The sequence below is a fragment of the Gorilla gorilla genome, chromosome 9, assembly GCF_029281585.2.
Source record: "Gorilla gorilla gorilla isolate KB3781 chromosome 9, NHGRI_mGorGor1-v2.1_pri, whole genome shotgun sequence".
Lineage (NCBI taxonomy): Eukaryota > Metazoa > Chordata > Mammalia > Primates > Hominidae > Gorilla > Gorilla gorilla.
This window is the reverse complement of record NC_073233.2, coordinates 63,573,940-63,646,028: the sequence shown is the minus strand read 5'-3', so window position 1 is coordinate 63,646,028 and position 72,089 is coordinate 63,573,940. Positions and strand designations below refer to the sequence as shown.

The 72,089-nt window shown below is 35.8% G+C and overlaps 4 protein-coding genes across 4 annotated transcripts; all 4 read left to right on the top strand.

The window, feature by feature from the left end:
• The first annotated feature begins 2,643 nt into the window (after nucleotides 1–2,643).
• Nucleotides 2,644–6,354, top strand: LOC101139117 (olfactory receptor 7E24-like). The gene is made up of 3 exons (XM_063693705.1): nucleotides 2,644–2,689; nucleotides 2,787–2,993; nucleotides 5,363–6,354. Exons 1-3 carry the CDS (start codon nucleotides 2,644–2,646, stop codon nucleotides 6,352–6,354), a joined length of 1,245 nt encoding a protein of 414 aa, XP_063549775.1.
• A 9,213-nt stretch (nucleotides 6,355–15,567) lies between these two features.
• OR10AG1 (olfactory receptor family 10 subfamily AG member 1) lies at nucleotides 15,568–19,762 on the top strand. Its single transcript, XM_004051110.5, has 2 exons — nucleotides 15,568–15,621; nucleotides 17,005–19,762. Exons 1-2 carry the CDS (start codon nucleotides 15,606–15,608, stop codon nucleotides 17,952–17,954), a joined length of 966 nt encoding a protein of 321 aa, XP_004051158.5. The 5' UTR covers nucleotides 15,568–15,605; the 3' UTR covers nucleotides 17,955–19,762.
• Nucleotides 19,763–49,163: 29,401 nt separating this feature from the next.
• Nucleotides 49,164–50,104, top strand: OR5I1 (olfactory receptor family 5 subfamily I member 1). Its single transcript, XM_019035798.4, has one exon. The coding sequence runs from the start codon at nucleotides 49,164–49,166 to the stop codon at nucleotides 50,028–50,030; it is 867 nt and encodes a 288-aa protein (XP_018891343.4). The 3' UTR covers nucleotides 50,031–50,104.
• A 20,843-nt stretch (nucleotides 50,105–70,947) lies between these two features.
• On the top strand, nucleotides 70,948–71,880 carry LOC101135475 (olfactory receptor 5W2). The gene has a single exon (XM_004051109.3). The coding sequence runs from the start codon at nucleotides 70,948–70,950 to the stop codon at nucleotides 71,878–71,880; it is 933 nt and encodes a 310-aa protein (XP_004051157.3).
• Nucleotides 71,881–72,089: the final 209 nt, after the last annotated feature.

The window sequence follows — 72,089 nt, the reverse complement described above, 5'->3', positions numbered from 1 at the left end:
TGGAAACTAGTTTTCAAAATCTGTGAAGGTCCCAAAGTTAGAAAAGTAAGCAAACAAGATGGAAAGAATGAAAGAATCAAGATTCAAGGATTACCTATATCCAAATAACCCCCATAATAAAATTATATCAATAGATGGAGACCTACATTAAGGCATAAAATGAATAGAAATCCTGTGTTATTAGTATGTAATACCAAGTTTAGATTTAGTTTATTAAATAAAAACTAATGTGCACAATGTGATTTTCACTGGTCTATTAAGATGTGAAATTAAAGATTTGTAAATTATTAAAGGTTAGTATCTAGATTAATGAAGTAATTCATTTAAATTTATATAAGTCAAATAAAATAAAAATAGTGGATTAATTCATAGGCAACATGCTTCAAGGTACACTTCAGGTGTCTACATGAAAATGCAAATACAAAGTAGGTAAATTGTGAGAATATGTAATCTGCAGAAGAGGAATATTCAAATAACTTAATAGCTTTACTGAAAATACATAGAGTGCTTGTGTCTAATGAAATTTCTCGTGTCAGAAAGCAGAAAAGTGGTCATTCATTGTTAAACTTAGATATAATTTTCTGCTTTGGCTAAGTAATTGGTATGTGTTAGATTTTTTTTTTTTCGGAGGGTTTGGGTCGGGGGACGGAGTCTCTGTCGTCCAAGCTGGAGTGCAGTGGCCCTACCTCGGCTCACTGCAAGCTCCGCCTCCCAGGTTCACGCCATTCTCCTGCCTCAGCCTCCAAAGTAGCTGGGACGACAGGCGCCCGCCACCATGCCTGGCTAATTTTTTTTAATATAGTTTTAGTAGAGACGGGGTTTCACCGTGTTAGCCAGGGTGGTCTGGATCTCCCGACCTCGTGATCCGCCCGCCTCGACCTCCCAAAGTGCTGGGATTACAGGCGTGAGCCACTGCGCCCGGCCGGTATGTGTTATCTTTATAAATTTCTTTTTTTATTTTTATTTTACTATTACTGTAAAACAGTGCACATATGCTTGTAATATCCCTGAGCTTCAGAAGACTTCTTGGGATGTATCATCCATTTAACAAAATTATTTTCCCCATATTTGTTAGTAAAGAATGAGGTGATAAATATTAATTAAGGAACTCCAAGGCATTCTGAGGTGCAAGCAGGAGAGAAACCTGATAAAATCTTTATCAAAAACACTGAGTTTCTGAATTGGGCTCAAAACTCTCAGCCTCCTAAATTTGTATGATTATTTTAACTATGTATTGTAAAACAAATAAATAAAATGGAATGTATTAGCTAAATTTCTTTTCAGGGCATGTCAGATTCATTAACACACTGCTAAGAGAAACAGAGAAATGAAAAAAAAAAGAGGCACAGATTGGTGAGGACTAGAATAGAAGGTTTATTAAGTTGGGAAACAACGCTTGTAAACAGCAGACAAATATGAAATAAATATTGAGATTTTAATTTACAGATTATAAAATCATCATGTCCAAGTCATGTGTTATGGATGAGGAATGTTGTCAGAATTATCTGAAATGCCAGATCTCGTGAATGTTAGTGAAAAGACACAAACAAACAAAAAACACTAAAGAGCGAATGAAAATGACCTCTCTGTGGCTGACTGTAATGATACGGCTTTCTCCCCCAGTATTCAGGCCCTTGAGAGTCTCTCTGAACCTGTTCTGGTTTTGGAAACTGCCAGATGAAAAACAGAAACAGTAGGGCCCAAGAGAACCAAGTAATATGAACTCAGAGAAAGGTGCCAATAGAGATAAGAAGAAAAGTTACAAACATCAAACCCGATTTTATTTATTTTTAAATCTTTAAGCATTTTTAAATTGATATGAATAATTATTTAGGAAGTACATGTGATATTTTGATACATGCATAAAATGTATAATGATCAAATCAGTATATTTAAGATACTCATCCCCTCAAATATTTATCATTTCTTTGTGTTGAGAACATTTCAAACATTCTCTTCTAGCTATTTAGAAACATACAGGAAATTATTATTATTATTATTATTTTATTTATTTATGTATTTATTTTGAGATGGAGTCTCGCTCTGTCACCCAGGCTGGAGTGCAGCGGCGCAATCTTGGCTCACTGCAAGCTCCGCCTCCCAGGTTCACGCCATTCTTCTGCCTCAGCCTCCAGAGTAGCTGGGACTACAGGCGCCCACCACCACGCCCCGCTAATTTTTTGTATTTCTAGTAGAGACGGGGTTTCACCGTGTTAGCCAGGATGGTCCCGATCTCCTGACATCGTGATCCACCCACCTCGGCCTCCCAAAGTGAGTAAATTATTTTTAACTGTAGTTTCTCTATTCTACTATTTAATAATAGAATTTACTCCTCCTATCTGACTGTACGTTTGTACCCATTTACCTGCCTTTCTCTACCCCTGCTCCCCACACAAACTCTTCCCAGCCTCTGGTATCCACAATACTACTCTTTACTTCCATGAGACCCACATTTTTCATTCTTTGCCCACCTGGGTATTAGGAACAATATCAAGGGGGCGGGGGGAGGGGGATGCAAAACACCAGCTACATTGAAAGTAATGTCAGCCGCTCCCCCTTTGGATATTAGGAACAATACCACAGAAGGGACGTACTCTTCCTGCGATATAGGGAGTAGCATCATCCTCTTCTTCCCTGGATACTATGAACAATATCACAGGAGGCGTGTACACCTTCTGCGATATTGGGGGTAATATTATCCACTCCCGCCCTGAATATTAGAAAAAGTATCACAGGGGGATGTACACCCCTGCGATATTGGCAGTAATATCATCCTCTCAATCCAGGGAATTACGAACAAGATCACAGGGTGGGGGAGGTGTATGCCCCTGCGATATTGGGAGTAATATCATCCTCCCCCAACCTGGATATTAGCAACAAGATCACAGAGGGGGTGTACACACCCTGCGATATTGGAAGTAATAAGATATTATCTCCGCCGGATATTAGGAAAAATATCACAGTGCGAGTGTACATTTCCTACGCTGTTGGGAGTAATATCATTCTTTTCCTCTCTGGATATTAGTAACAATATCACAAGGGTGCTTTACATTTCCTTCAATATTGGGAGTAATATCATCCTCTCCCCGTTTGAGTATTAGGAACAATATCCCAAGGGGGTGTCCACCCTCTGCGCTACTGAGAGTAATATCATCCTTTATTTCCCTGGATATGAGAAACAATATCACAAAAAGGTGAACACCCCTGCAATATTGGGAGTAATATTTTCTTTTTCACAGGACATTAGAAACAATATCACAGGGGATGTTTACACAACCTGCGATATTGGTAGTAATATTCTCTACCTCCCAGAATATTACCAACAATATCACAGGGGTGGTGTAAACCCCCTGCGATATTGGGAGTAATATCATTCTTTCCAGCCCTGGATACTAAGAACAATATCACAGAAGGGTGTACACCCCCAGTGATATTGGGAATAATGTCATCGTCTCCTTCCCTGGAAATTAGGAACAATATCACAGAGGGGGGGCAGTGTACACCTTCTGTGCTATTGGAAGTAATATCATCTTCTCCCCCCCAGATATTAGGAACAATGTCACACATGGTGTACACCCACTGTGATATTAGGAAGAATATTACAGGGTGCACACCCACTGTGACTTTAGGAGAAATATGTCCCTAAAATGTTACAAATAATATCACAGCGTATACAGTAATATCTCTCTAGAATATTACAGATAATATCACAGGGTGTATACCCACTCTGATATTAGGAGTAATATCTCACTAGGATATTATGAATAATATCACAGGGGGTACACCCACTCTGATAATAGGAGGAATACCTCCCTGGGATATTATGAATAACATCACAGAATGTACACCCATGGTGCGCAACCACTGTGATATTAGGAGTAATATCTACCTAGGATATAATGAATAACAGCACAGCATGTACACACATGATGTACACCCACTGTGATATTAGGAGAAATATCTCCCTAGGATATTATGAGTAACATCACAGAGCGTACACAGATGGTGTGCACCCACTGTGATATTAGGAGAAATATCTCTCTAGATTATTACTAATTATATCACAGAGTGTACACCCACTGTAATATCAGGCGTAATATCTTCCTAGGGTATTAAGAATAATTTCACAAGGTGTGCATACATGGTGTATACCCACTGTGATATTAGGAGTAATATCTACCTAGTATATTAAAATAATATCACAGGATGTACACCCACTCTGATATTAGAAGTAATATTATTCTAGGTTATTAAGAATAACATCACAGGGTGTAAAAACATGTTGTACACTCACTGTGATATCAGGAGTTGTATCTCCATAAGATATTATGAATAATATCAGAGGGTATATACCCACTGTAATGTTAGGAGTAATATCTCCCTAGGATATTACAAATAATATCACAGGGTGCACGCCCACTGTGATATTAGGAGCAATATCTTTCTAGAATATTACAAACAGTATCACAGGGTGTATGCCCACTATGATATTAGAAGCAGTATCTCCCTAGGATATCAAAAATAATATCGCAGGGTGTACAACTCTGCTTCCCAGGTTCTAAGGGATTCTCCTGTTTCAGCCTTGTGAGTAGCTGGGGTTACAGGTGCCCGCCACCACGCCTGGCTAATTTTGTATTGTCACTGGAGACGGGGTTTCACCATGTTGGCCAGGCTGGTCTGGAACTCCTGACCTCCGATGATCTATCACCCTCAGCCTCCCAAAGTGCTGGGATTACAGGTGTGAGCCATCACACCCGGCCAAGAGTTATACATTTAATAAATCTGGAAACACAGCTCCCATATTTGACTGTGCATTTACTTTTATGAAGAAATGATGTCAGGAAACCTAAGGATGATAATAAATATGAAAAGTAACCGGCACGTAAAAAGATCTTCTGATTAAAAACTGTAAGGTTCGATTTAGTTTTTAGATAACGCGGTCCTAGCTCTTGTATAGTGCTTATAAATATTCTACATCAAAGGAATTTGTAGCACAGTGTCAGAATAAAATAAAGTGTGTTTCACTGCTTCTTAATTTCTTTCAATTAGATTGAGTTTTTTTTTCTTAAAGAGAGAAGAACATTTTATTTATTTTTATTTTTTCTGAAAATAATAGGCCATATTTTACTGAGATCATGGATTTGTTATATATTACATTTTGATCTTCTAACATTGGTCAGTGGCTTTTCTCTAAAGTAGGTATGTACAGAAAGAGTTGAATAGCAAAAAAGTAAATTATGTAATAATTCTGAGATTTTTGGTTTTGTCACAACGGAGAAATATTGCTGAGGGTGTATGGTCCTCAAGTGTGAAAATGTTCCTTGTGAATTGCTTGTATCCAAAATACACACACAGCATTAAGTGCTGGTTTTTATCTTTTATTTTTCCAATCCTCTTTTCTTCTCATGGTGTCCAAGTGACACAGAGCCACAGAATCTGACAGGTGTCTCAGAATTCCTCCTCCTGGGACTCTCAGAGAATCCAGAACTGCAGCCCTTCCTCGCTGGGCTCTTCCTGTCCAAGTACTTGGTCGCGGTGCTGGGGAACCTGCTCATTATCCTGGCCGTCGGCTCTGACTCCCACCTCGACACCCCCATGTACTTCTTCCTCTCCAACCTGTCCTTGCCTGACATCGGTTTCACCTTGGCCACAGTCCCCAAGATGATTGAGGAGATGCAATCGCATAGCAGAGTCATCTACCATGGGGGCTCCCTGACACAGATGTCTTTCTTTGTCCTTTTTGCATGTAAGGATGACATGATCCTGACTGTGATGGCCTATGACTGGTTTGTGGCCATCTGTCACCCCCTGAACTACCCAGGCATCATGAATCCTCACCTCTGTGTCTTATTAGTTTTCGTGCCTTTTTTCCTTAGTCTGTTGAATTCCCAGCTGCACAATTTGATTGTGTTACAATTCATCTGCTTCAAGAATGTGGAAATCTCTAATTTTTTCTGTGACCCATTTCAGCTTCTCAACCTTGCCTGTTCTGACAGTGACATCAATAACATATACATATATTTAGATAGTACTATATTTGATTTTCTTCACATTTCAGGGATCCTTTTGTGTTACTATACAATTGTCTTCCCCATTCTAAGAATTCCATCCTCAGATGGGAACTATAAAGCCTTCTCCACCTGCGGCTCTCACCTGGCAGTTGTTTGCTTATTTTATGGAACAGGCATTGGCGTGTACCTGACTTCCACTGTGTCATCATCCCCCAGGAATGATGTGGTGGCGTCAGTAATGTACGCTGTGGTGGTCACCCCCATGCTGAACCCCTTCATCTGCAGCCTGAGAAACAGGGACATTCAAAGTGCCCTGTGGAGGCTGCACAGCAGAACAGTCTAATCTCATGATCTGTTCCATCCTTTTTCTTGTGTGCGTTAGAAAGGGCAAGCACATTAAATCTCTACATCTGCAAATCCTACCCCCTTGGTCACATTATTTTTGTTGCTTGATGGCTTTTATTCCTTTCCACATTTCCTATGTGAATATTGTCCTCTTTGTTATGCCTTTAACTGGAATGATGAGTATTCTGGGATCCTTTGTTTAGTGTAAACATCATGACTGAATCCTCTCTACCTAGGTGGCCTCCTTTAGTTTCTGAGCAATAAACCTGTTTTCCAGGTGAAATCACAACCACCTTTTCATATACAGGAAGTCCTGACTTCATTTTGTATTTGCCTGAAAATTGACTTTATGGAAACAGTGTATAGTAGGTCCTCCAACACCACTGTTTTATTCAAAGTTGTTTACTTATAATGTTGATGAGGAATAAATTGGTTTCACTATACATAATTTTGCTTAAAGATTCAGTTTCCAAGACACTTATCAAAGACGTTCAGTGAGGACATACTGTACATCAAATTCACATCCTCTTCCTGAGTTCATGTGGAATCTCTTTAGAGACTACTTCTGTGGAATCTATTTAGGCAGGTTATGTGTAGAGATCCATGTCACCGGTCTTCAATCTTGGCTTTGATTGAAATCACCTGGGGAGCTTACAAATGATGAGGCCTGTGTCTCATCACCTGAGATTCTGATTTACTTGCACCTGTGTGGGTATGCAGATTTTATTTTTTTTTTTTTTAAGCACCAGAGATGGTTCCAATGATAAAGTTCCTAGAGGGATCAAGCTCCAATGAGTAAGAACAGAAGTTAAATGTAATATGATTTCTTCAAATATTATCTTCAAATGCATTGTCCTTCAACGCCATACAAATTTTTATTATGCTGTTTTTTCTTACCATTTAGCATTTTCATTTTACATTTGTTGAAGTTATAGATTTATACACACATTGATTGCTGTTTTTTCACACTTGTACATACATAAGATGTGAACTAAAAAAGAATAAAATGGTCAGGGTATCCCTAAAATTTCACATTCTGGTACATTTTAAATGTATTTGTTGTTTAAAAATTTGTTTCAATTAAGAAACTGTGGTATACACATTGCAATGAAGTATTATTCAGCCTAAAAAAGAATAAAATCCTCTCCACTGCAGCAAAAATTGATGAGATTGCAGGTCAGTATATTAAGTGAAATAAGCCAGGTGCAGAATGACAAATATTACATGCCCTCACTTATATGTAGGAACAAAAAAGAAAATCTTGGCAAGGTGTGGTGGCTCTTGCCTGTAATCCCAGCACTTTGGGAGGCCGAGTCAGATGGATCACCTGAGGCCAGGAGTTCAAAACCAGCCTGGCAAACATGGTGAAACCTCATCTCTACTAAAAATACAAAAATCAGCCGGGTGCAGTGGTGCATGCTTGTAGTTCCAGCTATTTGGGAGGCTGAGGTAGGAGAATCGCTTGAAACTAGGAGGTGGAGGTAGCAGTGAGCCAAGATCATGCCTCTATACTCCAACCTGGGCAATAGAATGAGACTCCATCACACACATGCACACAAAAGGAATCTCATGAAGGTGGAGTATAAAGGCGGTTAGCAGAGGCTAGAAAGAAAAAGGGTGGGATGGGGAATGAAGAGGAGTTGATAATTGGGTACAAAAATACAGAAAGATGGAATAAATGAGTTCTAGTGTTTGATAGTACTGTACAGAAATTTTAGTTCACAAGAATTTACTGCATATTTCCCCATGGCTTGGAAAGAAGCTTTTAACTTTCTCATTATGCTGGTTTTTAAGCTATTATCTTTCTGCTCCAATCACACCCTTCTATACTCTGCATTTTGAGGCTAAATTGGGACTCCTGAAATCATGCTTTTTTTTTTTTTGAGATAGAGTTTCCCTCTTGTTGCCAAGGCTGAAGTACAATGAGTGTGATCTCAGCTCGCCACAACCTCTGCCTCCTGGGTTCAAGCAATTCTACTGCCTCAGCCTCCTGAGTAGCTGGGATTATAGGCATGCGACACCATGCTCAGCTAATTTTGTATTTTTAGTAGAGACGAGGTTTCTCCCTGTTGGTCAGGCTGGTCTTGAACTCCCAACTTCAAGTGATCGGCCCGCCTTGGCCTCCCAAAGTGCTGGGATTACAGGCGTGAGCCACTGTGCCCAGACCATGCTGTATTTTTTCTGTTGTTGTTTGTTTTTGAGCCATAAATAACTTCTCACGTATACGTTCAACTGATTTTTAACATGAGTGCCAAGAAAGTTCATTGGTGGGAAAAGCAGCCTTTTTAATAAATGTTGCTGGAGAAACTTGATTTCCACAGAAGCAGAGGCTAGGAAGAAAAGGGGTGGGATGGGGAATGAAATCCTGTCATTTGCAGAAAAATTGATGAAACTGGACGTTGTTATGTTAAGTGAACTAAGCCAGGCACAAAGAGACAAATGTTGCATTATCTCACTCATATGTAAAGCTAAAAAATTTTAATTCCATGGAAGTAGAGAATAGAATGGTGGTTGCCAAATGCTGGGATGGGATGGGAGGAAGGGAGCATGAGGAGTGTTTGGCTTATGGGTACAAAAATACAGAGAGATAGAAGGAATAAGTTCTAGTGCTTGATAGCCCATTAGGGCAACTACAGTTAAAAATAATATGTTGTATATTTCAAAATAGCTGGAGGAGAAGTGTTAGGATAATGCCAACACAAATAAATGATAATAGTTTCAGGTGATGAATATCCCAATTACACTGGATGTGATAGTTACACAATGTATCCATGTATGAAAATACCACATACAGCTCATAAATATGTATAACTATTATATATCAATTAGAAAAATATGCATGTTACCTTGTGCAGGAGGTTCTAGCCAGTGCAACGAAGTGAGGGAAAGTAAAATTGAAAATATTAAAGGAAAAGTTGCTCCTTTAGGTAAGTGTTACGAATGTTTACCTAGAATATCTTAAGGTATCTAAATATAAAGAAAGATCAGTGGAATGAAATAAAGAGTCCAGAAAAAAATATAAATTAGATATTATATAATATATTGCATATTAATATATTTATATCATATTAATAATATATTAATAATGTATATTATCTTATATTATATATATAACATAATATATAGATAATTAGCTGATTTTTGACAAAGATGCTGGGATATTCCATGGGGAATTAAAAGCCTTTTCAACAAACAGTGCAAGAGCAGATATCTACATAGGGACTAAAGGAACATCAAACTTGACTTCACATTAAATGCAAACATCAACTCAAAATGGGTCATAGACTTGAAAGTAACATCTAAAGTATAGAAACGTGTAGAAAAAATCATAAAAGAAAATTGTAGGGATATAAAGATTATTACACACTTCTAAAAGAGTACTCAGCATAATTCATAAAAATATGTATTAAATTAAACCAAAACTAACAGCTCTTTTCTTTAAAGAATAGCGTTAATAAAATAAAAAAGGAAACTAAAGAGTGGTAAAAATATTTCTTAATATTTCTGAGTAAGAGTTTGTATACAAAATGTGTAAAGAACACTTGCCATCCAATCATAAGAAGACAATCCTGGGCCGGGCGCGGTGGCTCACGCCTGTAATCCCAGCACTTTGGGAGGCCGAAGCAGGTGGATCACGAGGTCAGGAGATCGAGACCATCCTGGCTAACACAGTGAAACCCCGTCTCTACCAAAAATACAAAAAAAAAAAAAAAAAAAAAAAAATTAGCCGGGCGTGGTGGCGGGCGCCTGTAGTCCCAGCTACTCAGGAGGCTGAGGCAGGAGAATGGTGTGAACCCGGGAGGCAGAGCTTGCAGTGAGCCGAGATGGCACCACTGCACTCCAGCCTGGGTGGCAGCGCGAGACTCTGTCTCAAAAAAAAAAAAAAAAAAAAAAAAAAAAGAATACAGTCCTGTAAGAAATAAATGAATTTATTAAACAAGTTAGCAAAAAATTACTTGTAAGTATTCAATAAGCACATAAAAATCTGCACACCGTTTTAGTCATTAAAGACATAGGAATAAAAATCCAGAACCTACCCATGACTATGGCAAAAGTTGAAAATTCTAACAGTGTCAAGTTTTGGCAAAGGTATAGAAGTATTTTTACTCTCATACGCTGTTGGAGAGAATGTAAAAGAATATAAGTACTTCAAAAAACACTTTGACAATTTCCTAAAATATAAATAAATTCCATACCATGATTCATTTATCCAAAATAAATGAAAATATGTGTCAAATGTAAACCGCGTTTATGAATACACACAGGTGCTCCATGTACAACACCAAAACATGGAAACAATCAAAGCTCACCAGCAGAGGAATGCATAAGCAAATTACGGTATGTTCATCCAGTGGAATTCTATTCTGCAATGACAATGAAAAAACTATTGATATTTACATCATAGATGTCTCTTAAATCTTTATGCTAAGGAAAAAAACTTCACACATAAAAATGTATATTCTGTTGATTATTAATTATCTTTAACTATAGGATTCTGATCTGTGTTTTCCTTGGGTTACAGGCAAAAATGAGTGATATTGAAAAATTTTAAGAAGGACTGTTTCTGGATAATGTGAATGTTCTGTACCTTGATTGTGGTTTCACAATTGAATATGTCTGTCACCACATTGAATTTTAAATATAATTAAATATATTTTAAAGTATGTAGTTTATTTTCTGAAAATTATGCTTCAGTAACATTGTTAATGTAAGAGTAAGACCATATTAAAAATAATAATTACATTGTATTAATATAAGATGCTAATATATTTTTATAAAACAACTAAAATACATGGACAAATATCAGGAATAATTATTGTGTTGTAAATTTTAACATTTAAACATAAATATAAATGTATTCAAGTTATCACATGCTATTTTGCATTTGAAACTTGCTTTTAAATACAGGTTTCACAATATAATATGTCAATTTTAGTTTCTCCATTTACTTTCAAAATTGTCAGAGTTAGATAATAAATAAATTGATGCTCTAAGTGATGCCTAAAATCTCAGAGAGCTACCAATTAGCCAGCTTTAACTTGAAACAGAGAGGCATGAGGGTACTAGGATATTTAAAATCTATATTTCAGAAAAATTTGTCACAGGGATTGTTGTGCAGTAATTAAATGAGGGTTTTTTTTTTATTTCCAAGAAAATGTTATAGCCAAAAACATCACAAGGTCAAGATTACTAAATCTTTGACTCTTCGATCTGTAAATAAATTCCAGGTCCTCAGACTTGCTTCACCATTAATTGAGATGCAAATCTGAGCAGGGTGCAAGGAGACTGGGATTGTTCAAATCTCCTTTAGATGCCACCGCAAAAGAGGTAAACAAGGTAGAGTGGAACCAAGCATTTAGAAGAAAAATTAATAAAGGAATCTATTTGTATGCAGGGTAAGTGTCCTTAAGATTCTACCCAGAGAACTAGTGACAGCTGTCTCTCCAAAAAAAAAACAAAAAAAAGAATGCATTAGCATGTTCCACTCCAATGTCACTGTATACCGAGTGTGTAGTGGAAGAAATATTTCCATTTTTTATTCATTGGTCTCTTAAACTGAAGGAGATCACCCATACCTAATATAGAGAAATAGGTAATAATCATAGATCATAAATTTTTAGGGCTGAACGTTATGGCATTGGGGAAATACCTTCTATATTTGGGAGAAAGAGTGAAATACCCTGGGGTGGAATCTGCCTTGATGTTCTCCAAAAATCGTTTTGTTTTTTTGACCTACAGTAATACAACATCCCCTAGCCCTTTCACATTTAAGTTAGATCATGTTAATAGTTTCTACAATAGCATATGTGTGGAAATGACACATCTATCATGTACTGAGACCCTTTAGAGGGAGTTTCTTTCCTTATGCTCTGTCTATACTTGGTTCTCAGCTCTCTGAATGCTCGTGGTCCAATAGAGAACTACAAAGATGACCTAGGGAGCAATAGGACTATTAGATGGAAGGAAATAGAGTTTTTTAATTACTAACCACCACATTGCAGTATGATATGAATGTAAGATACTTCTTTATTTTGATAAGGCATTGATATATCTGTGGTAATGTTTTAGGTTTTAGACTTGTTGAGGTCACTGCGGTATTTAAATAAATTATGAAATACTCAATTTATCCAATTCTCCTTTTTCATAATACACCAGTGTACTCCAGTGGAAAATGGACATTCAGCTTGTCCCAACCTGGTAATGGAAAGTTTCTGGAAAATCATGAGTGCCGTTTTCAATTGTAGATGGAAATGAAGAAAGCCCTCTTTGGACATACCAAATCAGTGATAATAAAGAGTACAGAGGAACAATGTAGGAAAGGCATGCTGTGGTATAGAGAAGCAGATTTAGCATGCATAAAGGAAGTTGGTTTTAGAAACACACTGTCAAACGGTCATACAACCCCAAACAAGAAGAAACAAATGTAACTCCACATAGAAGTAGATTTGGTGCTCCTGATTTTATGCCTGAGAAACATCACCATACACACCCGGAAGTAGCTGCAATAGGGAAAGGATGTTGAAAAGTTTCTTCTTTTCCTTCTGTTTTAAATAATCTAGTTTAAAATGTTTATTTTTGAAGTGGCTTGCATTAAAAATTTTTTTTTTATTGTAGGTTCAGGTGTCCATTTGAAGGGCTGTTCCACATGGGGTTTGTTGTACAGATTTCACCCAGGTATTATTTTTTGGTTTTTTTCTGAGGCAGAGTTTCACTCTTGTTGCCCAGTCTGGAGTGCAATGGCAGGATCTCAGCTCACCGCAACCTCCACCTCCCAGGTTCAAGAGATTCTCCTGCCTCACCCTCCCTAGCAGCTGAGATTACAGGCATGTACCACCACACCCGGCTAATTTTCTATTTTTAGTAGAGACGGGGTTTCTCCATTTTGGTCAGGCTGGTCTTGAACTCCCAACTTCAAGTGATCCGCCCTCCTCGGCCTCCCAAAGTGCTGGGATTACAGGCGTGAGCCACAGCGCCCGGCCCTCACTCAGGTATTAAGCCTAGTACCCAGTAGTTATTTTTTCTGCTCCTCTCCCTCCTTTCATTCTCCATCCTCAAGTATGCCCTCCATGTGTCCATGTGTTCCCATCACTTAGCTCTCACTTTTAAGTGAGAGCATGCAGTATTTGGTTTTCTGTTCCTGAGTTAGTTCTCTAAGGATAATAATGGCCCTCAGCTCCATCCTTGTTCCTGCAAAGGACATAGTCTTCTTTTTTAATGGCTTCATAGGATTCCATGATGTATATGTACCACATTTTCTTTATCTAGTCTACCACTGATGGACATACAGATTGATTCCATGTCTATGCTATTGAGAATAGTGCTGCAATGAATGTACGTGTGCATGTGTCTTTATAATGGAATGATTTCTATTCCTTTGGGTCTAGAGCCAGTAATGTGATCATGGGGTAGAATGGCAGTTCTGTTTTTACCTCTTTCAGGAATCGTCACACTGCTTTCCACAATGGTTGAACTAATTTACACTCCCACCAAGACACGGTACGTGTTGCCTCTTCACTGCAACCTCACCAGCATCTGTTATTTTTTGACTTTTTAATAATAGTGATTCTGACTGGTGTGGGATGGTATCTATCTCATTGTGGTTTTGATCTGCATTTCTCTAATGGTCACTGGTTAGTGATGGAAAGTTTGATTTGCATTTCTCTAATGATCACTAGTTAGTGACCATTAGACCGCTCAGGGTGGGATGGGCCCACAAACGCTCCAAGGACAACGGCTCTGTGGCAGGGGCAAAGGTGCACTCACTCTGGCAGCAGTGGCACACAGGATGTATGGGCACACTCACGCTGGCAGGGAAGGGAAGGCAATGTCCTCTGGCACACACACTCACTGGCAAAGGGATGCTGGTATTAGTGTTTTTATAATTAGCATAAATAATAGGAGAGAGACATAAACAGGGGGTGGCCATGGGTGAGTGAGTGCAGGCAAAGTGGCCCGAGAGGCTGCAGTGCAGGGAGGGTGCTGGTGGACTGGCCTGTGTCTCCACAGGCTACTCTGCTGGATCAGTCTGCTGGTCAGCTGGGGGTCCACCAGCACAGGAGCTATGATGTGGCCCCCAGGAGGTACCTGGCTTGGGGCCAATCTGGGACCCAGGAGAGGCCAGCAAACTGAGAGGTGCTGAGGTTAGAATAGCCTCATGTAGTGGGTGAGACTGCCGTGCAGAATTCAGGTCCCATAGTTCCCATAGGGCTAAAGCTTCTTACGGGAGCAGGTCAAGCCTGGGGGGATGGGCATCCCTGGCCATGCTCCACTACAGATACTTTCACACTAAACCCTCTGGATTCCACACAGGCTGGAGTTCTGCCCCTACCACTTGTCTAAGCATCTCTCCCTGCCAGTTCAAGTGTTGCTTGTGGTCCAGGGGTTTTCTCCTGCTGGGATTCGGAGGCTCATGGAAAGAGAGGGTTGCTCCTTGCCCATTCAACTCATGCTTTTGCAGGAGTCACTGGGGGCCAGGAATGCTTCCTGGTGTGTGGTACCCCCATGCAGAATTCCTTTCCTTCTGAAGATTTGCTAGGAGTGCACCAATCTTCCTGATGTCCTGGTCCCTCGTGGGAGATGTTCCTCTTGACTGCGTCTAGTGGGACGTCTTGGAGAGGTATATTACATTTTCAATCAGCTGGATACATTTCCCTGGTGCCTTATAGACAACACAGAATGAAATAAATGTATAGATAGATTTTCTCAGCAGAATTAACATGTTTTAATATCCAAAAAAAAGTTAACCTAGGAACAGAGGGTTCCACATCTGAAAAAGAATCTCACCGTTCAATATGTCGAAGGCATCAAGCATATCATGTTCATGTGATTAAACACATGATATATTTTTTTAAAGGTCTAGTTAATTTGGATCTGGATAAATTATGGGAATAGAAGTAAGGCAGACAAATCCACACTAAGTATTAGGGGCCTCAAATACATAGTTAGAAAATTTTTAACTTTTTCCTGAAAGTAATACTAGACAACTAAATGGTATTTAATTAACTCCCATTATGAAGAGATGAAGAGGAGGATAAGTTTACTCAAAGTAGTTTTGAAAAATGAATCAGAATGATTGACAAACAGAAGCAGCCTTCTAGAAATTAAACTGATACTCAAGAGAAGACACATCCCAGGGTGAGTCTAACTATTCCTATATAAGAGCTGTTGCTGTTTGCAACAAGCAAGCGTATTGCAAAATTACAGTTCCCGAGAAAAGGAAGAGCTTAAAAAGTTTGTACAGACAGCTTCATGCAAATCCCTAAAGGTAAGCCATAATTGGGTTGACAGACTATTTTATTTAAGAATAGTTACAAGTTTGTGGATAGAAATGCAACTAATAAAACAGAAAAGCATGAAATTTTGAGACCTTTATCTGAAAATTAATTATTTAACATATAAATCATGTAGCTCTTCACTACAAAGTTAAATAAAATTAGATGTCCGATAATGGTAAAATTGCATTAGTGATGAAAAGTCATTTAAGGCAATTTTGAAAACTAGTACTAATAGAAATGTATAAATATGAGATAATATTTGTCTGATCACTTTCATTTATCAATGTATTAAGTCAAATGCATTGGCTGACCGGGCTAAAATAGGTATAGGTGCAGCAGATTTGAAGACACAGAAAAAAAGAATTTGTTTAGAAAGTTGGAGAACAAACGTTAAGCAAGTGTAATGGGAATTGATAAGCAGTGATTTCCTCATATTGGATGACATTGACATGAAGTGAAGCAAGACAGTGTGTTTTTGTTTTGTTTTGTTTAATTTTTTGGTCCCATTTATATGCTCTGGCCACTTAGATGGCCAGAGTAAATGTTAGCTGGGTTTAATCAAAGAGTTTTACTTGAATAAGGCAGCAGGATGAAGGGAAAATAGAGAGAAGGAATTGTATTTGGTTGAAAGGAACTGTATTTGGTTATATGACAATGGAAAAATTCACTTTGATAAAAAAAAGAAATGTAAAAAAATTGTGATGAATTTCTACATCTTGATTAAGTTATAATTTAATTACTATTTAGCATTCACTGTATTCAGGGCAATAATAGGGAAAGTCAATAAACTGCCTACTGGTATTAGTGTTTTTATATTTAGCATAAATAATAGGAGAGAGACATGAAGTAGAGCAACAATAATGCATGTATTTAGTCTCTCAGTAACCAAGAAATTGTTTAAGAGAATTGATTCTCACTGGTGCATAAAAGGAAAAGTTTAAAATTCATTTTGAGTATGAATTAATCATAATATTCAAGGGCAACATTTTGAATTAAAAAAACTGGAATATGACTACCAATACAAAGAAAAATGATATTCTCAGATGAAATAGTAAAAGCCTACACTATAACTCTACTCTTAAGTGTGAAATAATAAGATGTTATTCCTCCATAATATTTTCTAAACAACAATGCATGCTTCTCAATGCCTTTGGTTGCATTATATCCCAGTATAATAAAATATATTGAGGTTTCATTTCTTAAATTGATTTTAATGCTAAATCAGTTTATTATCTAGAAACAGAGCAAGTACTGGTGAAAATGACTTAAGAGCTTAAGTAAGTATATTCCTGTATCTCATTTAGTTAACCCAAGAGGAAAATACTATTCAAAATATGGATGAATTAACTGTCTTGAATTTGCTATATCTGCAGATGGAGAGCAAACTAAAAGAGAAAAGTCAAATGTGACTACGATAATGGAATTTGTTCTTTTGGGGTTTTCTGATATTCCCAATCTCCACTGGATGCTTTTTGGTATATTTTTACTTATGTATTTGACGATCCTGATGTGCAATGGCATCATAATACTACTAATAAAAATTGACCCCGCTCTCCAGACTCCCATGTATTTTTTTCTTAGCAATTTTTCCCTTTTGGAAATCTGTTATGTAACAATCATTATCCCAAGAATGCTCATGGACCTTTGGACTCAGAAAAGAAATATTTCTTTGTTTGCTTGTGCTACACAAATGTGTTTTTTTCTTATGCTTGGAGGCACAGAGTGTCTCCTTCTGACAGTGATGGCCTATGACCGCTACGTGGCTATCTGTAAGCCTTTGCAGTATCCTCTAGTGATGAACTACAAAGTCTGCATTCAGCTGATAATAGCTTCCTGGATCATCACAATTCCTGTAGTAATTGGAGAAACATGCCAAATTTTCCTTTTGCCCTTTTGCGGAACTAACACAATTAATCATTTCTTTTGTGACATCCCACCAATACTCAAGCTTGCTTGTGGAAACATATTTGTGAATGAGATAACAGTCCATGTAGTAGCGGTGGTGTTTATCACGGTGCCATTTCTGTTGATTGTTGTCTCTTATGGCAAAATTATCTCCAACATTTTGAAATTGTCATCAGCCAGAGGAAAGGCTAAAGCCTTCTTCACCTGCTCATCTCACCTAATAGTTGTAATCTTATTCTTTGGAGCAGGTACTATCACTTATTTACAGCCCAAACCACATCAGTTTCAACGGATGGGGAAACTGATTTCTCTTTTCTACACCATTCTGATTCCAACTTTGAATCCCATTATATATACCCTGAGGAACAAAGATATCATGGTGGCATTGAGAAAATTACTAGCTAAGTTATTAACATGAGACAAAGACTTGAAATTACAGAAATAATTTCTTTATAGGTTTGTCATGTGGCTTCAATGGAATTTTTTTTAGCTTTGTTCCTATGGTATTCAATAATGAGTATTGAAATTTAAATACAAACATACATTATGTCAAGGGGTGTTTTATTCACAGAATATAGTTATGTGCTACTGTGTAATTGGAGCACAATTTAACTCAGGTGCCAAGATCTCATTCTGAAGATCAGTGGTTAACTATTGATTAAGAGACCACCTGAGCAATAAAATGAAAAATAACTGAGTGAGACATATTATTAGGGGTTAGGATCAGGCTCTGTAATACATCTTCTTTCACCTTCCCATTCCTTCAGATGTATTTACCGCCTTTCTCTGACCCTTGGGTTTGGATTTAACTGATTAGAAACACCAAAAATAGCTAAGATGGTGGAAACAAAGGATATGGGATTTTCTTTGCATTTTACCCTACTTGTTTCTCATATCTTTGTCCATATATTTTTAAATCTAAATATCCTGAGAATGTTTATTCCTCTAACTGCCTACATCTTACTCTTCTCTGATAACATATTTTCTCTCCTTGTAGCTTCAGGTCTTGCTTTGTTAATATTTAGTTTTCATCCTAAACTAGCCTTACCTATGTGTGTTGGGTTGAATGTTGGACCCTCAAAATAGAAATCTCCAACTAGAACCTTCAAATTTAATCTTATTTAGAAAAACAAAGACTTTCAGCTATAGTGAAGCTAAAGATTGTAAATGAAAGTGCCATGACTTAGGTTGCACATAAAGTCCAACGACAAGTGTTATTGTAAAAGACAAAGAGGCAGAAGAAGTTTGAGGGGAAAAAAGGCGCAGAGAAACAGAGAAGAACATCATGTAAAGGTGAAGGCAGAGACTGGAATGATTCAACCACAAACCAAAGATGGTCAAGATTCACCAAAACAAAAAGGGGCAAGGAATGAGTCATCCTTAAGGCCTTTGAAGGAAGTGAGTTCCTGCCAATGTTGTGATTTTGGAGGAGCCTAGAGAACTGATGAGTGACTAATCTACTATTGCCTTAAGCCACCCAATTTGCAGTAAGTTGTTAAGATAAACCAGGGGAAATAATATATCACACAAATTGTCCTCTTATTTAAGTTTTTTATTTGAATATCTGGAATGAATGCTGTATTCCACCTTGCCTCAGCTGATTCAGCTGATATGCCATTCCACCCTACCCTTCAATTGTTGCATGCATTTTGGGCAGTAAATTGGCTTCTGTTTAAAAAAAAAAAAAATATATATATATATATATATATATTCTTCTTACTTTACAAGCTAAATCAATGAAATTTGATCTTGTAGAGGTAATATATTTTCAATAGTTATTACAAACGTGTTTTTTCAAAAACTTTTATAATGAAATTTGTTTTAATGATGCAAAACAAATTTGGGAGTAAAGGGAAGTCACTCTCAGAGTATATGAAGACACTGGAGTACATCTTTACCTTACAGTAATGCACAGCCTCTCAAGATAATGTCTCAGAACTGCTCAATTGAAGAAATTCCTACTTCCCTAATATGTAAGAATGTATATGTACTTAAAAAACAAACATCATTTTTGTAAAACCAATAATAAATAGCAACTATAATTTCATATAGCATTTTACATGTGCATATTAGGAATGGGATGTTTGCATATTAGCAGTGTCTAGGAGGATATGCATTAGAAGAGAATATTGGCTTCTTCATACTGGCAAGAATTCAAAAGATTTCTGTTTTATTATATTTTAATTTACGATTTATATTTACTACATGGGGAATATAAAGTTAGATCACAAGAAATAATACGTTTTGTTATTATGAAAATATAAAACTATATTACAAAGAAAATATTTGCATTTCTCTTTTTTATTTCTACTAAATGTCTTAAAGAATATTTCCCATCAAGTAGGTAAATTTTTTACATCAACCAAATCATGTTTGAATTTTGAAAGAAAAAATAAATATCTTTTGATCTAACAGGAATAAAAACATATGGCATTTAGGGACATTCTTTCAAAGTATAACTGAAAGTCATTTAATGATAGTATCAGAGAGAGACAAATTTAAAATAATAAAAGTGGGCATAATTAAAAACAAATGACTAACGGTGAGCCTTAAATGATGGTCAATGAAACAATCTAGAAAAAAAGAAAGAGAAAAATATGAACAAATATTGAATTGATGAGTGGATTCTTACTAATATTTAGCAAATCAAATAGATAATAAGCACAATAAAAATTTATGTAACTATTGACAAATGATTTTTCAGTCTTTAATAAATGAAATGTGTAAAAATGAATTTGCATATTATCAGAAGCCATATAAGTGGTGTATTTATAAAGTGAGCCTTTGTCCTTTTTAATACAAAAAGATATGTATAAATTTTTGTTCATATACTTGCTGACAATGATAATTTAAACAAATTCCAAAATAACAAAGTAAAAAAATAGCAAAAATTTAATCATTTAAAAAAATGGAACTTAAAGCACTTAATAAGGCTAATAAAATAAAGATAACATGAATCTATTTATACTTAATGACAATACAATAGGTAAGTTAATTTTCTTTCTTTTTTTTTTTTTGAGATGAAGTCTTGCTCTTTTGCCCAGGCTGGAGTACAGTGGCCCAAATTCAGCTCACTGCAACCTCCACCTCCCGGGTTCAAACAATTCTCCCACCTCAGCCTCTCAAGTAGCTGGGATTACAGTCATGTGCCACCATGCCCAACTAATTTTTGTGTTTTTAGAGGAAACGGGCTTTCACTATGTTGGCCAGACTGATCTTGAACTCCTGACCTCAAGTGATCTGCCCTCCTCAGCCTCCCAAAATGCTGGGATTACAGGCGTGAGCCATCGCACCTGGCCGGTAAGTTAATTTTTTGATATCCCACCATATCAACCCAATTAAGAAAATATATATCTCTAAATATTGTCAAATCATTGATAAAATATTTCATATCTATGTATCATTATTAAACCTAAAGAAAATAATACATTTGTATTGTTTTCTCTAATTTGAGTATTTGAAAGGATTCACCAGATTATACAGAATGTACTCAAAGAAGGATTTTATTTAAAGTCAAAGGACAGGCATGGTGACTCACATGTATAAACCTAGCACTTTGGGAGACCAAGGCCAGGATGAGCACTTGAGACCAAGAATTTCAGAGCAGTATGGGCAATATAGTGAAACTGTGACTCCACTAAAAAATTAAAATAAGCTGGCATGTTGACATGTGCCTGTGGTCCCAGCTACTTGGGAGGTTGAGGCAGGAGGATTGCTTGAGCCTAGGGGTTTGAGGCTACAATAGACTGTGATCATACCAGTGCACTCCAGCCCGGGCGACACAGCAAGATCCCATCTCAAAACCAAACCAAACAAACAAAAAAAACAAATGAAGTTAAAAAATATTGTTTACGAGAAAAGGAAAACTGCAGGCATGCATTGAATGTCTTAGAGTATTCACCAAGAAGAAATTCCCAGGGCCCTTTCTTTCCCATACACGAAATTACATTCTTACTTATTAATATCATCAGGTGAACTGTGGAAAGAATATGGATTTCTGGAGAGGTCAGAGAGTCAAGGGAATTGAGGTGGAGTATAATTTCTGTTGTCATTTTATGAAGTCAGGTTGTCAAACGCATTACAGCAGTCACAAACCATCTAAAAAGAAAGTGACTGAGGTTCCAGAGTTGTTTTAGACCTTATACAGAATATCATATCTTATCTTATCTGATCTTATCTTCACCAAGAGTAAAAATCTAGGCATCCATACATTCCCAGATAAAGAGAGCTTTTCTAACAAAAGGTGTAGATCAACTCTATATCCACAATGGTAATGGTATATTCAATGCCTTTTAAGTGATTGCATTGCCTTTCTAATGCAGCATAACAAATGACTACAAACTTAGCAATTTAAGAAAACATACATTTATTATCTCGCAGTTTCTCTAGGTCATAAATTTGGCACAGGATAGTAGGCTCCCTGCTTAGAGTCTCAGAGGCTGAAATCAAGGTGTCAGCTGGGCCAAGTTCTTGTCTGGAGGCTCTGGGGAAGAATATCTGATTATAGCTAGGGTCAGTTACATTGTTGGTAGAGTCTAGTTTCTTAGTTTCTTGAGATTGAAAGACAGGTCAAATTTCTTTTCTTTTCTTTCTTTCTTTCTTTCTTTTTTTTTTTTTTTTGAGACAGAGTCTCCCTCTGTCACCAAGCTGGAGTGCAGTGGCACAATCTAGGCTCACTGCTACCTCCTACTCCCTGGTTCAAGCTATTCTCTTGCCTCAGCCTCCCGAGTAGCTGGGATTACAGGCATGCACCACCACACCCAGCTAATTTTTGTATTTTTAGCAGAGATGGGGTTTCACTATGTTGGCCAGGATGGTCTCAATCTCCTGGACAGGTCCAATTTCTTAGCTGGATGTCAGCTGAGGCCAAATCTTATCTCCTAGAAGCTAATTGCATTCCCATGCCCTCTCCCCTCTTCCATTTCCCTCACTTTAAATCTGATTTTTTTTTTATCTCTGACCGCTGTACCTAGATTTAAGGATTCATATGATTAGGTCAGGTCAACATGAATAATTACCCTAAAGTCAACTGATATTAGACCTTAATTATATGTGCATAATGCTTTTACAGCAAGGCCTAGATTAGTGGTTGATTGCACAACTAGGAGACAGGTATAAGTACAGGAGGGAGCAGTAATATTTGGGCCATCATAAAATTGTACCTAGTACAGTTATTCAATAAACAAATGTTAAAATCTGAAGAAAATGATAAAAATGTATAAAAGCAAAAGCTAATTAAAATACACTTTCAAATGGGATTAGTAAATTTATGTGAGAAGTTCTGTCTATCTTACTTTCAAGTAAAAATTCAGAAGGCCAGGCGTTGTGGCTCAAATCTGTAGTCCCACCACTTTGGGAGTCCAAGGCAGGAAGAATGCTAGAGCCCAGGAGTTCGAGACGATCCTGGGCAATATGGAAAAAACCCTGTCTCTACAAAAAATACTAAGAAATTAGCCAGATATGGTGGCCCACGTCTGTAGTCACAACTTCTTGGGAAGCTGAGGTGGGAGGATCATCTGAGCCCAGGAGGTCGAGGCTGCCTTGAGCCGTGATGGTGCCACTGCACTCCAGCCCAGGTGATAGAATGAGATCATGTTTCAAAAAAAAAGAAAAAAAAAATCAACTTAGAAACTGAGGCAAGCGTAAAGAGTTTGGTCTTAGCAAAATTGGGAGAGAACGAGAAAAGGGCATGGATCAAATAACATTTTGTTTCAAATTAGAATGTGACGTGGGAGTGAGTACAAAAGTCTCTGTTATACCTAACAATAATTTTCACACAGATCAAGGAAGTTGGTTAGAAATGATAGCAGGGACTGTGATAATTTTTTTTCTCTGATATATATCAGATTTAAAATAGTTCTATTTATCACAGACAGGAGATACAGCTTGTAATAGCACCCATGTTGTCCTTGACAAAAATAATTAACTCTCCAACTACGATAGTGTTGGTTTTAAAAAGAAATAGATCATAATAAATAAAGCATGTGCATGTAATATATAAGAGTCTAATGTTCCCACATTCTAAGACTCACGTGCAAGAATTAAGGAGAAACATTAAGAAATAGAGATAAGAAAGGAACTCAAAGACACAATTTAAATATTCTCCAGGGAATTATAGATGGCATTAAGAAGTGTTGCTTTCTCAAGAGTATTCTTGCCGCTGCCAAGATTTAGTGGGGTTGGCAGGGTGGGTGGCCAGGGAACTGAATTCCACTGGATGACTGTTGTGAAGGGCAGCTTTGGCCAGAGTGTCGGTCAAAAATTCTAAATGAGTGATCAGCAGAAGCACAAAGTTAAATATTAAGATGACATATGGGAAATAAATGTAATCAGTAGCAAAAGAAGAATATTTTTATTTAAAGATAACATGATGTTTTGGATTTTTTCTTTTGTTTTTTGAGACAGAGTCTCACTCTGTCACTCAGGCTGGAATGCAGTGGTGCAAACTTGACTCACTGCAACTTCCTCCTCCCAGGTTCAAGCGATTCTCCTGCCTCAGGTTCCCAAGTAGCTGGGACTACAGGCACCCGCCACCATGCCCGGTTAATTTTTGTAGTTTTTTAGTAGAGATGGGGTGTCACCATGTTGATCAGGCTGGTCTCGAACTCCTGACTTCAAGTGAGCCGCCTGCCTCAGCATCCCAAAGTGCTGGGATTACAGGTGTGAGCCACCGTGCCCAGCCTGAATGCACATATATTCTGAAAAAGACATGAGTTTCTGTCATGAGAAGAAAAATTTGTTAAAAGTATTTTATTAACACAGTATAAAGTAATGAATATGCATATTATATTACACAATATATAATTATATATATTAACATGTACTTAAACTCTTCTACTGAGAAAGCTATAACTAAATCTAGCAGAGAGCTATAACAAAATCTAGAAACATACAAATTATTTTAAATGTTATAATTTTTGTATTTATGTTATTTTAAAACATTGTAGAAATATGAGAATCAAGATTCAATAGATTCAAAATTCAGCATGTAAACAAGTTTTTAAACACAAAAATTTTATTCAATCAAAGCCTTCATAGTTGGATTTCTCCCTTCCTAATTATGGAGGAAACAAAACAAAAGTAATACTAATCACTTTGAAGCTCAGATAACCCTACGTAAATACAGCTTGTTTAGTGATGGTCATCTATTAGTGGCACAATAGAAACTTATTTGGAGTAATTTCTTCTAAGGAAAACATTGGTTTATATTTACGTACGTTTCTATGACTCATATGACAAGATGCTACCTAGGTTATGGGAGACCAAATTTCTAATATTTTTCTCAGACATATTTTTCCTAGATTTTCTTATAATAGTAGGTTTAAAATAATAATAACGTACAAATGTGGTAGCTATCATTTCCAAGTCATCTCTTGATTTGTTTTTCTCACAGTTTTTTTTTTTTAGCATCTTCAACGGTATGCTCAAAACTTTAAGCAAACACTTCAGTTTCGTTTTTTTGAGATGTAATGAAAAATTACTGAATTTCAGAGAGAAAGCCATTGTTGAAAGATTTATGAACACTGTGATTGTACTTGCAGTTCATTCTCTAAATTGAGATCACACTATAATTTAAAATAATCTATAATGGATTCAGAGTCATCCTACTTGATGATTAAAGAATGTGATAATGGACCGGGCACAGTCACTCACACCTGGAATCTGAACACTTTGAGAGGCTGAAGCCCGAGGGTGCCTTGAGCTCAGGAATTTGAGACCAGCCTGGGCAACATAGCAAGATCCTGTGTCTACAAAAAAATTAAAAAATTAGCCTGGCATGGTGGCATTTGCCTGTGGTTCCAGCTACTTGGGAGGCTGAGGTGAGAGGATCCTGTGAGCCAGACAGGTCGAGGCTGTAGTGAGTCCAGTTTGCAGGACTGCACTCCAGCAAGACCCTGTCTAAAATAATAATAATAATAATAATAATAATAATAAAGGAAAGGAAAAGAAAGTAATTTGACATTTATCCATTAAATAGGATGAAATCATATTCAAATAACATTATACACATAAAGGAAATGATAACTACATAAAAAGGAGATCCCTTGGTGTGTTTTCTTTTTCTGTGTTAACTAGCACTTACCATTTCCTTTTTCCATTTGTAAATACGTATTTACTTGGGTCTCCTATGACATTGGATGTTTTGTCAGGAATTTTTGTTCTCTCCTTTTTGAGAATAATGCAGTCTTATAGTAGATTTACATTAAATTAAATCCAAAATAGTTATTCACAAAAATATGATATGCCCAAACTCATTAATACCTTCTATGGGTCTATACAAGGAAATGAGAAACACTGTCTCAGCTTTATGGGAAGTTGTCAGGCACAGAGAAGGCACGTGTATAAATTACCCTAAAACAATATCAAGTGCCAATAGCACATAAATACATAGTTTAGGTGTTAGGGATTATACATCAAGATCGCACTCTAATTTAAAATAATCTATAATGAATTCAAAGACTCATCTTAATTGATGGTTAAAGTATTTCATATTTATAAAATATCCTGGATTATTTGACTACGATGTAACTTACACATTATTATATAAAATACATATGACAGATAACTGAGAACCATTTAAGGAGACCACATCTTGTCTCATGTGTCAAACAGCATCCTGTCTGATAGCTCACTAATGAGATAGACTTTTTCACGTGCTCTCTATCCAAAATGAATATTCTCTTCTTTTGATCTTTCAGACAACTATCTAAAAATTATAATGTATTATAATTTTCACATCTCAGTTTTGATTTCCATGTGCTGCATCTCAGCTATATTATTAAAATGAGAATGACCGATGGCACACAGTGAGACATCTGAGGTTAGATAAATGAGGTGAATTTCTTGAAATCGTATCAATGCAATTTATTCTATATTGTCTTCATTAATGGCCAACCACAAGGCTTAAAAAAAAAAAGAAAACAAACAAACAAAATCATTTAGTAGACATTTGCTTCATGAGAAAATAGAGTTAGGATTGTGAAGCATAAGAAAGCAATGATCATTTTATTTTGATAGATAAGTGAAACAGGATATAGTTTCAAAGAGAGGTATATGAACAAAATATTAGAGCCATAATCATGTGATGTGGAAGGGAAGGCACATGCTGTACTTGCAAAAGGCTTCATGGAAGAGTTGAGGCGTTATTGAAAAATACAATTCAAAATTTAATGGTGTACATTCCATTGGGAAATGTGAGAAATATAACTGCTTTTGCTTCAAGATTCTTTTTGTTTACATGTGTGATAAAAAGCCTCACTTTAATTTGTTCATATACAAGCAAAAATTGGAAATGCATAATTCTAGAGCCATTTGCTGTCATTCAAATGCAAATCTAGTATTATATGTAATTATTTTAATACGTTTAGGATTTAGTGTATATTTGACATTAGACTTCAGTTGTGTTCTTTGATCATAAGATTTAAAATAGTAGAATATAAATGGAGATAATAAATTTTATATGCTACTCATTCAAACGCCTCTAGTGGCTTAAAACCAAGCCAAAAGGATAAATAATTAATTTCACTGTTTTCACAGACTGAAAGCTAACCATGGGAAGTAAATTTCCTTTCAATAAAGGTATACATTCTTTGGAGATTTTTGATATTCTCAATCTCCAATATTTATTTTCTTTCTTTTCTATGTGATAATCATGATGGGAAATGATAAGAAATAATGAAAATCATATTTTAATCATCAGGATTGACCAGGATCACCTGATTCCTATGTATCTTTTCTGCAGTGTTTTTTCCTTCTTTAAATATGTTTCATGTCTCTCACTGTTCTTAGAATGTTCATAAAGCTTTGGATTCAGAAAACAAATATTTATTTGTTTGCCTGTGTTAAACAAATGTGCTTTCTCCTGATGTTTGTAACTATCGAGTGCTTTCTCTGGACAGTGATGACCTATAACCACTTTGTGAATCACAAGGTCTCTAACTGATGGTTGGCTCCTAGACTGTCGGAGTTTCAGGGGAGATAAGGCAGACATGTCAGGCTTTCTCCATGCCCTTTTGTGAATCTTATTTTTTTTTCATTTTTTTTTATTTGTTTTAATTTTTGAGACGGAGTCTTGCTCTGTCACCCAGGCTGGAGTGCAGTGGTGCGATCTCGGCTCACTGCAAGCTCCGCCCCCTGGGTTCACGACGTTCTCCTGCCTCAGCCTCCCGAGTAGCTGGGACTACAGGTGCCCGCCACCACGCCCTGATAATTTTTTTGTATTTTTAGTAGAGATTTCAAAGTGTTCGCCAGGATGGTCTCAATCTCCTGATCTCGTGATCTGCCCGCCTCGGCCTCCCAAAGTGCTGGGATTACAGGCATGAGCCACCGTGCCCGGCCGTGAATCTTATTTTTAAAAAAAAAAATAACTTATGTGACATCCCCTCAATACTCAACGCTGGCCTGTGGAGATACTTTTGTGAATGAGATGTTGCTCTTTACAGATGTTGTGCTGTTTGCTATGAACTCTTTTATGATGATACTTGGCCACTACAGGAAAATCATCTTCACCATCTTGAAGTCTCCATCAGAAACAGGACAAGTCACAGGCTCCTCCACCTGCTAATCTCATGTCATAGTTGTGGCTTTATTCTGTAGATCCAGAATCATTACATACGTATGACCTAAATCCAAACATTCTTCCATAAGATGCAAATTTTTATCTCTTTTCTATATCATTGTCAACTCAGTGTTTAACCTCATGATCTACAATGTGAGGAAGAGATTAAAAATGGCTTTGTGAAAATTCCTGCCTATTTAATGCATTAGCTACTGATTTATCCATTTTCTCACTTAATTCTGCCATTATCTTATCAGAAATTGTTACCTTATTTTCCTGACTTAATGTTGGCTAATTTTGCTTTCTAATTACGGAATTTCTCATTTTAGGCTGGACTTTCTGAAATCATAATTATAACCAAAGAGGTGGCAATTTCAATGAGAAACTAAGTTTTCAACAAACTTATATTTACTCCACAAGTCCCTGCACAAATTCATTAGTATCTTGGGACTATTTACTAAAAAACATAGTATGTCTTACTGAGGGAGAAGAAAAGGAAAAATCAGTTAGGTAAAATGTTAAGGCTGGTCCTTGGAGAAGCAGCCTGCCTGAAAAATCACAGCTACAGGCAAAAATAGAGCGCCTGGAGAAAAGTCAGACTGCACCTGCACAGATAAGCGGCACAGATAAGCGGCACAGAAGCCTTTTGTTCTTTGTGTAACTGGTTTCCCCCACCTTTTCAGGTATATACAGAGTGGGCTCCGTGGGAAGTTACACAGGGAGGAAGGGGGTTTACCTAAAACAAACCCACAGTTATACAAACAAGAGAAGCGGCGCTTTGTGCCTGCCTAGAGACATACCACAACTACATAGATAAGGGGGAGTTGTGCAGACAGATTTTCAGATAAAAAAAAAGTCACTCAAACAGCTACAGAACTGAGAGGAGTTTCTTATAACAGCTTTTGGATTCAACTGTAAAAACAGAAAAAAAACCGCTTGAGCTTCCCTCTCCCCTGCAGAGAGCTTTCTTCTTTCACTCATTAAACTTTCGCTCCAACCTCACCCTTTGTGTCCACACTCCTTAATTTTCTTGGTGGTGAGACAACAAGCTCGAATAACACCTTAGACAATGAGAACAGTGACCTCGACCTGCTTCCTTGTCTAGCCATTCATATCTCAATATTTCCCCTAAAAATCATAGTGTAAATTCTTATTCCTCTCATCCTTTATATCGTTATCATTAGCTTTTTAAAAATATGTCAACTGGTAAAGAGTACTATATATGTTTGCTTTTTGGATACTATTTGTTGAATAACTATAGGCTTATATGTTTAGATGTTGTATATAATCTATACCTTCATGTTGCCTCTTCATGACTTAAAGAATAACCTACAGTAAAGACTAACAATAGAATCTCAGCCAAAGTGTTTCTACACTCATGATTCCAAATAGTACACAGAATGTTTAGGTTTCAATAAAAAAGAGATCTGTGTTATAATCTGAGTTGTAAACACCACACTTAAGTGAAAAGATGTTGAAATCTGTATTTCTGCAATTGAGACCAAGACCAAGAAAAAGATGCTCCTTTTTACAGTTTTTATTAAATAATTCTACTAGAGATGGTAGATTATGCATTTTAAGAAAGAAAAAAGTCTGAAAAATTGGAAATAAATCTAATCACTGACAGAAGAGATAAACATATATATATAGAACATCTTTAAGAATCTAAAGATTATTAGAGTTAATAAATGAGTAAACATGTTTTCTCCATACAGTCAAAGATGTCAATTTCCCCCAATATGAACCACAATTGATTAAAATACAATGAAATCCTATTCTCTTTGTGTGTGTGTGTGTGTGTGTGTGTGTGTGTGTGTGTCTAATTTATCACCTGCTTCTAAAACTGTGGAAAGAAAACAGCTAATAGTAGCCAAGGCCTCTTGAAGAAGAGTAAAGAGGGAGGAATCACTTTACTGGGCATCAGGACTTATTTCAATATTATTTCAATGCTGCAGAAATTCTGACAGTGTGATATAATTTTACAGTACATAAAGGAACAGATGGCACATAATAGAGAGCGCAAAGCCAACTCAGCACATGGACATACTTAAATATGAAAAAAGTAGCGCTGAAGATTACTGTAGAAGGTATGTTTATTTAATAAGTTTTACTAAATTAATTAAATGTTTATGTGTAAGCAGGAAAGAAAAAAGTTCACCCTTACTTCACACTGTTTATTAAAACCATAATTTCAGGTAGCTTGTAAACCTAAATATGAAATATAGTACAATAAATATTTCAAAGATTATGTATCTTATCTTCAGGATTTTGGCATGAGAAAAATATTTTAATACAGTTATTTGCTATAGTGGAAAACACTGATAAATTGAACTTCATTGGTTAAGAAGTTATCTTTCTCCAAAGAAGTAATTCAGAATAAAATTTTACAGTGCGAAGTGATTAAATCCACCACACTTAATGTGCTACCAATCAAAAACACAGAAAATTTGGGAGAAAAATTGATAAGAAACATGAAGGAGCACTTCACAAACGGCCAAGGGAAAAAAGACAATAATCCATTACTAACCAAATGATAATTAAAACCAGATGAGATCCATAATACTCCTATCAGGATGACTCAAATGAAGAGGGAATGATACAGAGAAAGAGAGGGAAAAGAAGAAAAAGACATTGACCACACTGCTTGTATATAAGATGTGAAACAATGGGGACTCATCCAATGCTGGCATGTAAATTGGTCCACCAATTTAGCAACCAGCCTGCCCCCATCCAGAGAACCTAACTGCTACGTCTCTACCCAGCAGAAATCTAATTGCTAGGTGTCTACCCAGCATGGAAGGGAACTCCTGCTAGAATGTTCATCTTAGCATGACTAAGAGTTGCAAATACTTATCGAATTAGAATGGAAAAATGATTGTGATAATTTCACAGAAGGGAAAATTAGAGAATGATCAAAATGTACAAACACAAACATGTACAACATCGATGAAGTGTATCATTGAGCAAAACAAGCTATATTCACTGTATATTTCCTTTTAAATAAGTACAGAAGTAGACAGTATATAAGGATGTCTGATAATTACAACACCATATGACTATATGTATATTATGCATACATAAAAAATATATTTTAGAATTAAAGTTATATAATGTAAATTAATACTTTAATATAAATTTTTATTATATAATATATAATTATATATATTCCTACCTTTGATTTCCAAATTTTCTTTAACAAATGTATCATGTTTATAATGGAGAGAAAAATCCAATACTCTTTAACATTTTTATATCATGTTGCTATTTTTGCCTGATTCAGTAATTCTAACAATTCAGTAAAGCAAATTTCCTTTTATCTTCTCCAAAAAATAACAATTGACAACAAAATATGACCTAAGTAATGTGACACTATTGAACCATTTTTGGAAATGAATAATAATTTCTATGAATAGATACACTTAAAAACCAAGCCATATATAATTTCCAACATTTAACACAAAGAAATAAACAACTTCACATCTAATTAAGATATACTAGATCACAGTAAGCTAGTGTTTTTTCTGGAAGCACTGGAAAAATCTGAAGAAATTATAATACTCATATTTAGTGGCATTCACTAGCTATGGAAGAAAAAACAATAGATAACACTATTAAATTCAAGGCTGTCATTCAGAGAGAGAGAACTCACAAGATGGTTCGCGCTTAGTTGGTTTGCTCTTTTTCAAGCATAAATAATACTCCAACATCCTGTTACTGAATAAATATTCATATGCATGCATGATTTACGGATTGATTCAAAGAGTAGACACACTATGATGTTAGTCAAAGATGCCATATTCCTACCTATATATGGAATATATAATGCATAGGAGAATATCTTATAATTTTTTAAAACTGCATCAATGTTCAGATTAATTTTTTATGAATGAAGTTGAGTATTTGTACCTATGATTGAGGGATGACTTTCCTCCCTTTTCTGTGAACTGTTACTTAAATTGTTTGGTCTACTTTACTATTTGTATTTTGGACTTTTCCTGGATATTTGAAACATTGTTCAGAAGGGCAAATAGCACTTTACTGGAGATATACTTTGTATTTTTTTCATTCTATCAATACTATTTTACTTTACTTTAGGGCTCATTTCTTTTAACCATGCAAAATTATTTTTACACATTTTTTTTAAATTGTGTTCTACATTCTAACATTTGGGTCATTGGTAGATTAACTTTCATTGCTCCAGAATTATAAAAATTTTTGCTTAGATTGCTATTATTTGCTTTTATTGTTTTACTTTCTAAAATACCTAAACTTGTATATGATTTAAAGTTTATCATATTGCAGTATGAACTATGAATAAAATGTGTTTTTTTCCTGAAATGTTCCCCTGGTATCCCAATAACGTGTATTTTAAATGTCAAAATTTCATCAATTTGGTATTCATTATTTATTAGGCAATAAATTCTCATTTGTATTTGAGTCTTTTTTTTCCTTGGTTTCCTATTCTATGGCATCAGAAGGTATCTCTATCTATGTCAGTACTACACTGTCCTTACGTTGAGACTTTAGAAATCTTTTTTCAGCTTAGCTACCTGTTACGTATGCACCTGAAATAGTTCAGCTATGGCTGGCATCTCAATATTCTGCTTTGCTTGGACACGTCTGGCTCCCCTTTGAGGTATCACTACCTGCTCCTCACCTCCCATGGTCTCTGGCACATGGCTCCTGATACTTTGTAATAAACTTTCCTGATTCCTATTTGTTATCACAGTAATATAGAAGTTCCTCTCTTGGAAATATTTTCTATTAATTATCAAAACCATTAGAAATAACCATTTACTAAATATATAATATGAAGCAACATTGATTAGTGACATGAGAAACCCGACTTCAAGACAAGATTCTTAAACTACCTAATTCAGGGAGAAAAAAATTGTTATTCACAAATTGAAGCCTAGAAGAGACAGAGAGCTTTCCTAGTGTCTTTACCACTATCTCAGCTGGACTTATTCCAGATTTTGATTTTATCCTAAGTAAAGATTTGTTTTTTGTAACAGATTGTTACAACTGTTACACAGGCTTACCACAAATCTGGATCAGGGAACTCATTTTAGGAAGACAAAATTACAAATAAAACATATTTAAGTACTCAGTTTAATAGGAACAGAGGCTCCATATTAAGTAGAGTAAAGCAGTAACTGGGAAAAATTAAATAAAGCAATTTAGTGGATGCAAAAGATACACTGAAATTTTAATTATAAATCAAAAATTTTAATGTGTCAGGCAGCAGAGGTCCTAGGGTAGAGATAACTGCTATAGTTTTATTTAAAGAGCGTTTTATGTTTAGAAAGAATGGAATGTTTTCAAAGTGGGTTGAATATGTTTGATGTACAAATGCTTCACCAAAAGTAATTTAAATATCTAAATATTTAAATCCTCTACAGTGAGAAAAACATCAGCATCAACCTATATAAGAAAAGTAAATATGAACTGTTTTATACTGATCTGCAGGTTCCGTTTATAATATTTGAAAATTCAAAATTAATATTTAACTTGTAGCAGGAAATGTATTATTATGTTAAAGCAGTTCTAACGTATCCTTCTTGATGTATAAAGAAAAATGATGTTAGAAATCTTATCTGAAAAGCTGTTTTAGGGGGAACACTTGTGAGGCACAAACAGCACACAGCATTTAACATAAAGGGCTAATATCTTTTCTCCTCATGCCCAGCACACCTACTCACAGGTATCAGCTATGCCACATAAGCTATTTCTGTTTCCCCCAGCCATACTCTCTTTATTATTTCAACCTGGATCCATGTTCCCAGGCTACTTTTTCTGAATAAAACTCTCCTATATTCTCCACTTAGTATCATACCAACAGATACTGTTTTATTCCTGTAAGTGCAATAAGACATTCTCTCATTTTGTTATTGTTGTTGTTGTTGTTAAACTGCCTAACAACATGAATGCTATGATAAGGATAGCTATGGTCAAATAAAGTGATGGGAGGGAAATGGACAGTTGGCGTAGACAGGTAAGAATTCAGGAGACAAGGCAATCAATGATATAGTGCTACTGAATCATGATAGAGAAAAATTACAGAGAAGTTGTACTAGTCTGTTCTCACGCTGCTAATAAAGATATACCTGAGACTGGATAATTTATACATGAAAGAGGTTTAATTGACTCACAGTTCCACATGGCTAGGGAGGTCTCACAATCATGGCAGAAGGCAAATGAGGAGCAAAGTCACGTCTCACATGGCGGCAGGCAAGAGAGCTTGTGCAAGGAAACTCCCATTTACAAAACCATCGGATCTCGCAAGAGTTATTCACTACCACGAGAATGGTAAGGGAGAAACCACCCCCATGACTCATTTATCTCCATCAGGTCCTGCCCTTGACACATGGGGATTATTACAATTCAAGGTGAGATTTGGGTGAGGACACAGCCAAGCCATATCAGAAGTAAAATAGAATTTTCAAGAAAAGTAAATAAACAGATCATATGGAAAAGCTGTGGGCCTTCAGCAGTTGCAGTGCTTATGCTGAGTAGGGTAGTTTGGTTCAGCCTGGGCTGTTTTCAGAGATATAATGGCATAATTCTTTTTATTTATTTATTTATTCATTCATTTATTTATTTGAGATGGACTCTCGCTCTGTAGCCAGGCTGGAGTGCAGTGGCACGATCTTGGCTCACTACAACCTCCACCTCCTGGGTTCAAGCAATTCTGCTGCCTCAGCTTTCTGAGTAGCTGGGACTACAGGTGTGTGCCACCATGCCCAGCTAATTTTATTTTATTTGTTTTAGTAGAGACGGGATTTCACCATGTTGGCCAGGATGCTCTCGATCTTTTGACCTTGTAATCCGCCCTCCTCGGCCTCCCAAAGTGCTGGGATTACAGGCCTGAATCACTGCGTCCTGCCCATAATGGCAAAATGCTAAAGAAACTTCAGGGACCCGGCGCAGTGGCTCATGCCTGTGATCCCAGTGCTTTGGAACTTCAAGATGGGACTCTTGAGGCCAGAAGTTCAAAGCCAGCCTGGGCAACTGAGACCCTGTCTCTGTAAAAAAACATGGAGAAGGAGGAGAAAGAGGAGGAAAAAGAAGAAGGAGAAGAAGAGGAAAAGCCAAGAGTGGTGATGCAGGATTCATAGTTCTAGCTATTCTGGGGACTGAGGCAGAAGGATCACTAGAGCCCAGAAGTTCAAACTTACAGTTAGCTGCTATGATTGTGCCACTGGATTCCAGCCTGGATGACAGAGTGACACCCTGTTTTCAAAAAATAAAAAATAAAAGTAAGAAAATCAAGAAACTTTAGAGGCATGTGTACAGTGATAAGCTATTGGTTCTGACCTGGAAAAGTGGGAAGTACATGAATAGTTACATTCTTATATTGGAAAAAATTGCAGTTATTATAAAAATTGATGGGGATGTCCTGATACATTTAGAGAACAAGTATCCATCTATAGAGGCAAATTGAAAAGCACATGTTAAATTTACCACTTACATGGATGAAATACCAGCAAAAACCACAAGAAGAAAACCTAACTGAATGGAACTAAATTGATGAAACTTATTCTCTTGGACTGTGCTGATGTTCCCCATCTCCAGTGGTATTGATGTAGAATTTTTCTTGGCCCCTTCACTGGACTCAGGGAAGGAACACCGCACCTATTCGGTCTGCTGTGCTCAACTCCTTGCTGGAGGGAACATGTGAGCGAGCAAGTGCGGGATCCATCCAGTCACTCTGAGTGTCAACAGAGAAGCAAGCACCATGCAGGACCCGTGGCTAGACCAGGCATGTTGCCTCAAGGGGAATGTGGCAGCACCCAGGTGAGAGTGCCTGTGACCCCAAAGCCCCAAAGAGGGTGTTACAGTGCTCCATTAATTCTACCATCCACGGATAGCAGTATGTTAGCAGCTCAGTTGGCCCCTTGCCTCATCACGTGGGGCAGCTGCCCTCCACTGGTGAGGCAACGGGCTAGTGTGACAGCCTTTTCTGGTATGGCGAGTCCTGACTCTTGTCCAGCATCTGGAAGAATGAGGCACATGGCTCACTGAAGGATGGTGAACCTGGAGAACTTTATTGAGTGATGAAAATGGCTCTCAGGGGAGAGGGGAGCTGGAGAGGGGACGGGAAGGGCAGGTCATCTTCCCTGAAATGAGGTTGTCTCTTCCCCAAAGTCAGGCCAGCTTCTTCTCTACCAAGTGACTCTGGTGTCTTTATAAGCACAGTATGGGGAGTGTGTGCTGATTGGTTTGTGAGTGTGCAAAAGAGGTCAAAGCAAAACACCACTCAAATGTGGGCACAACAGTGTAGAAAACCAATTAGGAAAGGGAAAGTATATGTAAAATAGGTGAAGAATGGGGATCAATCAGTGGAAAGTATGCCAAACAGGAAGACAAGTTCTCAATCCAGTCCAAGGACTTAACTTGTAGCTTGGCTTTCAGGCTTTAAACTGTCTTTGGCTTGGAGGTGGGGTTTCACAGGGTACCTGCCCTATCTGCCTAGGCATTTGGCTACCTTCGGTAGCTATTAGACAGTGGTACCATTGTTCTAATAACAAAGCTGGACCTTAGTCTCCAAACACCTATTTTTTTTTGGCAATTTTTCCTTCTTAGAAATTTGTTATCTGTCAGTTACTCTCCCAAGAATGCTCATTAATCTTGGGACTCAGAGCGGAATAACCTCATTAGTTGCCTGGGCTACACAAATGCGCCACTTTCTTATACTGGGAGCCACAGAGTGCTTCTTTCTGGCTGTGATGGCCTAAGACTGCTATGTGGCCATTTGTAACCCTCTGCACTATCTTCTCTTCATAAACCATGAAGTCTGTACCCAGATGGTGGCTGGCTCCTGGATCACTGGAACTCCTGTCTGGATAGTGCAGACATTCCAGGTTTTCTCTTTGCCATTTTATGGTTCCAAACAAATCAAGCACCTGTTCTGTGACATTACCCCAACACTTACACTGTCCTGTGGGAACACGTTTTTGAATGAGATGAATCTCTGCATAGGTACTGTGTTGCATGCCCTGGCTCCATTTCTGTTGATACTTATCCCTGGCGGCAAAATTGTCTGCACAATCTATAAATGGCCATCAGCTACAACTACGAGTTGTGTCAAAGTTTTCTCCATCTGTTTATCTCATCTCACAATTGTGGCATTGTCATTTGGATAAGGCTTCATTACATACTTAAGACCCCAAACCCGTCATTCAGCAGGAACTGACAAAATGCTTTCTCTTTTTCGTACTATTGTGACTCCATTATTAATTCCATGACATATAGTCTAAGGAATACCAATGTGTAATGGTTTTGAAAAAAAAATCACTATCATGATCTTGTTTTCTTATATATCTAAATTGAAATTTCAAAAGATATATGTTTTTAGCTGTATTGGATTTCTTATCTGTATCTAGAGTGGTAAGTATTTTCAAATTAAACTTATTTTTAATTTTGAGAGATGTTTCTATCTTAGGTTATAACAGCAATGTATGTGTCAACAAATAGCAAATCATTCCACTGGTAATTTTATAATTTTTTTGTGCAATTTCTTCTTTCAGTAAAATCTTTTGACAAGGACTGATGTAATAGACTCAGTTGTAATAGGAACTCTATTATATGCTGTCGTGGATATCATATCACGCATTTCCGTAGATTCTTAACAGTCCTTTTTAAAGGCAGGTTGAAATAGATGTTATATGCATATATACACACACTTACACACATTTTCACCTAGCATCGACTGTCCAGAGAAATCACTTCTTAGGGAAAAAGTACCTTTTTTTGGTAATGTACTTTCACAAATGATGTTGTTTTATAAGAGCAGTAAATATTAAGCATAATTTATGTATAAATCAGACTAAACATTTCTACATGCTATAACTCCGTAACTTGATAAAATACAAATTTTATTAAAATATATGCATATAATAAAAACTTGAAGAAATAAGTGTGGAGAAATTAACAATTTTAATTGAATATTGACAATTTTTTTTCTAAATATATTTTCCTGGAGATGATACAGTGATAGGAAAATTAGAAAAGAGAAAATACGTTTTATAAGAATATCTACTATAAAATAAAAGATACCACACATGTACCTTGTACAACACATATATACACAGCAGTCAACAGACATAGGAAAAATGCTCCAAATCACTAATCATCACAGAAATGCAAATGAAAACCGCAATGAGATACCATCTCACACCAGTCAGAATGGCTTTTGTTAAAAAGTCAAAAAACAACAGATGTTGGTGAGGCTGCAGAAAAAAAGTGAACTCTTATACAATGTTGGTGGGAATCTAAATTAGTTCATCCACTGTGAAAAGCAGTTTGGAGATTTCTCAGAGAAATTTGAACTACCATTTGACCCAGCAACTCCACTACTGGATGTACCTCCAATAGAAAACAGATTGTTCTACCAAAAAGACACAAGCACTTGCATGTTCATTGCCACACTATTCACAACAGCAAAAACATAGAATCAACTTAGATGCCTGTCAACACTGGATTGAATAAAGAAAATGTGGTCCATATACAATATGGAATACTACACATTCATAAAAAGAATGAGATCATGTCCTTTGCAGCAACATGGGTACAGCTGAAGGCCATTATCCTAAGCAAATTAGTGCAGGAACAGAAAACCAAATATTGCATGTTGTCACTTATATGTAGGAGCTAAACATTGGGTACTCATGGACATAAAGATGGAAATAGACACTGGGAAATACTAGTGAGGGAAAGGTTTGAAAAACTAACTGTTGCCTACTGTGCTCACTACCTGGGTGATGGGACCATTAATACTGCAAATCTCAACATCATGTGATATACCCAGGTAACAAACTTGCACATGTATCCCCTGAATCTAAAATAAAATCAAAGAAAAAGAAAATGATGAATGAAAATATAATAGTATTCATTATAGATAATATAGAGTAAAATATTCTTTTACTTTTTTGTTTTATAGAAAATTTTCAGTATACTACAATTAACCTGCGTTATCATTGTAATAAGTAAAAGCTAACAATAAATATTGATTCTTTGTTGGTAAAGAAAATGGTAATAGTTGCTTGGGCTATAACCCTCTTAATTTTGATATAATTAAACTTGTTCTTTTTTAGTATTTCATGTTTTTCTGATGAACTTTTCATATATGAAAGCAATAAATTTCTGAGAAGGCACTATCACTAGGATTTATATTTTAAAAAGACTGTTACAGAGTTTGCATCTGCTTGAAAAGCTTTTGCCCATAAGTAAATAAAGTCAGTTCTGATCACATTTATTTGTACATACCTAACTCTAGCTAGATAGGCCCTAAATATAATAACAAATATCCTTATAAGAGGGTTGTAGAGGGAAATTTGACCCACAAAAATCAGAAGAAGGCAATGTGGTCACAGAGGTAGAGATGAGAATGATGAAGACACAAGCCAAGGAATGCCAGTATTCACCAGAAGCTGGAAGAAGCAGAGAACAAGTTCTCCCTGGACCCTCTGGGCACAACACAACACTGTGGACACCTTGACTTTCCATAAGTAAAATTCATTTCCCACTTTTAGTCTGTAGACTTGTAAAATAAGAGATTTATTGTTTTAAGCCATTAAGTTGGTGGTGTTTGGTTATAGCAGCTGTAGGAAACTGATGTTCCTTTTAGCTCTATCCCCCAAGAAATAGGATTCTGATAATTCGGATGATTCTGATGTTAATTCTGTTTATAAATAACTACAAGAACAGTTTTTATATTTTATTTTCACGTTGAAAATCAGTCAGATTTGCTTCAGCCTCGAAGAGCGTGTTTATGTAAAATTAAATGAGCACTGGCAGCGAGCTGCACTATTTTTTCCTAAATGTGAAAATGTTAAACTGCTTTCTTAGAAAGGATGACTTAGAGAACAATAACAGCAAGAGCCCAGATAACAAGAGCAAGACACACACACACACACACACAAACACACACACACACACACACACACACACACACACACACACACACATGAAATTATTACCAGGCCATGAAAACTGAAAATTTGCGGGGGCTGGGGGGGGGGTGGGTGTTGAACAATTGTAGCAGACCAATGACTTCTTTGCATCGTGTATTTTAAGACGCCCTGCCAGCAGGTCTTCTTTTCCTGCTGGCTTTGATGGAAAAGGCAGTAATGGTGGGGAACAATGAGACAGGGAACTGAGGACAGCGGTTAGGAACTGAGGGCCAAGCCAGATCCAGTGATTCTTGCCTGTAGTCCCAGCTACTCCAGGGGCTGAGGTGGGAGAACGGTTTGAGTTCAGGAGTTTGAGGGTACTATGATTGCACCTATGACTAGCCACTGCACTCCAGCCTGGGCAATTTTGTCTGCTACAAAAACCGGAAAACAAACAGTAACAAAGGAACTGAGGGCCACATCCTCCAACCAATACTCAGAAAAATGAGGCTCTTATTTCCACAATGGCAAGGTAATTTGGCCAACAATCTCATGGATCATGGAAATAAATCATTTCCCAGTCTTGCATTGAGATCATGCCCAGCCCCAGGCAAGTCTTGTGGAGGGCGCAGCTAAGCTGCTCTAAGACTCCTGCCCCACAGTAACTGTGGTGTTGATAAACAGGTATTATTTCCATCCTCTAAGTTTTTGACAATTTGTTACCTTCGGAAAGTACATTAAACTGTAATGTTCTCTCTTTTTGTAAAGTTCTCAGGTTTTGGTTTTAGAGTTATATTGTTTTCATACAAGTATGAAAATATACTATTTGTCTCTGTTTTATTTTTCATAATTTGAAATTGTTTACTGCTAAAATATTTAGAACTCACCATAGAAGTTTGGGTGGCTGGTAGTATGCTTGTGAGACAGTTTTTAAGGATATATATTTTTCTGAATAGAGGATAATAGTTTAAGTTTTAAATTTTATCTTTTCAAGTTGAAATTCTGATGTGTCGAAATCCATTATTTTGTGATGAGAAATCAACTATCATTTTAATGTTTGTTTCATTTGATGGTGGTCTATTTATAGCTGTTGTTGTTTTGCTTTTTTCCCCTTCTTAACTATTATTTACATAGATGAGATTTATTTTGCAATTATTATCCCTTCTGTACTTTGGGAATCCTAGATCCAAGAATTGATGTATTTTATCAATTTTAGTCTCAGATACTATTTCTTCAACCGTTATTAACAATATTAGTTTGCCCATTCTCATAATTATATGTGTGCTAAGTCTCTTGATATTTTGCCAGATAATTAAAGTCTTGGATCTGGGATCTTTTTAAGTTTACTATTATTTTTTCTCTGTGCATCAGATTGGAGAACTTACATTGACTGATATACAGATATTTATTTATCTGTTTTAATATGTTCAGCCTAATATTAGGTCTATTAAGTAAACTTTTTATTCCTCATGTTATTTTCACTTTTAGAATTTCTATGTGGTTCTTTCTTTTAGTTTTTAATTATCTGCTAAAATTTTCCACCTGTTAACAAATGCTATTTACTTTTTTCTAGTTGTTTTAGTTTATTTATCACAGTTATATTTTACTTCTTTATCTAATCATTATTACATCTTAATTATTTGTGTTATTATCATATTAAATTTTTTTTTCTTTATTAGGGAACATTTCCTGCTTCTATATGTATCTCCTGTATTTTTCTTCATTTTATGCTTGATATTTTGTGTAAAACGAGTGAAGATTCAGGTAGATAATATTTGTCTTCAGAATCATGTACCTTTCTCTGACTAGCTATTAGAATGAGGTGCTAAGTCCAATCTGTAGCTGCATTTTCTCTAGGCTTTGTTGCAGTTTCAACCAGGATTCCTTTACCCACTGACTCTAAATATTGTATTATCTATACATAGTAAAGCGTTAAAGATATTTTCTTCTCCAGTGATTTGTCTGGTAATAATAATCTTGTCAGTTCTTTCATGCTTTTGAATAAATTAAAAATGGCTTCATACAACATTTTTATTTGTTTCCAGTAAGAGTGTTGGCATGAGTATCATAGGGTGCCATATTTCGAAAAGAAGAGTCCTTTTACAAGGTATTTTGTTAATTCACCTGAACTAGATTTTGCTTTGACCATTTCTCCAGGACTGATTTATAGTTAAATTACCCTTACCTTTTACTAGCTTGATATGTATCTAGAATATAATTTCAATTTTAATTAAATTACCTTTTAACTAGTCCATCAGATAATTAAATCATCCTATAGAGGTATTGATAACAAGGGCAGGGCTGGTACAGAATTGGGTCTTTTTGTTTGAGGATGGTTTACTGGGACCTGAGGATGAGAGTATCATGTAAAATAGAAGTGATAGGCTATTAAAATAATAGAAGAGTTTCTTAAAAGAAAATAAATCTATCTATACACACACACACACACACATATATATATATACACATACACGTATACACAGAGTGAGAAGCAGAATACTGTTAAGAGAACTTTATTACAACAAATATCTCCTAAACCCTGAAAAATTAGGGGATTTTTCAGGATATAAACTTGTTTACTAAACAGGTGGTTATGTAATTGTCTCTGGTGCCATCTAGTGTTTGGAAATTGTAAAACTCTGTAGGTTATGTAGCAAACGGACAGCACTTTGAGATCATTTATTCCCAAGCAGTCCCAATGTGAAAGAGTAATTGCTGTAGAAAACCAGTTTCTTAAGGCTGGTTCAAGGTGGGTATTCTAAGTATTTGGATAGCAGCACATATTTTTCTGATGACCTTCTATACCACATTAGTTGCAAGTTTCAATATCTTAATAAAAACCCTCTTGACTCACCTAACTTTCCATCTGGTTCCCTGTATTCTTACAGTCAATGTACTGTTAAATCCATTCAATAAGTTGTTCATTCTAGATATTGCATTTTTCAATTCCATTTAACACTTTTCTATGGCTTCCAATTTCTTTGGGGATCTCTTCACTCTTTTGTCATTGTCCAATTCTGTTTTAAAATAACATTTTCTTAAATATATTATAATTTAAAAAAAGTTGCTTGCCAATTTCAATTGGTGAGTCAACATGCATTTCATCTTTTTAAATTCATCCTTATTATAAGGACTTGCCTATTTTTATATTTAGTAATTTGTTTCTTATTACATGCCAAATAGTGACTACAAAAAAAAAAAAAAGATATTCCCGAAGATTTCTTTCACCAGAGCGTTCAATCCTCTCTGTAATGAAGTTAAGGCTGATAAACTTAATCCGATCAGAAAACAATTAGGGTTTGATCATACTTATTGTTTTGGTAAGGTGTGGTATATCTCCAGTTCACCCTATGTCTAAGGCATGTTCCTTCCAGCTTGCACTTAAGAACTTGGACTTTCTATGGCTCCTCAACAAGAAGAGACTACAAGAATGTCCACTCGTGTTTTCAGAGGTTTCTGGCATCTTCAATCTAACATTACACACAGCTTTAAAATTTGGCAAATCTTGTGAAAGGAAGATAACTGTATTTGAGGCCCCACATGTATGCAGTTTGTGTACTCTAATCCCATGCAATTAACGCAATTTCTGCATGTTTTACAGACTCCAACTGATATGGTTTGGCTGTGTCCCCAAGTCACAATTCCTCCTGGGTTTTATATTTTCTTTAATTCTCAGACTGCAAATCCACTGCAGTTCTTTATGTCCTTAACACTAAGAGATTTGAGAAAATACCAGTTTGTTTTTCCAATATTTTCTATGTCTTTAGTCTATTACATGCCAAAATTTGAATTTAAAATATCGTGAATAGGAAGTCCTTCATTTGTTAAAGATCCTCCCATCAGTTTATGTATTTCAGCACTACATAATTGCCAAAAACTCTGGACAAACCCACTTTCTATCTCTTACTCATACTCATAATTGATAAATACCTGCAGGGACATATGCAGGTCTTCAGCTGACTTCTAACTAGTTATAACTTTTTTTGAATTATACTCATTCTAGTACATGTGATGAGTGTATACATATGATGCAAAATCTAATTCCCCAAATATCATCAAAATAACAAGTTCATAAGAAAGCCATTTTTTGTTTACCTTGGTAAGGGATAATACAACCTCAAAAAGTTTTGACAGTGTCTTGGGGTAAGGAAAGGCAGGAAAATAATTTATTAATAATTGGACATTTGTTTTGAGTTTTTCCAAGCAAAGATTTGATTGGATTAGATCAAGATATGGCAGTCCAAGTTAGTGGAAATAGCAAGGCAAGAGCTTTGAAGCAAGGAATTGAAACAATCTAGGGAATAAACTTTCTTTCTGCTGATGTTTCTCATTGAATAATCCATGCGGTGTTCAGAAAATATTTGTAATGAGCAGCCAAAGTATTTGCCTAGGCAAAATCTCTAAAAAAAAATAAATAAAAACTAGGGTGTGCAAATGAAAATAAAGGAACTTCAGAGTAATAATGCGACTTTAGGTGTGGTTTTCATTCTTACCTTCTAAGTTGTGTATAAGGATAGACAGTTTCAGGTCTCAAAGATAATTATAATTTATTCCTTTTTTTCCTGTAAATTCTCAGTGGAAGTGATAAACTATAATTAATTATTATATCCTACCTGAAGTGGTAGTCTCATAATTTTTAAAATATCTTTTTAAATAGAGATAATAGAGGCTATTTAATTATGTATATACTATGTATCTTTCTTCTATCAGTAATCCATACATGGCAGAAACCTGATCAGTTGACTATAAACCTGATCAGTTGACTATGCGATTAGCTTATATCAGATAATATAATGTTACATGTACCAGAGCCAAATTATCTTCAGTGTCTTCTCAGATCGAACACTAGCAGCCACTATCGTACTTCTATCTTCCAGTTGATCTGATGTTAAAAAGAAAAATCTCAACTATGTCTATATACCTAAAACCTGTGATTTTCTAGAATACTTGAATAATAAGTACAATTGACCTATGTCATATGAAATTTTCCCTTCCATCTTTCCTTGCCCTCCATGTCTCTTGGATACTAAGTCAGGGAAATTTAGAATCACAATAAAGAGTAGTGCAAAGTCCAAGAATTAAATAGGGATTGCAAGTGTTCTTCTGCAGAGACAACGCTACAGATACTGGAGAGAATAGTCTCTTCTTACAACCGTCTTACAGGCTTGGACCTCTGCCCACAGATTCTCATAAATCACTCAACCATTAGAATATTATATTATCACTTTCCTTTCCGAAGAGTAGGATTAGCAAAATAGAATAGTTACTTTTTTCCTTTAATGAATGAAACTATAAATAATTAATTTTTAAAATTTAAATTTGTGATTTCTAAAGAAATATTCCAAAAACTAGATTTACGGAGTAAATTTTTAAAATGTTTTTCAAATAACTTCATTACCAAAATGATAATTACCTCAAAGTTTTTTTAAATGATAAATTCCTTGTATGAACATATTATACTAAAATGACAAACTCTCATTTTTTCTTTTAGAGTTAACTTTCAGTTCACAAACTCTATCACTATATTTTCCTAAATCACAAAATAAGTTCAGTATTGTGTGCAGTTATGTAGAAGGATCATACCACAAATAAAGAGGAAATATGAATTCAGATTTGAGCTCACAGTAACTGAGATTTTTTTCAAAAGTTAGAATGTACACAGTGGATTGAAGTTGTAAAATTATATTCCTAAAAAAGAATTAAGCTGAGGCTTCTGACCATGTTTTAGTAGGTTCATAAATGGATTTTGGCAATGGATATAAGTTTTAAGAAGATTTCCTCTGTGACACTCCAGGTATAGGCATGATAAATGAACCTGTATTATACTGTGAAAAAATAGAGACTATAATTGGCGGGGTTGCACAAATTACAATTAGCTATTAAATACAGTTGTTTGAATGAAGCTATCTTATACAATGTATATCAGAATAATGAAGTTGATGATGACAACCTGTGTTTACTGAGATGACCTTGCCATTGTCCTGATACATTTTGGTACCAGGTGTTATGAAGTCCTCTGTCTTGTCAGAAAACATTTGGTGATACTAAGCTCTACAGAAGCTTTCAATGCCACAAAAATAATTCATTAATTTTCAGTACTAGTAATCATAAATAATATTTTTAGAGTTTCCATGTGGTTTTTGAAAAATTTAAATGGCAGTAGTTACAGTTTTAAATATTTGAACTATTTGTAAAAAACCTCCACAATAAAGACGGTCCTTTGTAGAATGCCAAGTGTTAAAAACAACCTCCTCGATATTACTGAAAAGGAAAATTACCTCTTCAAATTAACACAACAGCATTTCCATTAAAATTATGAATGTGTTTTTAGAGAAAATATTTACATTGGCAATAAGCCTAGTAACTATTCTCTAGGAGTTTCTCAGAAATTAACATGCTTGGAATCCTTCAATTACTAGGTCCCCAGTGACATAAGAATTCATGTAAAAGCCCTTGGTTGTATTGGTGAAATTATTCCCTTAAGCAACTGGAAACAGTTCCTTCCTCAGTAAGTAGCTTCTGTGGTTATTGGACTGGCTTTAATCGTGCAAAAAAAAAAAATCAACTTTTGTTGGTCTGAGAGCAAGAACCACTGATTTGAGTACAAATAGTTTTGAAAGTACATTTATCATTCAATATTGTACTGACAAGGTAATCTATCTTTTATCACCCTTTCTGATATAGCTTCCACAGGGTGTAAAATATCTTTTGTTTAAATAAGCCTTTTGTTACTGATAGGAGAACCAAAGCATATCTACCTACCTTATAACTTGAATTAACTTATTTTATACCATAAGATTGTTTTGTTATATGTTTGGAAAGAACTTATTGAATCATAGTATTTTAGTAAGATTTATTTGTTAATTCCCTTTTAAAAAGAAGAATCCAAGAATCACTGTCTTTTCCTACCACTATCCTCATGCCTCTTTTCTTTTTAATATTTCTCTAAATAGAATTTTTTGACTATCAGAAGGAATGACCAAAGTGAAGTTGCCAAGAATACATGCCCCGCATTTTTGGGAAGTATGCGAACCATAGAATGGTCATACTGTTAATATTCTCCCCGTCCTCATGCTTTCATGGGCTTTGATTTCATACACCCCTGAGTTTGAATTGCACTGGTCAACTACATGTTGAATGACCTTGAGATACTATCCTAAGCATTAATGTTCTTATCCAAAATATGGAGCTAATAATAAGAATCCTGTTTATAGAGAACCAGTGTATCATGTGGCTTTGGAGTCAAAATTTTGGGTTCTAATCCTGTTTCCATCACATTCTAAATCTCAAATTCTCTCTTTCTTAGTTTCCTTCATCTATAAGAAAAAGATCATAATGATAGTAACTCCATGGTAATTTTGTAAGTTTTTTGGTGACAATTAAATGAGTTATAGGTGAAGTGTTAAGAATATTGCATTACACATAGTAAGCGTTATACAGGTGACAATTATTGTTAGTGAAATTTGACAGGTAGCTCTAGTCATAAGCTAAGAATAAAATGGCAGCATGGCAATCAAAACTAATTTTTGATGTTATCTACTGTATGTCAGTCTCCCTAAAGAATGACACATGGAAAGATAAGTAGGTAGATAAAGGGACAGAAAGGGGGGGCAGAAAATTTTCCCTATTTAATCCATACAGAAACACTATGAGGTATTTATTACCATTGTTATAGTATAGATTAGGATAATTTATATTAAGTGGCACAAGGTCACACAGCCCCCATGCAGCCAAGATGGGCATCTAATCAAATTCCTCCTAAATCGAAGTGATGTCTTATATTGTCTAAATACCTTGACTATTTTCAAACAAGCAAAATGAGAATAACCACTGTCCTGCTGTAGTGCTGCATCTCATTCACACGCTTTGAGGTGATAACATAATGCAGCACTTTGAGCACGTGATTAACCCTTCTGATTATCAATAGGCTTCTCAGTGTTTATGTCATTGGGTAGTTTTATTGCTTACATGAGATAAATAAATTGTCTTTAGCACTGTCATTGTCATAATATCTATTATGTAAATGAGGCAGTGACTCAGAAATATTTTTAATTCCCATCTTGGCCCTCTCAACATGAACTATAGAGATTGATGATTGCTTGCCTTTTTTTGTTGTTGTTTTGTTTTTTACGTATTTCCAAGTCTATCCTTCATGGTCAAAATCAAATTATTTGTACTTCAAAGTCAAGTTAAAAACTTTTATAATTCTGTAAGTATTTTGAGACCTCAGAAGCAGTGTTTAACAGATTTTTCTGACTCAACACTTTGTATTATATTACCATAACAATAAATGCAACAATTGTTCTTTACTTATAAAATTTAATCAGTGATGATGCCATATATAGTAATGTTATTTAATTGCAAGTTAACATATAACTAAATGTTTTGCTGACTGTACTTGGTCAGTCCACTAATGTTCAATGAGCATTTCTGGGAAGCCAAGGATTTCAATAAATGCCAGAAGTATTGAAACAAGTAGTTAACTAATTTTATCAGCTTAGTTTAGTATGTGAACAGGGTTTATGGAATTACACTAAGCTCTTTTCTGTCAAAAATATCCTCAGAGCTGGTATTTACTGACATTTGTTTTTATTTCACTAAAGCTACTGCTTTATAGTAAAAAAAAAAAAAAATTAGCTGGCATATTTCATCACACCACTCTATTTACTCAGTCAAGAGATACAGCATACCAGTATCTATCAAATCCTGAAAACAAAAAGCAGATGTTCTAAAATTCTTATTCAAAGGAACACTCTATAAGTCAGTTCATTTTTAATAATATACATATTTTCTTTACTTAATGTGATCATCAGTCTGTTCATTAATTTATTACTTTTTTAATACTCTGGGCCAGTAATTGTTTAATATTTTGGGTACAAAATGGTAAGCCAAATCAGACATGATCCATGCACATAGGAAGTCAACTGTTCAATGGAAGAAATAGTAATCAAATAAAATATAACCTGCAACCATGAAATATGATATTAGTAAATTCTGAAATATATTTCTCAGTTTATAGTTCAAAAAAGTTTGAGCTTGCTTTCTTTATCTTATTGCCATGTATTTATTTTTTAAACAATAAAATAACTTTATAACTACATCTAATTTTTCTTTTTTCATCATTATAGCATTGTAGGGTATTAGAAATTCTCATAAAAGGAAAACAACACAGAAGATGGAATTTACAGATGGAAACTACACGTTGGTCACTGAGTTTATTCTAGTAGGTTTTCCAACTCGCCCTGAACTGCAGATTGTCCTGTTCCTCATGTTTCTGACATTGTATGCTGTAATTCTAATAGGGAACATTGGATTGATGCTGTTGATCAGGATTGATCCTCACCTTCAAACCCCCATGTGTCTTTTCCTTAGCAACCTATCATTTGTAGACCTTTGCTATTCCTCAGACATTGTTCCCAAAATGCTGGTCAATTTCCTCTCGGAGAACAAATCTATTTCCTATTATGGGTGTGCCCTGCAGTTTTATTTTTTCTGTACTTTTGCAAATACAGAATCCTTCATCCTGGCCGCCATGGCCTATGATCGCTATGTCGCCATCTGTAACCCTTTATTGTACACAGTTGTGATGTCTAGGGGCATCTGTTTGCGGTTGATTGTCTTGTCATACCTTGGAGGCAACATGAGTTCCCTGGTTCACACATCCTTTGCCTTTATTCTGAAATATTGTGACAAAAATGTTATTAATCATTTTTTCTGTGACCTCCCTCCCCTGCTTAAACTATCCTGCACTGACACAACAATTAATGAGTGGCTCCTCTCCACATACGGCAGCTCAGTGGAAATTATTTGTTTTATCATCATCATCATCTCCTACTTTTTCATTCTTCTCTCAGTCTTAAAGACCCGCTCTTCCAGTGGGAGGAAGAAGATCTTTTCTACATGCGCCTCTCACCTGACTTCAGTGACGATCTACCAAGGAAATCTCCTCTTTATTTACTCACGGCCCAGCTACCTGTATTCTCCAAACACTGATAAAATTATCTCAGTGTTCTACACCATTTTCATTCCAGTGATCCATTGATTTATAGTTTGAGAAATAGAGATGTAAAGGATGCAGCTGAGAAAGTTCTAAGATCAAAGGTAGATTCTTCATGAGATAAAGCATCTCAAGATACATCTAATTTCTCAATCACATACTGTAATTGGGAACTTGCAACAACCTTACCTGTACACACACACAACCTCTCACACTAGGGATTTTATCAAGCACTTTGTTTAATGCAGCCAAATGAATTTCATTGTCCTAAAATATTTTTAAAATCATTTAAAAGTTTCAAAGTTCCTGCTAAATGCTAGTCATACTACTTTTCAGTTATTACTAGCTTGAGATTTATGCTAAAATCAATTTCATCAAGCCATCTTAAGGGATATAGTAAATATTTCAGAAAAGTATGCATGCATGTACATGTGCGTATCTGTAGAATATCTCAATTATAAGTGTAGATTACTGGATAACTGGATAAGAAAATAAGTCAGATTGCTTTGATTTATATGCCAGATCTATACTTGGCTAGTGAGTGGCATATTGAATGAGTTGCTTAATTTTTCTATGCCTCATTTATCTGTAAAATGGGATGAATATTGCACATATGTTATTGATTGTTTGATGGTGAACAGAGTTAATACAGTTAAGAGCTGAGAATAGTGCCTGGACATTATATACACTTACATGTTATAAGATATGTTTTTATAATATCTCACACTAATTAAAATGCATGTTATAAAATAAGATGATAGAGGCTAGAATGTTAGAAAAGCAATCATAAAAAACCAAATAATATTTTTTAAAATGCTGGTGATAACATGTTGATAACTTTCTACACCCAATGTATCATAAAGCAATTTGGAAACATTTTCTTAGTGGCTTGAGTAATATAGGTTAATTGCAATGCAAAATATTTGTTTTACTATCTCTTGTTTTTAAATACACCAATGTGTTACTGAATGTGAGGAACGTTTTTTGCTGGAATCTCAGAAAAAGAATACTATCTCTAATTTATTACACTATCCTAATTTTATCCTCATAGGGAGATCAATCCAGTACTGTGGTAGAAAATCATGCATGAAATGTGTGTTTGAAAATTGAAATTGAAGGATCTGTAGAAGGATGTGTATTATTACAAAATGTATTTCTGTAACTAATATTGTGTGCTGCAAATCATTATTATGTATAACTATTTACAAGCTATGAAATGGAAATATGAAAGTTTACAGTTATGCAAGCATGTATCATTTTATTTCATTTCACAGATAATGTTTTTTTCTTCACAAATTAAAAGTTCAGGACCACACTGTATCAAGCAAGTCTACTGGCACCATTTTTCCAACATTATGTTCTCATATCGTGTCTCTGTGTCACATTTTGATAATTCTCACAATGTCTCAATCTTTACATTATTATTTTATCTATTGTGAAGATCTGTGATCAGTGATCTTTGATGTTACTATTGTCATTATTTGAGGGCACAATGGACTGTACCCATAAAAGACAGTGAACTTAATTGATAAATGTTATATACATTCTGACTGCTCTGCCAACTGACCTTCTGGCTCTCTCCCTTTCCTTTGGCCTCCCTATTTCCTGAGACACAACTATATCAAAAGTAGACAAGTTGCAATTAACCTTGCAAAGGCCTTTAAATGTTCAAGCAAAAGGAAGTATTGCACATCTCTCACATTAAATAAAGAGTTAGAAATAACGAAGCTTAGTGAGGAAAGCATGGCAAAAGACAAGTTAGGCTGAAAACCTGTGCCAGGATAACTGCCACATTGTGAATAGAAAGATAAATTCTTGAAGTAAATTTAAAATGCCACTTCAGTGAACATGAGTGATAAGAAATAAAACACTCTTATTGCTGATATGGGGAAAATTTCAGTGGTCTGGCTTGAAGATCAAAACAACCACAACAATCCATTAATCCAAAACCTAATCCAGAGCAAAGCCCTAACTCTCTTCAATTCTGTGAAGGCTGAGAGAGGTGAGGACACCATAGAAGAAATCATTTAAGCTATCAGAGGTTGATTCCTGTGGTTTAAGGACATAAGCCATCTCCATAACATAAAAGCACAAGGTGAAACAGCAAAAGCTGATGTAGAAGCTACAGTAAGTTATCCATAAGATCGAGCTAAGTTAATTGATGAAGGCTGCACTAAACAACATCCTTTCAATATAGAGGGAACAACCTTATATTGGAAGATATCACCTAAGACCTTAATAGCTAGAGAGAAGTCAATGACTGGCGTAAAACCTTCACAAGACAGGCTGATCTCTTTTTAGAGGAAACTGCAACTTTAAGTTGATGCCAATGCTCATTTACGCCTCTAGAAATCCTAGGGTTCTTAAAAATTATGGTAAATCTTTTTTGTCCATGCTTTATAAGTATAATACCAAAACCTGGATGATAGCACATATGCTTACAGCATGAGTCACTGAATATTTTAAGCCCATTGTTGAGATCTACTACTGAGAAAGAAAAAGATTCCCTTCAAAATTTTACTGTTGTTTGACTATGCACTTGGTCACTCATCAGCTCTGTTGGAGGTGCTCAAGATTAATATTCTTTTCATACCTATTAAGGCAACATCTACTATGCAGCCTGTGGATCAAGGAGTAATTTTGAATTTCAAGTATTATTTAAGAAATACAGCCTGTAAGGCTAGAGCTGCCATAGCTTGTGATTCCTCTGATAGATCTAAGAAAATTAAACCAATAACCTGGAAATAATTCATCATTCTAGAAGCCATTAAGAACATTCATGATTCATGGAAGGAAGCCAAAATATCTATACCAACAGGAGTTTGGAAGAAGTTGATTCCAGCCTTTGTGAATGACTTTGAGGAACTCAAGACTTTAGTGAAAAAAGCAACTGCAGAGGTAATGAAAATGATAGTCTGTTCAATGTAGCTGACATGAAAACAAAAAAAATAGAATATTACATAAACTTAATTGATAAAGATGCAGCAAGGAGAGGATTGACTCCAATTCTGAAAATTCTACTGTGGGTAAAATGCTGTCAAACAGCGTCACATGCTAGTAGCTTGTAGAAATCTTTTGTGAAAAGAAGAATCAATTTTTTCAGCAAATTTCATTGTTGCCCATTTTTTAAAATTTTATCTATTGACCAAATAAGTGATGAGTTTTATTTTTTATTTGTTCATGTTTTAAAAAATTTTAAATTCAGGAGGTGCACGTGTAGGTTTTTTACATAGGTATATTGGGTTCTGCTGAGGTTTGAGCTTTTAATGAGAACATCACCCAAATAGTGGGCACAGAACCCAATAGGTAGTTTTACAACAGTTGCCCCACTCCATTCCTCTCCTCTTTTTGGAGCCTCCAGTGTTTACTATATCCATCTTTATATTTAAGAAGAGCAGGATTTGCTATGCTCTTCTTCTACCAGATAAAACAGACTTTAAATCAACAATAGTAAAAAGAGACAAAGGGCACTGCACAATGATAAAGGGTTCAATTCAACAATAAGTTTTAACTCTCCTAAATATATATGCACCCAACAACAGAGAGCCCAAATTTATAAAACAAATACTGGTAGTCCTAAGAAAATAGATCAACAGCCATACAATAACAGTCAGGGACTTCAACACCCCACTGTCAGTACTGGGCAGATTATTGGTGTGGAAAACTAACAAAGAAACTCTGGACTTAAATTGGACTCACAACCAAATGGACCAAATAGCTATCTATAGAATACTCCACTCAACAACCACAGAATATACATTCTTCTCATCTGTGCACAGAACATTTTCTAAAATTGACCAAATGCTTCATCATAAAGCAAGTCTCAATAGATTAAAAAAAAATTGAAATCATATCAAGTATCTTCTTGGATCACAGTGGGATAAAATTAGAAACCAATACCAAGAGGAACTATCTAAACCACACAAGTACACAGAAACTCAGCAACCTGCTCCTGATTTACTTTTGGGTAAACAAAAAAATTAAGGCATTGCTGCCTTATTTTCAGAACTTGCCATAGCCACACCAGCCTTCAGCCACCACCACCCTGATTAGTCAACAGCCATCACTCAAAGCAAGACCCTCCTCCAACTAAAAGGTTATAATTTGTCGAAGGCTCAGAAACAGAAAGTCAAATAAAGCATGTTTTCGCTTATAAGTGGGAGCTTATTAATATGTACATGTGGACATATTGTGTGTAATATTAGTCACTGGAGACTTTGAAGGGTGAGAGGAGGGTGAAAAATGAGAGATTATGTAATAGGTACAATGTACACAATTTGAGTGGTGGTTACAATAAAAGCCCAGGGTTCACCACTATGCAATATATCTTTGTGACAAAACTTGATTTGCACCTCTTAAATTTATACCAATTATATATATGTGTGTGTGTGTATATGTGTATATATATATATCTCAAATGGACAAGCTTTTAACTAGACTAAGAAGAAAAAGGGAAGATTCAAATAAATAAAATCAAAAATGACAGTGGAGAGACTGCAACTGATACCACAGAAATATCAAGGGTCATAAGAGACTACTAGGAACAACTTATGCCAACAAATTAAATAACCTAGAAGAAATGGATAAATTCCTAAACACATACAATCTACTGAGATCAAGTCATGATGAAATATAAAATCTGAGCAGACTAATAACACATAAAGATCTGGAGTCAGTAATAAAAAAAATCTGCGTTAAAGTAATATCCACAACCTAATTGCTTCATTACTAAATTCTACCAAACGTTTAAAGAAAAGCTAATACCAATCCTTCTAAAACTCTTTCATAAAATCAAAGAGGAGGAAATATATCCAAACTCATGTTACAAGGCCAGCATTACCTGCATACCAAAACCAATTACATTACAAGAAAAGAAAATTATAGACCAATATCCCTGATTAACATAGATGAAGCAGTCATCAATGAAACACTGGTAAATCAATACTTAATAGCAATTAAAAGAAGCATTTATGATGATCAGGCAAATGTATCCCTGTTATCCATAGATGGTTCATGTCGATGGTGCATGTCTACAAATTAATAAATGTGATACACACATTAACAGAATGAATAAAAAAGATATATTATCATCTCAAATGTAGAAAAGTATTTGAAAAAATGCAATATCATTTTATGATAAAAACTCTTAACATAGTAGGCATGGAAGGAAGGCATCTCCATAATGAAGGCCATATATGTTCAAGCCCACAGCCAACATCATACTGAGTGGCAAAAAGGTGATAACTTTTCATATAAGATCAGGAGCAAGAGAAGAATGCCCACTCTTAACTATTTCTATTCAACATAGTACTGGGACTTCTAGCCAGAGCAATTAGGCAAACTCATACACACACACACACACACTCACACACCTACACACATGCACACACACAAGAAAGAAAAGAAAAGAAGAAAAATGAAAATAAATGAAAGGTATCCAAATCAGAAAGGAAGAAAAAATAATTTTCTCAGTTGAAGACTACACAATCTTATATACAGAGAACTCTAAGAACTTCACGAAAACCTGGTAGAACTAATAAATGAATTCAGTAAACATGCAGGATACAAAATCAACATAACAAATATCAGTAGCATTTTTACACATTAATAACAAACTATCCAAACAAGAAATCAGGAAATCAATCACATTTACCATAGTATCAAAAATGATAAAATACTTTGGAATAAATTTAACCAAGGAATTGAAAGTATTCTACATATAAACTATTAAACATTGATGAGATAAATTGAAGAAGATACAAATAAATGGACAGACATCTCATGTTCGTGATTTGGAGGAATTAATATTGTTGAAAGGACCGTACTACCTAAAGCGATCTACAGATCCAATGTAATCTTTATCAAAATTCCAATGGCTGTCTTCACAGAAAGAGGAAAAAAGTTTTAAAATTTATATTAAAATGCAAAAGACCTCAAATGGACAGACGAATAGTAAGTGAAAAGAAAAAAGCTGGAGGTGTCACAGTGTTACATCTCACAATCTACCGCAAACCTATAGTGATCAAAACAGCATGGTGTTGGCATTTTAAAAGAAACACAGACCCATGGAACAGAAGAAAGAATCTAGAAATAAACTTACAAATCTATGATCAACTGTCTTTGACAAAGGTATCAAGAACACAAAATTGGAAAAATACAGTCCCATCAATAAATGTCCTAAAGACATTTTTTTTTTTGCTTATGTAAGAACACCATTCTCAAAGAAAGCACAAATCTCTGTGGAAGTTCAATTAGGTTTCCAACTTGAAATATTAATGTAGATGCATAATTTCAGGTTCTAAATGGGGGTGGGGTTGGGGAGGCCAGTCTACATGGTCTGAAGGAGCAGTCCTGTTTAAGAAGCTAAAATTGTTTTAATTTCTTGAGGTAAGTTACGAAATGGACAAAACTTGAAAACATGAAGCTAAATGAAAGAAGCCAGACACAAAAAGCCACATATTGTATGATCTATTTAGATTAATACCCAGAACAGGCAAATCTACAGAAACAGAAAATAGATTAATTGTTGCCAGGTACTGGGGGAAGTGGGGAAACAAAGTTGTGTCAAATAGTTCAATGTAATAAAATGAGTATGTGCACTAGTCTTATCATAAGAAAATATTACAGTTCCCAAATATATTCTGCTTCATTTTCTGCCTTGAAAGAATATTTAGTACTTCTCTTGCAAAATTTTCTTGACCTTATGCCACATTTTGATTTGCTCATTTTTAAATTCAGGATTATTTCAATTATACTAAGATTCACTGAGTATATACTCATTGCTTTTATGCATATTTAGGTGCTTTGTATTTCGTGGCAAATTCAGTAGTTTCTATACTTATATTCTAGTGACAAGTAACAGATACTAGTTAACTGAGCACTCAAATAATTCACAAGACACCTGGAAACAAAAATGATATAAAAAGACGGTGGTTATAATCCAACAGCAAAATGTCTAAATCTAATGTGCAGGAGAAAGTCTTCCTGGGATGGAGATATTGTCTCAAATCTGAAAAGATGAAACTTGGGGAGAGGAAGGGATTCTTGGCAGAGGGTTTGGCAATTAGAGAGGTCTTGAGGTGGACAGGTCCAGGTCATTTTGGAAGTGAAGTCCAACCTGGCTGGGTTATAAATGGCAATGGAAAGGGCCCCACTCAACTACATTTCTGGCTAGGTTATAAATGGCAATAGAAAGGGCCCAGCTCAAGTACATCTGTGTGCTCTAATTATCAACTATCACTTCCTTCATCCCTTTCTCCAGGAAGCTTCCCTTTTCTTCTTTCTCATTCTCAGCCCTCCTAAAATGACCCTCTTTGTGGTTCACAAACAAACAATTCCTTAAGGCATTATTTTAATATCACCTGTTTATGAAATCATTGCTTCCAGTATGAGATTGTGAGTGTTCTTTGCTCAAGTATGGAATACTGAGTTTCATCCCTGTTATCCAAAGCACCTACATAAATGTTATTTCTGTAACATAAAATAGGAAAACAAATACACAAAAACACCATATTTCTGAGTGTTTATTAGATGTCAGCATAACAAAATTAATAGAAGATATGGTATGTAACTAGAATAAATATGTGTGTATTTATATGTGTGCATATGTTTGTGTGTGTGTGTATATATATATATATATATATATATATATATAAAATTGCTTTTACTATAGAACCTACAATGCTTGCGCATGAACATTTATCTGTGTATGTCCGAGATATCTGCCCTTTTCATCTATCTCTGTTCTTGTTTCCTGGTGACTACAGCACTGAATCAGCTTGTTGAGAAAACATGAAGATGACCTTATATTGGAATGGATGTATAAGAGACAAGGACACTCTTAACTATTCATTGCAGTTATAGAAGCTAAATACCACTGAATATTTTAGGTTTTCTAGCTGCCAATGTGAAGTGTCCTTGTGTGAAAATATTTCAGAATAAAAGTAAAACCCAAGAAATTCCTATGTGGTAAGTGTGGCATATGAGACACTAGGACATGTCAGGAGAAGGTATCATGGTGGAGGAAAATAAAAACTATGAATAATTCCTGCTTTAGATAAAAGCCTTTATGGCTTTCAAGGGTAACACATTTTCTTAATTAGCCTGTATTCTTTCACAGTCGTGACTATGAGCACGGCAATTTTTTTCCCTCATATTTTAAAATTCTAATCTCCAAAGTGATGGTTTTAGGTGATGAATTTATAAGGGTATAGCTCTCACTAGTGGGATTAACACCTTCATACAACAGGCCTGGAGAGTTGCTTTGCCCATTCTGCCATGGGAGGGCACAGCCAAAAATGGGGCTATCTATCAAACAGAAAGGGACCTCTCATAAGACACTGAATCTGCAAGTGCTCTGTTTTAACTTTCCAACAACCAGAACAGTGAGAAATAAATGTATGTTGTTTATAAGCTACCCCATTTACAGTATTTTGTTATAGCAGCCTAAAGAGACTAATATGAGTAGCAACATGGTGGAAAACGTTGCTTAAAATACATTAAAGCATAAATAAAATGAAGTATTAGTTGATTGTCAATAATTTAGAAGATGTAAACATGTCATCTAATTAGCCCATTTCTCTCTCACATGTCACCTACTTATTACATCTGAAGACTGACTTGAGCTACACAGTGGCCTCTTTTATTAGATATAGTGGATGTGAACTAAAGAGAAGGAAATTTTAAAACCCATTAAAGCGTTTCCAAAAAATACAATAAACTGATTTGCTTAATTGTGAACTTCATCTCCCTGAATGAATGGGACTGAAAACATTATTTGAAAATTTTTAGGGAATTCATGGGTTAAATAGAATCTTGAGCAGTTGGCTTATAGTGGCTTTTATCTGAGGATTCTACAGAAACATGGAATACAGCATCAAAAGCTGTAATCTATCCTAGACTGTTTACTTCGATCCTCATCCTTTCCTTCCCTTCTTATTCTTTCTAAATCATATTTTTCATTCAAATCAACCAATGACTGATGGAAAATAGTATTGTTCAAATACAATATTACTAATAGTGACTGTGTGGATGGGTGAGGTTTATCTTGAGTCCTTCCTTCATCCTTGCCACTTTAATCCCTAAACATAAGAATGAAAATATCAATCCTCTTTTATACAAAAAAGGGACTTGGTCTAGATTATTTCCAATGACATTTCCAGGCACCACAGTCTATTTCTGTGAATTATGACTCTACTGCTGTGAAAACCCATCCCCAGTGTTAGAATGAGTTGGAAAAAGGTGAGTCACTTCATTTTTATACAGAAGAATCACACTATGCCTCTAGGCTGTTTTGACCTAAAATAGTGGTGAGAAAAATGCCAGTTAGATAGCACAAGTTTCAGGCCGAGTGAGGTGGCTCACACCTGTAATCACAGCACTTTGGGAGGCCAAGGCTGGTAGATTACTTGAAGTAAAGAGTTCCAGACCAGCCTGGCCAACATGGCAAAACCTTTCTCCACTAAAAAAAAAAAAAAAAAAAATAGCCAGGTGTTGTGGCAGAAACCTGTAATCCCAGTTACTTGGGAGACTGAGGCAGGAGAATCGCTTGAACTCAGGAGAAGGAGGAGGTTGTGGTGAGCCAAAATGACACCATTGCCCTCCAGCCTGGGCGACAGAGTGAGACTCCATCTCAAAAAATAAATAAGCAAATAAATAAAGATAATACAAGTTTCAGAAGGCCAAACACTTAAACACATAAATTTTTACTGTTCTTTTATTCAAATTTGGATCTTCATAAACATGTCATAGTAACGGTTTCCCAAATTTATTAATGCTTAAGTACACAAAAATTAGAACCTCAATGCAGTATTATGACTCACCTACAGAGTGGCTACAATGAAAACATTCAAAATATCCAGCAATGGTGAGAATTTGGCACAATCATTAATCTTACGTGTTGACGGTAGAAATGGGCATTGACATTTCATGTTGTAAAATTGTATGGCAGTATCTACTATAGACAGACAAACAAATGCCCTATGACTCAAAAATTTCATTCTTAGATTTATAACCAAGAGAAATAAATGAAAGACTTAAACACGTGTACACAAATCTTCACCACTGCATTATTTGCAATAGCAGTAAAACTAAAAACAACTCAATATTTTATCAAAACATTAGATCAGAAGTTGGAGACATTTTCCTTAAAGAGTTAGATACGCATGCAAATTCAGTGTGATTGAAATACTTCAGATTTCTGTATCACATCCTATAACGAGACTGATCATTCATGGGAAATGGTCAAAGGACACCTTCTGGGTAGGGAAGATAATTTATCATTGGACATAACTAAATTAAAGAAACAAATTTTTGAAGCCTCTCAAGCTCACTTATCCTTTGTGACTGGAGCTGAGGTGTTAGATCAGGTGGCAGAAAATCTTCATGGATTAAATTCCATGACTTGGATTAAGTCTATTGGGGGCTCCACTGTAGAAAATTTTGGGATTATGTTTCTCTGTTTAATTGGCTTGTTTTTAGTGTGCCGGACCAGTCAAAGAATCCTGTGTTAAAATCGGGAGAACGAACAAGACTTCATCGCCATGGCACATTTATATAAAAAGAAAGGGAGAGATGTTGTGGGAAGTCAGGAACCCCCAGTGGAGGGACCCACTGAAGCCATGGCAGAAGAACGTGGATTGTGAAGATTTCATGGATATTTATTAGTTCCCCAAATTAATACTTTTATAATTTCTCACACCTACCTTTACTGCAATCTCTGAACATAAATTGTGAAGATTTCATGGACACTTATCACTTCCCCAATCAATACCCTTGTGATTTCCTATGCCTGTCTTTACTTTCATCTCTTAATCCCATCATCTTTGTAAGCTGAGGAGAATGTATGTCACCTCAGGACCCTGTGATGATCGCGTTAACTGCACAAATTGTTTGTAGAGCATGTGTGTTTGAACAATATGAAATCTAGACACCTTGGAAAAAGAACAGGATAACAGCAATGTTCAAGGAACAAGAGATAACCTTAAACTCTGACTGCCTGTGAGCCAGGCGGAACAGAGCCATATTTCTCTTCTTTCAAAAGCAAATGGGAGAAATATCACTGAATTCTTTTTCTCAGCAAGGAACATCCCTGAGAAAGAGAATGCATCCCTGAGTGAAGGCCTCTAAAATGGCTGCTTTGAGGGCGGCCGTCTTTTACGGTCGAAGCTGTAGGGATGAAATAAGCCCCAGTCTCCTGTAGCACTCCCAGGTTTATTAGGATGAGGAAATTCCCACCTAATAAATTATGATCAGACTGGTTGTCTGCTCTCAAACCCTGTCTCCTGATAAGATGTTATCAATGACAATGCGTGCCCGAAACTTCATTAGCAATTTTAATTTTTCCCCGGTCCTGTGGTCCTGTGATCTCGCCCTGCCTCCATTTGCCTTGTGATATTCTATTACCTTGTGAAGCACATGCTCTCTGTGACCAACACCCTATTTGTACAGTCCCTCCCCTTTTGAAAATCACTAATAAAAACTTGCTGGTTTTACGGCTCGGGGGGCATCACGGAACCTGCCAACATGTGATGTCTCCCCTGGACACCCAGCTTTAAAATTTCAAAAACAAACAAACAAACAAACAAAAAAGAGTTAGATACTATATGTTTTAAGGTTTGCAGATCATAAATTGTAATAATCCCTCAGGTTTTCCCTTGTATCACAAAAAAATCCATAGATAATATATTAATAAATTGGTATTTCCAAGTTCCAAAAAGAATTTATGGGTCATAGTTTGTTGATCCCTGCTCCAAATTAGATGAATAGCATTATGTTATGTTTTCACCTCGGCATGCTACCAACAATGAGAATGAACGCACTATCTCCACAACAACAACATGGAGGAATCTCACAAACATAATGTTGGGTGAAAGAAGCCAGACTAAAAAACAATGTAAAAACTGATTTTACTACTACATACCTCAAAAAGCATACGAGATTACCCAGCATATGGACATCAATTCATAATGCATGCAGAGACAATTTATGAGATGCTAGTAATTTTGGTTTTCATTGGCCTGGTTCTGGGTGCTGAAATATTTTCCTTTCTAGAAATGTACTTGGAGTATATTTTCTAAATAATAACTTTCTATACGTATGTTATTTCCTAAAAAGTTTTGCCAAAACAAAGTATATTCCCTAAGATATTATTTTACTGCAGGATTTTTTTTAATCTAGCAGTTTCATGTATATCCTAAGTGTTCAATATATGTTTGTAAAATTAACGCAGTGCCCAAATTTTATAGAATATCTTAATAAATGATTAATATTTATTTCACTAAAAGTTCTGTCCTGCTTGTAGAACAACAATGTCTTTATCAACTCACAGTAGCAGGGAAACTTAACGTTCTTTAGTATCAGTATCATGTAATGAACTCTGTTTCATAACATTCCATGCTTTAGGGCCTGACAACTGTTTTCCAAAGAAGGTGGTTTTTAGGAAGACAATTGCTTCCATGGTAATGGAAGTCACCACAGAAGCTTTAAATATATATACTTTTTTTTTCCTCACTTACTTGGGTCTGATATATAACATTTCTCCTAAAGACAATTTTTTTTTATCAGTTATGTGAGAACATTATTCTGAATGAAAACACAAATTCCTGTGGGACTTAAATAAATTTATCCAACTTGTGATATTAATCTAGCTACATTAATAAGGGTTTGCAGGCCATAAGTTGCATGGTAATTTCTAAATCAGGATGGGGGATTGGTGGGGAAGAGAGTCCACATGTCCTGGAGAAGCAGTTGTATATGAGAAGCTAAAGCTGAGTCCTGACTAAAGAAAATTAACCTGCTAGAATTTAGCATTCCTGAAGACAGGGAAGCATCTGGGGTAAAAAAATGAGATTGTAAAACACAATCAGAAGAAGGTGACCAACGGCAACTCCACCTTCTCCAAATACACACTAGAAAAGTAAATAATGTTTGTAAAGCTCTTGGGTAATACAAATCCATCTGTTTCTTGATGTTTAACTGTTAGGACAATTACTAGCAACTACTTGGGTGGTTTGAGTTTGCCCCAGCTGTATCTCCCACAGGAGTACCTTTGTTATCTTAGTATTGGTATCATCACACAAGAAATTACAATGCAGTATTAAAAAAAAATCATCACTAAGAATTCCTTTTCCCCAAGTTAAAAATGTACTAATTTACCAGTTTTAGACTAATGGGTGTTTTAGCTTTATAGAAAGCAAGGGAGGAAAACAACAATAAATAAACAAACGAAAACAAAACAAAACAAAACAAAACAAAAAACCAGAAAACGGCCAGGCATGGTGGCTCATGCCTTTAATTCAGGATTTTGTGAGGCAGAGGCAGGTGGATCACGAGGTCAGGAGTTCAAGACCAACCTACCCAACATAGTGAAACCCCGTCTCTACTAAAAATACAAAAATTAGCTGGGCATGGTGGCATGTGCCTGTAGTCCCAGCTACTTGAGAGGTTGAGGCAGGAGAATCGTTTGAACCTGGGAAGCGGAGTTTGCAGTGAGCCAAGATCGTGCCACCGCACTCCAGCCTGGTGACAGAATGAGACTCCATCTGAAAAAAAAAAAAAGAAAAGAAGAAAAGAAAAAAACAGAAAACATACACCTACCCACCGCTCCATCCACACACACATGAAAAAACCCGTGTGTTTTTATTAAGTCACAGGTAAAGTTTCAGAAAAAGTAAAAAGTTACATGGAGTACTTCAAGGCATAACTGGTACATGCCTAATACATCTTACTATTTTTGCCCTCATATTTTGCATTTACTGGCTTAATTTCAAATAAATTAGCTGCATTCAGATTCAGAATATACCCCTGCTGTACAGGTTTATCATATATTGTCTTGAAATGTCAATCAGCAGTAGATATTAAATGAACATAGCAATTTGCACTTATTAGAGTACGTCATGATTCGCATGTTTTAAAATATAACTGAGAACATGGCTGATACAGAAAGCATCTCCAAGGCTGCTTTTCATTTCAATTACATGTAACAACCTCCCTAGAGAACAAGGCATACAATAAAATGTAAGCGGTAGTTGCAGAGTTGGTCAAAATCTTTTAGACTGTTTTAAATCTCTTACTCTATATATATAGTGTATATATGGGTATATTTTACATATATGTACATATATTTTACATATTTTACATATAAATATCTATGTAAAATGTCCTCTTTCTATAAAGAAAACAATTATGTTAAATACGTTTTCACAGGAACAGATTTAAATGACTTTAGGCCAAGATTTTGAGGACCCGCGTATTGATCACTAGATCATTATTCAAATGTCATTCTCATTTTTTCTTCATCTACCTACAACTCTATTTTTCTTACATACCCACAGAACACAGAGGTACTTGTATGGTATTGGATATGATATTATTTGTTTTAGTCAGAGATAACTGTGGAACATAGAATTCAATTTGTCTCACAAGGTCCGCTAACTCTTTTTAATCAAGAACAGGCATATTTCAGAGGTACACAAAAGAAATAATGACAAAGGAAAATAATAGATCAATATTACAGCTTCTGAGAAATAGGATGAAGAACATTTAAGACAAAACAATGTCTGAAGTATGAAAGTTAACTGTGAACATTTAAATATTTTTGTCAACTGTCTTTATGTCATGGGATACCTGGGGTGTTATTTCGCCAGCCAGAGAACTCTGTTGCTGGTGGCACCTTTGCCCAAGTCGGCTTTTGCTTGGGCTTGCTGGGCTCCCTCCACTGCCTTGGCCTGGCAGGCTGTACTTGGCTCACACTACCAGCCCAGATCCCATGCCTGCCATGGGTGAGCCAGGCTGGAGTGGCGATGGATGAGTGAGCATACAAGCATGGAGTCTGGCCACTGCACACTGCCAGGCATGCCAGCTGCTGCAGCAGGATGGGCAGCTCCAGGTGCCGGATCCATGGAAACCTGTTGCTGGTTCAGATGCACCACAAGCAGCCTCCACCGCGGGCACCCATGTCTGGATGAGGGGAACATGGTACCAGCCAGAAGCATGGAGACACCAGAAACCGAAGAGCCCCAAAGAAGATGTCACAGCACTGGCTTGGACAGCCCTTAGTTCGGGGCCCCCTGAAGGGCCGCAGCTCTTCTCTCCTTCTTGTCACTTGCAATGTGGAGAGTGGTTGGGGGGCCACACTGAACTCATTTCAGCCCTATTTGTGCTATAGCTCTTTCTGTCCCGCCACTCGGCAGGTTCCAAGTTCTTGTCCTGCCTCCAGGAAGATTGAGGTATGCAGACAATTGGAGGGTGAGCAAGGTGAAGAGGTGCTTTATTGAGCTACAGTACAGCTCTCAGGAGACCCAGAGTGGTCAGCTCCTATCCACAGGCAGGTCATCCCCAAGAGTGTACAACTCTTAGCAGAGAGGAGACCTAGAGTGGGTAGCTCCTCTCTGAAGGCAGGTTGTCTCATCATCGCCTAAGTTTGGCTGAGTCTGGGTTTTATGGGCTTCAGAGGGGAGGAAGTGTGTGCTGATTGGTCCATGGGTGGCCACGGGCGGGCCCAGGAAAAGCACCATAAGTTTTCACTCTGGTCGGTGGAACTGGCCACCTGGTCCCCAGTCTTCAGGCTGTCCCTGGCTTGATGTTGAAGTTTCACCAGAGACCTACCCCTTTGAACCCAGGAGCCTGTCTGAATCAATAAGTAAAGAAATAAGAAAAAAAGTTAATTTTGATTGAAAGGTTATCATAAGGCAAAAAGAAATCATTGATTGTCTAGTATGTATCTCAAATACATGTTTTGTATCTTATAATTAAGTACATAAGTGGTTGTGGATGCTAAAGGCAATGGCATATTAAAGACAAGTGTAAATTATTTCAAAAATAATTAAAGAGTACTTATCTAGATTATTATAAGATATTTAATAACTTCCATGATTCTTCTCTAGTTTTCTGATGATCAAAGTACTGCAAGTGGCTTCTGTAGTAAACAGGGACATGGATATGCATTTGAAGGACCATATGAGAATCACAAACACTCAAATGTTTTCTGCAATTACACAGGCTAAAAGTTACTCAATATCTAAGGCTAGCTGGGTGCCATTGTAAAATGCTTTTGAGTGAAAACATTTTAGATTTCCTGTAAATCCAAGTTGAGCAATGATACTCTGTTCTCCAGGATGACATTCTTTCTGAGATTCGGAGACATAGCATGGGGAAGTATAGAAGTAGAAAACTCAATGGGGTTGCTTCCTTTGGTCATTATATGTCCTCAGTTAATCCATGTTCTTTTGGAAATTTTACCTGCACACTAGATATACCTGGAACAGCATCATGGCAGGAGTGTGCTTGAATCAGAATAAAGTCCAAGAAAAGGTGGATGTCAATCTCCAATATGCAACAATAAGAATGAATGTACTACAATTGTATGAAACAAATTGGATGTATTGCATAAATATGTCATTAAGTAAAAGTGCATACTGTAGGCATCCATTTATATATGGTTCAAAAAGTATGAAAGTAATTTACTGTTTTAAACATCAAGAAAGTAATTACCCTTTGGGAGTAGGAGGGTAGTAACTTAGGAGGGATCATGTAGAAGACTTTGGGGGATTCTGGTAATATTCTTTTTTTCTTTCTTTCTTTCTTTGGGTCCTGGTTACTGGAGTATTTTTATTTTTTTTGAAAATTCACCTAGTTGTATACCTATCATTTAAGTATAATCTGTATGTACATTACACATCAAAAGATTTTCTAAAAGCAAAATCTGTTCACCATTAGACTGTAGAAATTTCAGAATGTTATTACTATAAATTTGTATTACTAGTAATTCCTTGTATTCAATAGAGTTCAGCATATTTTTGTGAAAAAGTTGTGCAACTTTCATAAAATATTTCAGTAAATATTTATTTATTAAAATTTCTCTTTTTAAAATAAAACAAAAATGTTTTATTCAGCCTTTAAGAACTTTTAGTATTGTTTCCTGTAAAAGGGAAGCTAAGAGAGCCTGATTCTTCTTGGGACAGTACCATGCACTAAACTTATTCATAATGGTTTATGACTTAGGGACAAACAACCATGTTTTTCTGAAGGAAGAAGATTATAAGCAGACAGTTACTTACAGAGTACTATCTTTCGGAGCACTGGTGACACCAGGGAACAAATTTAGATACAGATATTTTTCCTCAGTTGCTTACCTCTGATGTGAATTCCAACTAGGTTATTTTCTTCCATAATTTAAGAAAGCATCTTCAATTAAATACCAATAACTTTATCCAACTTTTTATAATAATGTAGCCACTTAGATTCAGGTTTTAATGAAAAGGGTTGAAGAGAATTTAGCCTACATGTCCAGGGACAGTCGAGTTTAGGAAGCTAATTTAGGTCTTACCTAAGTAAAGTATAACCTAAAGAGTCCTGTCATTCCTGTAAACATGTAATCACATGATATGAAAATGAGTTTGAATCAAGTTAAACGCCCATTTCCTTTAAGTATGGACCAGAGAAGTAGATGATGGTAATAAAGCTCTTGGGCAACACAAATGTATCAGTGTCTTTAGTGTAATGGGTGGAAAATTATTACAGTTAATTTGTTGCACTTGTCTTTAACAACATGTCTAATAGCCATAAATTTAGCATATTTGTAACAGCACCATCTCCCAAGCAATGACAATAAAGCATAAAAAGTCATTGAAATTTAACACTAAAAAGTACTTTTCCCCCAATCAAGAATATTTTAATAATTTAGCCAGATGTAGGCTAGCTTTATAGGAATTTTGAGAAAAGGCTATGCCCCTGTCTACTCCCTGGTAAGGTTTGGGAAGACACAGGAATCACCTGGAGTGTTTATATGGATACACTGGCTTATGTCTATCACTGACTATTTTAGTTACACATTTTTCTTTCACTTTTTTGTAGTAAAAAATAGATTAACTTCCTTAAGACAGAATGTCAGTGGGAATACATTTTTGTACAGTACAGTCGACAGTAGACTTTAAAGAACACATAGAAATCTGTACTTGTAAGTATCCAGCAATGAATCACATATTATAAAACACCACTCAGAACATGGTCAGTACAGAGAAATTTTTTTTCATTACACTGTAGCCAGAAACATATTGAGAGCAGGTGCTTGGAGAAAGAAAACTTCATGCCTGTGAGACTCCAGAAGTTTACTCTTTACTTCTGAATTTCACTTTTGGTGTCTGTATAATGAAGTTGTTAGAGATGGAAACATAAGACAATATTTGAAATGTATGATAAGATATATGGAGATATAGTAATTAGTATATGGAAAACACATGGGATGTGATGCACGATCCATTGTAGACTGTATTTAAATTCATACCTTTTCCTCCACAAGCCCAGGGCTGAATGAAGAGGTGCTTTAAAAGCACATTTTTAGAAGGGAGAGTAGAGACAATTTTATGGCGAGAACAATATGGATGCAGGATTCAGCTCTCTGTCCCATGAAGTTAAAGGCTAAAATAGTTGACTAAAATAGGGATGGAGAGGAGAGCAATACATAGTAGCCACAGGGGAGTCAATGGGGTAGACACAAAATTCACACTTTGAGTAACTTCCAAGTGTCAAAGGACTGCCATGAATAATAGTACACAAAACTTATTTTGGAAATAAATAGAACTTAGCTTTTTTCTTAAAAAGCATGGCCTCAACACATGTTTTCTTTTTTTTTGAAACGGAGTCTCACTGTGTTGCCCAGGCTGGAGTGCAATGGCGCAATCTCAGCTCACTGCAAGCTCCGCCTCCCGGGTTCACGCCATTCTCCTGCCTCAGCCTCCCGAGTAGCTGGGACCACAGGCGCCCGCCACCACGCCCAGCTAATTTTTTTGTATCTTTTAGTAGAGGCGGGGTTTCACCATGTTAGCCAGGATGGTCTTGATCTCCTGACCTCCCTCCTCGGCCTCCCAAAATGCTGAGATTACAGGCGTGAGCCACCGCGCCAGGCCACGTTTTCTTTTAAATAATCATCTTTGTACATATCAACTATATTAGGAGAAACAGACCTGAAGGTTTGTTTATGTTTATTCTTGGTTGAACATTACCAGCCTAATAAGCAGAAAATATTTAACATCACACAATCACATTTAAAAACATACATTACTCACACATATCTCTGTGCTAGAGATTGTGGGAATGTAGAGAGACACCTAGGCCAACAGACAAAATATAAATTAAGAAAAAGTGTGTTCAACATGACGGATGTTGTTCATCCATAAAATAATTGAAATGAGGGTAGTTGTCACTGTAGTTGGGGAAAAAGTAATCAGACAATGATTAATGAAAAAAAAGCAGCATGTTAGATTATCATATTTCTAAATGGGAGGTGAAGGAGATTTTCAGAAGTGGAAGAAACAGGATGAACAAGAAAAGGACAAGCAAACCATTAAGTCGAAAACCTACTCAAGTTTCATTGGCTGTCTTATTTCATGATAACCATGAAGCATACTGTTAAATGAATTCTGATAAATTTCTAACATTGGTCAATTTGGTGATAAAGCTGAAAAATTAAAAATGGAGCCTTTGGTAAACTAGTTGTAGCATTCACTGGGGAAAATACAGAACTAGGAATCTAATTAATCATGTTTGAACAACATAAAGGAGTGAAGGCAGAGGCTTGAGAGATTTAAGTCCCAACAGTCACCAGTAAAAATAAAATGTGATCTGCCTATTGTTCACATACCAGAGGTAAGGACAGAAAGACTTGCTCATCTCAGGTAGGTTTCTGAATGATCAATTTAAAGGACAGAGGAAAAATTTTGGAAAAATAAGAAATCATGTATTAAGGAATTTACAAATGAATGATTTTATAGATGCTTACTCAGTTAAAGCACCTCTGGAATCTAATGGCCAAACAATGATATTTTCTTATTGGATCTGTGTGAATTTGACTGACCTTACTTGTCATTGTAAGAGGATAATATAGATTTCACCCATTTATATTTTAATCAACCTTCATAAGTAAATCATTACTTTAAAAAATCACTGTACATGTGATATTATTTTAGATGTAAATTTAAGGTAGGTTCTAGATTTACTCAAATAATAATAGAGGTAACACATTACAGATATTAATTTATGAAAATTCAAGTTCTTAAGGTACATGCCATAATATTTAAGTCTAGAAGAAATAACAATCAGACCCACCCCACATTTCAATTTTCATATAACAGACACACACAGGCACACACACACACACACACACAAGAGTAAGTGCACATATAACACAAGCAACAGAAGCCTATATATTTCAGAAACACTTATTGTTCTTCACATTTTGATTTTAATGAAAAAGTCAATTATAAGCAAATATAAGTAGTCTGTTGTTCACACTTCTTTTACCACTTACATTTGGCTTTTGTTTTTTAGAACCAGATGAGTCATCCAAATGGATTATAAATGCTGTGACAAACCAGTGATGATGAGTAACAGTTAAATAAAACATTTTTCCTTTCCAGTAAGCACTAAAGACACCACATCAAAAACAGTACCATAATAATTTTCACTTATTAACTTACATGTAATATCACTGTCAGTGGTAGAAAAATGTATATATTTCTTGAATAATGCAATAAATATGATCCTTTTTTGTCAAATATATGAGATGTTTAGTCCTGTATGTTCTGGCCCTTGTGACTCTAACTATGGTGTTTCTTTCACATCCTTTTGGGTCTGTACTGGGCTTTCAGTTTAATCAAATTTACTGCCTTAGATTGTACAATAGAAGCAAAGACAAATGATATATGTCAGAAATTGCATGTAAGTTTAGATTCAAAGTTGATCAACTTCCTTTGGCAGACACTTTTAGGGTTTTTTTTTTTTAATACAGTAATGCCTCTTTGAAAGTGACACCTGGGATACTTTTTGAGAGTAAAGAAGATAATTTACATAAACAAATCTTGTTCTACTTTACAGATAATTTTTTTTTGATATCTTGGAAAGTCAAGTTCTAGTCTGTCATTCTCATAATGATTTCTGTAGCAGTTTGAAACAAGAACAAGGAAGAATGGACTGGGAAAATTGCTCCTCATTAACTGATTTTTTTCTCTTGGGAATTACCAATAACCCAGAGATGAAAGTGACCCTATTTGCTGTATTCTTGGCTGTTTATATCATTAATTTCTCAGCAAATCTTGGAATGATAGTTTTAATCAGAATGGATTACCAACTTCACACACCAATGTATTTCTTCCTCAGTCATCTGTCTTTCTGTGATCTCTGCTATTCTACTGCAACTGGGCCCAAGATGCTGGTAGATCTGCTTGCCAAGAACAAGTCAATACCCTTCTATGGCTGTGCTCTGCAATTCTTGGTCTTCTGTATCTTTGCAGATTCTGAGTGTCTACTGCTGGCAGTGATGGCCTTTGATCGGTACAAGGCCATCAGCAACCCCCTGCTCTATACAGTCAACATGTCTAGCAGAGTGTGCTATCTACTCTTGACTGGGGTTTATCTGGTGGGAATAGCAGATGCTTTGATACATACGACACTGGCATTCCGCCTATGCTTCTGTGGGTCTAATGAGATTAATCATTTCTTCTGTGATATCCCTCCTCTCTTATTACTCTCTTGCTCAGATACACATGTCAATGAGTTAGTGTTATTCACCGTCTTTGGTTTTATTGAACTGAGTACTATTTCAGGAGTTCTCATTTCTTATTGTTATATCATCCTATCAGTCTTGGAGATCCACTCTGCTGAGGGGACGTTCAAAGCTCTCTCTACATGCACTTCCCACTTATCTGCGGTTGCAATTTTCCAGGGAACTCTGCTCTTTATGTATTTCCGGCCAAGTTCTTCCTATTCTCTAGATCAAGATAAAATGACCTCATTGTTTTGCACCCTTGTGGTTCCCATGTTGAACCCCCTGATTTATAGCCTGCGGAACAAGGATGTGAAAGAGGCCCTGAAAAAACTGAAAAATAAAATTTTATTTTAAGGAAATAGTAAAAATACATGTTTATACACACAAAAATGCATATTCATACTGGTGTTTTCTGCAAATTATATATTATAACATAAAGTTGTCTCAAATACCCTAATTTAATATAATACATATTTTACTCAGCCACAATCTAGCAATTCTCTGGAATTTTCTAAATATGCTATTTTTTAAATATGTTTTCAATTTAGGTAAGGTAATTTCTC

Excerpts from the sequence above, each read along its gene's own strand:
- LOC101139117 (XM_063693705.1), top strand. The coding sequence starts at position 2,644 with ATGAACAATATCACAGGAGGCGTGTACACCTTCTGCGATATTGGGG. Across the intron at positions 2,690-2,786 it reads CACCTTCTGCGATATTGGGG|GGAATTACGAACAAGATCAC; the intron begins GTAATATTATCC and ends CTCTCAATCCAG. Across the intron at positions 2,994-5,362 it reads CATTTCCTACGCTGTTGGGA|TGCTGGTTTTTATCTTTTAT; the intron begins GTAATATCATTC and ends CACAGCATTAAG.
- OR5I1 (XM_019035798.4), top strand. The coding sequence starts at position 49,164 with ATGGAATTTACAGATGGAAACTACACGTTGGTCACTGAGTTTATTCTA.
- LOC101135475 (XM_004051109.3), top strand. The coding sequence starts at position 70,948 with ATGGACTGGGAAAATTGCTCCTCATTAACTGATTTTTTTCTCTTGGGA.